We start from the raw sequence: 72,089 nt of genomic DNA on the forward strand, positions 1-72,089 counted from the left end.
CTTCACCCTGAAAGGCTCTTCTTCTCGGCCCCCAGGTGGCCCTCAGCCATTGCAGCTTCCCATTTAAATAGACAAATCCTGCCAAGACTATGGCAAGGGTGGGGGTGGGGGGCTGTAATTGAAATGCCTCCACCCGGCCCTTATCTCCAGCATCCCAGGGTGCAAGGCCATAATAAGCAGCCCCTTCCTGACAGGAGGAGTTATTGAGGTGACTCCCAAGCTATGACAGTTTAATCAGATCTTGAAAATCAAGCACATTATATTTTGCACCTGCTCAGGGGAAGAAATGGATGGTGCAAAAGAGGGGGGGAAGGGGGGTTAGAATGTGTAATTCACCTCAGGAAGAAGAGGCACCCAGTCCGGAAGGAAGACGAAGGAAGAGCACCTTGGAGGCAGAGAGAAGCCTGCCATGGCCACATTATGTTGTCATCATCATCATCATCTCTATTCTGCCTTTTCCCCAGACCAGGACGCAAGGTGGCTTACACAAATTAAAACAACACAGATAAAATACCAAAAGATGGAAACATAAAAGATAATCATTCAAAAGTAATTAAACTGAATTAAAGCAATATAAGAAACAAATCTACTAAAACACAGATAATAATACAGCACAGCACTATTAAGCCTTTTCCTTAAAACAGTTTGTTGCTAAAATCCTGTCAGAAGAAGAATCTTCACCCACCAGTGGAAGGGCAAAAACGAGGGAGACAGGACTTGTCCACCCTTTGCCTGTCCTGCGCCTAGGAAGCACGGCTCTGAGAGGTTTTCCACTTTCCTCTATGAATTGAAGCAAAAGTCAAGGCGCAGAAAACCTGATTGACATTTGCTCTGATTCAGTGACAAAGAGTGTTTTCCCAGGGAGAAACAGTTGGGCAAGTGGAGTTGTGGATGAGGCTGCAGTCTAGCTTCTCTTGGAAGGGAGTTCCCCTGTTGCCAGGGAGCAGCCACCAAGAAGGCCCTCTCCCACGTCCCCCATCAAGGGCAGCAACTGAGAGAAGAACTCACAGGGTGATCTCAAAGCCTGGGCAGGTTTATATGGGAGAATATGGTCAATATCATATCAACAACCTCAGATATGCTGATGATGGCAGAAAGTGAGGAGGAATTAAAGAACCTTTTAAGGAGGGTGAAAGAGGAGAGCACAAAATGTGGTCTGAAGCTTAACATCAAAAAAACTAAGATCATGGGCACTGGTCCCATCACCTCCTGGCAAATAGAAGGGGAAGAAATGGAGGCAGTGAGAGATTTTACTTTCTTGGATTCCATGATCACTGCAGATGGTGACAGCAGTCACGAAATTAAAAGGTGCCTGCTTCTTGGGAGGAAAGCAATGACAAACCTAGACAGCATCTTAAAAAGCAGAGACATCACCTTGCCGACAAAGGTCCGTATACAGTGGTACCTCTACTTACGAATTTAATGCGTTCCGAACGCACATTTGTAAGTTGAAAAAAATTGTAAGTCAAATCCCATAAGAATGCATTGGGAGAAAAAAATTGGCAAGTTGAAGCAACCCTATCTAAAAATTTGTAAGTAGAAAAAATCCTATCTAAACTTCATCCAAGATGGCGGATGGAGCTCCATTCGTAAGTAGAAACATTCGTAAGTAGAGTTATTCGTAAGTAGAGGTACCACTGTAGTTAAAGCTATGGTTTCCTCAGTAGTGATGCATGGAAGTGAGAGCTGGACCATAAAGAAGGCTGATTGCCAAAGAATTGATGCTTTTGAATTTTGGTGCTGGAGGAGACTCTTGAGAGTCCCATGGACTGCAAGAAGATCAAACCTATCCATTCTGAAGGAAATCAGCCCTGAGTGCTCACTGGAAGGACAGATCCTGAAGCTGAGGCTACAATACTTTGGCCACCTCATGAGAAGAGAAATCTCCCTGGAAAAGACCCTGATGCTGGGAAAGATGGAGGGCACAAGCAGGGCAGTCTTGAGCAGGTCGCGCGCCCTGGTGCTGAGGGGCGGAGATCGCTCCAGTGCCCCCGCCCTCGCAGGGTGCAGCATGGTTTCTGCGCGACTTCGCCGCCCGGCGCCCGGCCTACTGGCCCGGCGCCCTGACGCACCGCACCACCGGGGGTCTACCTAGAGCCGGCCCTGGGCACAAGGAGAAGGGGACGACAGAGGACAAGATGGTTGCACAGTGTTCTCGAAGCTACGAACATAAGTCTGACCAAACTGCGGGAGGCAGTGCAAGACAGGAGTGCCTGGCGTGCTCTGGTCCATGGGGTCACGAAGAGTCGGACACGACTAAACGACACAACAACCACAACAACAACAACATGGTCCTTCAGATCGTCTGGGCCTTAGCCTACGATTTCACAGGATGGTTTTGAGGGGGGGAGAGTTTGTCCTGAGCTTTTGAACAATCTCCCCTTCCCTTCCTTTCCCTTCCCTTTCCTTGAAGCCAACATGTTTCCTATCAACATGACCAAAGAGGGAGGCCTGCTCACTGGCTTCCTGTTTCCTCAACCTTTGGGGTTGGAATGTTGGAATTTTTCCAAAGTTCCCCTGAATCCTCCTCCCTTGCCACTGGGGTGGCTGCCGGAGTTTGCAGACCAAGCGAGGGGAAGCCCAGAGGCCAAGGTGAACTGTGTGCTTGGTTCTCTCCTGCTGGGCCTAGAAATGGGAATGGCTCCTGGATGAAGCCCTGGGCAGGAGGACAACTGTCGTGGCTACTTCTGTGCCCTGGTGGGAAGCCACAGAGGAAGGAGCCTGTGCTGAAGGCAGCTTCAGAACAAATGGGAACCTTGGCAAAACAGCACCAACAAAACATTCAGGACCACATGCAAACCTCCTCCTCCTCTTTTGCTAGCCTTGGAGACATAAGATATGACAGATCGGTTTGGGTATTATTATAAAGGTAAAGGGACCCCTGACCATTAGGTCCAGTCGTGACCAACTCTGGGGTTGCGGTGCTCATCTCGCTTTATTGGCCGAGGGAGCTGGCATACAGCTTCCAGGTCATGTGGCCAGCATGACAAAGCCGCTTCTGGCGAACCAGAGCAGGACACGGAAATGCTGGAAACGCCATTTGCCTTCCCACTGTAGCCGTACCTATTTATCTACTTGCACTTTGATGTGCTTTCAAACTGCTAGGTTGGCAGGAAGGGTATTATTATAATGATATATTAAAGTTCTATAATCCACTTCCTATGAAGACGACAGAGTGGTTTACAATATAAAAACACAAAAATACATACCACAATAACTAACAAAAACAATACCCCTCACCGCTGTTTAAAAGGCCATCAGTTCTTTTAATTAGCCAAAGGCCTGGGAGAAAAGGAATGTTTCTGCCTAGTGCCTAAAGATCACAAAAGTTGGTTTAAAATATGTTTCGGAAAACCCTAACCTATAAGAAGGAGGAGATGTCTACTCATTCCTAGTCCAGAGGAGGGGGGGGTGCATGGCAAACGTGCCCATCTTCTCCTTGCATTAATTTGCATCTAGGTGGTGGAGCAGGAGCGACAGTTTAGGAATTATGTCGCCTGCTGACAGATGAGCTCCATCACTGCAGCCACCATCCTTCTCATAATTATATGTCCAAGCACCAGCCTGATTTTAATTGGGAGAGAAGAAGATGGACCCCAGTTTCCTGCAGGCACACCAACAATAATGGCTTCCGCTCCTTTGATGGAAGAGGGGGGCTGCCTTAAACAGCGGGGGAATCATTTTTGAGCCAAGAGGCACAAATGAGGCAGACTGCTGAACCAGCTTTCCTCCCCCTGGTCTCCCAGAACCCAAAGAGGTATGGAGAGGGTGGAGCAGAGGCAGACAAGGCGACAGAGCCTCAGATTGCTTAGGAAGGACCTGGGGCACGAGGAGGAAGGCAGGGACCTTCACTCCCCACAACTGCCTCATAGGGGCAAGTTTCACCCGGAAGAGTTGTTGTGCTCACTAGGCCTGGCCTCCTGGGCTGGCTTGTTTCTTTGAATAACCATGTGAGTTACTGCTGGCCTGCTCCGAACACCCACCCTGTCACCACAGCTCAGCTGTAAAGTAGGGTGAATGGAACATCTAGATGGTTGGGTTTTGGGGTTTTTTAAAAAGTGCTTTCAAAATGTGTGTACAAATACAGCCTGAGGATTTTGACCGACCCCATCCTGGTTCCCATAGCCATATTTTAAGTTGCAGAAACAAGGGAAAGAGTCTATTGGGCTTGGAAGAGTTGGAAGGTTTCAGCAAGGGCTGAATCTCAGGAGCACAGCCCGGGGGGGGGGGGGGGGGAGGACCTAATGGCTCAGATGCACTATTCCAATTTCAAAACGATTAAATTAGGGCTGCACTTAAATTCAAATCCAGGGTTCGCATTAACAATTCTAATGTCCCAGATCTATTGATTAGCTGGCTGCACCCATTTGGAGAAGGCTGTAATTAAACCTCAAAAGCCAAGCTCTTTCACGAGGAAGGGGGCAGCATAAATGCACATGGGGGGAGGGGGATGGTTCCTGGCACTTGGGCTTCATCATCCCGGCTAATGGGGATGGAAAAGACCCCACCCTGCATGTGCTCCAGGGTGGGTCACCCCCTCCAGCTCCCATCTAGGAAGGGAATGAGGGCCCGGAGCCCCTTATTACCCAGCATGCACTGAGGGCAGCCACAATGCAGGGGCACTAAGAAAAAAGAGGTGTTCCTTTAAAGAACTGGACATGAGAGAGAGGTGGGGGGAGAGAGGGAACATGGAAACAGTAGCCATAATGGGGGAAATCATAACTGGGTGAGGCTTCCTTACACCCCATTGTGCATCCTTTTTCTGTCCTCTTTTTATTACTATTTCCCATTGAAGCCAGTGGGATGTGCTACTAACATAGATCGAAATAATGTGATGAAATCAGATCTTGTCCTGTGTTGCATAGGACATACTTGCATGTACATTTCAGCATACATATAAGTTTCGCATCCAGGGGCTGCAACTCCCCCCCACATTGAGGGGCCCCCACATCTTTGCCTTTGCTTGTCCCTGCCCCTACCCGGTTCTTGGGCTGTCAGGTGGAGGCTGGGGCTGGAGTGTGTGGAGGGCACCCAGCAGCAGTGGGGGGTTATGTTCCCCTCAATATTGGAGGGCACAGCCCCCTTCCCCAAAATATGGGGGGGGCTTGAAGCCCCTTCTGCCCCCTATATCCAGTGCCCCTGTTTGCATCATTTCAAAAAGCAAGATTTTCCTTTACAGCTCAGTATTGCTTTGAATTTGAATTACATATCAGTGGGGGGGGGCACCATAATCTCGTCAGTGCTTAGGGCCTCTAAAGGTCTTGATCTGGGCCTAGTGGTGCCCCCCACTTGCCCAATGCTGTTGTAGGGGCTCCCCGCATCCCCTGTGTGGCCAGGGATGTTGGGCTCCAGTAGGCTCTTCTGGAGCAGATCCCATGAGATGCTGGACTGAGACAAAGGGCCACAGGCTAGCAGGCCCAGATCTTCCAGGAACAAGCTATTTTAAAAAAAATATAAATAACAGCACAGATTAAAAATAAAACAATGCCAAGATCTCATTTGAGACCAGCCGCTGTGGTCCCCCAATCTCAGGTTCAACATGCAGCTTCCAGCACCAGGCCTTCTGGATCTGAATATCAGAAGATAAAGGAGATGGCTTGATGTCAAGTGAACAGCAGGCCCCTCCAGAGAATTTATGGACTATTTCTTAATATTGTACACTTTCTTCTCTCCCCCACCCCCAACCACTAGCCCTGCTTATACACATTTATCAGCACTTTGTTCCTGAGATGTGTGGCATTGCCTATTAGAAAACCAAACCAAACCAAACCCTGGACGTGTGGCCAGTGTGGTGTAGTGGTTAAGAGCGGGAGACTCGTAATCCCCAAGTGATGGATGCATATAATAAATAAATAAACAAACAAACAAACAAACAAACAAACAAGCAATGAAGCTGAACACCTTCAAGTGCCCTGGAGTGATGGTGGCCATCATTGGCCCCAACTGAGCCCCCATTTGTATGGGAGTCCTGTCTGTTGCATTGCAGAAATTGGGGGGGGGGCGGCTTTTTAGAACGACGAGGGGCAGGCCTGGAGTGCATTAGAGCAAATTGCCTGGGTAGGATGGAAGCCACAGAAGGTGTGATGCAAGCAGAGGCGCCCCTTTGTGGGGAGGGCAGAGCTCCTGTGCAGCGGCTCCTGCCCCCAGGTGAAAGGTGAATGGCTGTTCCTGGCTGGCAGGCTGTCAGCAGCACTTGAGGCACACCTGGCTGGGAAGGGGGGAAGTGCCTCCCGCAGGGTGGCTGAGCCCAGATTTATTTAGGGAAGCTTTTAATGTTTGATGGATTTCTGTATTTTAGAATTTCTGTTTTTTGGAAGCCGCCCAGAGTGGCTGGGGGAACCCGGCCAGATGGGCGGGGTATAAATAATAAATTATTATTATTATTATTATTATTATTTCTGTGGTGACAAGCTTGGCTTACGGCTGCACATGTGAACCCACCTTCCAGATCTCTGCCAGACAGACTTTGGTGGTCCCAGGCCCTGCAAATGAAAAGCAGCACCTGCAAGCCAGAAGAAGAGGAGCCCAAGAACAGGGATGCACCCAAGGGCCACCCGAGGGAGGGAGAGCAGCTCCCAGCTTCCATGGAGCAAAAGCAGGGCATGCTGCAGGCATCCTGCTTCCCCCACCCCAGTCATTTGGGCGTCTATTAGAAAATGGCAGAAGGCTCCCAATGGTTTCCATTGGGCAAGGCGGGGGGGGGGTCTCCACTTCTTCTTTGTCCACCTTTGATCTTGGCTGAAATCTGCGAGACTCTAATATCCAAGGGGCTTTTTAAAAAAGAGCCGGAAAAGAAGGGAAAAGAAGCTGTAGGGGCATGGTGGGGGCTGGTGGGGGCAGGGCAGGAAGCGTTGGGGAAATTAAAATTCAGCTCCAGCAGAAGGCTGCACTGCTTCAGCATGGCTGTTCTCCCTCCATCGATCGGTTCCAGCATTTGACTTTCAACCATGACAAAACTGTGGGCAAATTAATTGTTCTCCAGGATATTAGGCATCAGAGTCTATTAATCCTCTCTGGAGTCAGATGCACTATGAATACTAATGCAAACCATGGTGGGGGGAGGCGGGGGACGCGGCAATCATGTCGTTCGGAGGCTGACTTGATGCTGCTGCTTTTTTGGGAGGGGGGAGATGGCTGGTGGAAGGAGGGGGGGCAGTGAAGCCCTTCTGTGCTCGTCAGCCATTTGCTGCTGTTTCAGTGAGATCTCTGGCGGATTAATATTGGGAAGGAGGGGGAGGAGGAGGAGGAGGAGGAGGAGGAGGAGGAGGAGGGCATCAGATGCTAGATATTCCCAGAGTTAAGAAAGAAGCACTCCAAACCTTGAAAGTGCAGGGTGCCCCCAAACCTGGAAACACACACATACCCCTCCCCCACTGGCTTTTCTGTCAGAAAGAGGGGTGGGTGGGGAGAGGAGTGGTTTTAACTAGCCAAGCATGTTTTGTATCAGGATTCTAACCCGGGACAGGGAAGTGATGGTCAAATTCCTGCCTAATGTCACCCAAGCGCAGGTCCACCTCCAGCCCTCGCCACTTGGCCCACGTGGGGAAACAAAGAACTGTTTTCCTGCATTACTTCTGTTGATTTAAATTTTGGTGTAAGTCTTTGGAGAGGACTCTTTTATCCTTCATTTCCACTCCCCTGGTAACCCCCCCCCCAAAAAAAATGGCTTCTGTGCTCCTTAAAATAAGATGAAGGACGTGGTTGGATGAGCAGCCTCCCTCTAAGCTGAGTTGACTTCAGCAGCACAAGGGGCATTGCGGTCAGTGGCAACCTTGTGGGCTGCCCACCAGGGCAACTCCGCTTCATGCTGCCGCTTAGCCCTGAAAAGGCTGAAAGGAGGTGGCAGGTATTGGCCAAGGCAAGGAAGGTGGCAGCTGCAAGGAGGCAGCCGCAGTGGCCCATCAGGGCTGCCAACAGCCAAGTATGTGCTAGGCCAGTGGAGTCTTTCCTCCATGTCTTTTCCTGCAGGGTGGGGTGGGGGTTCAGAAGAGAAAGGGTGGGTATACTTAAAAGCCACCAACATCTACTTTTGAGGACAAAGTGGCTTGCGGAAGACAAGAACAAAACTCACAGAAGCAATTCTAAAAACTTTATTGAAATAAATTAGTTGGCAAATGAAGCATCAGAGCAGAAGAGTATCTTAGCCCCCAAAAGTGAAGGCCTGAACGTCCCTGGGGAAAGCTATTGTGAAGGGAGGAGGCCTTGGCAGAGTTCTAAGCAGCCCCAGGAAAGGCCCTGCTTCTCCTTCTGGAGTCCAGTCTCCCCTGCACATGATATGGAACCTGCAGCAGCACAGCCTTCCGAGCAGATTATGTGGGTGCCTAAATGGAAGGAGGCAAGGAGCCATTCCACAGCCCCTGCCCCAAATTAGGCCTGCAAATGAGCCACCAGCCAGTTCTGCAGACATCTTGTGAGAGACGGCATAGGAAGATGCCACCTTGCAGCAATTGCTGGTCAAGCTGCCTCATTCTGCTCTAGCCAGAGTTTCTGGACCTTCTTCAAGGGCCGCCTAAAGCCGAATGCATTACAGCAGTCTGATTGGGAAATCACCATAGCAGGAATGAATGTAGGTGGATCTTCATCCCTGGATCCAGCAAGTCCACCGCATCCCTGGGCCAAGCTGTGAACCTGGTCCTTTGAGAGAATGTGACCCCACGAAGGCTCCCACGACTTGTCTGATTAGGCCCATTAAATGCACAGGCTGCTCCAGCACAGTGCATAGACACAAACCCCTGGGAGGGGGAATGGGCTTATCACCTACTTCCCAGACCCATTTAAAACTCAATGCATATTTAACATGTTAGTGCAAACCTGTAAGAGGGTGTCACATGGAGGCAAAGAAAACAAGGACTGGGTGGGGGCCGTGATGAGGGTGTGCCGTGTGATACCAGACAGCACATTCCTCTCCGTGACTCATGGGCAACGTGCCAAGATGGTTGTGTGGTTGACTGCCATGACATCAGCCAAGGCTCTCAGCCAAGAAAGCAGAAAGCCCTTTGGAATTCTTCCTGGAAGCCGCTTTGAGATGTCCCTCCAGGAGGATCTTCTGGCAGCCATCCTCTGCAGCCATTATTATTATTATTATTATTATTATTATTATTATTATTATTATTATTATTATATCCTCTGGAGAACTGCTGGAGGCTAAGGAAATGACAGATGGTTCAGCAATGGAGAAATGGCCATGAAGAAAGCAACTCTGTCATGGGATGAGAACAAAACAACAGTCCACAAGGCCCTAGAAGAGAGCAGGGCCTGGGAGCTCTTGGGACCCTCTTGGTCCCACCTCCATTGTCCCATTGCCTCCACAACCTCAGTAGAATTGGAGCAGCCCCATCTAAGGAGAGCACAGCTACTACCCAACCCTTGAGCAGAGCAGATATTTACGGCTGTGTAAACACAGCACAGGCACCTTCCGCATGATTTGGAGCTAAATGCAGTGTTACTTAATTAATGTACATGCAGCACCTATTAGAGTCCACGGGAAATTGGGATCCTCCCGGGGCCTCTGTAGATGGATGGGTGGAAAGACAAAGGCCTGCAAGGCTGGCCAGGAGAAAAAGAGAGACACCCCCCCCCCCGGATCTGAGGAGCACCCAGGGGGAGCCTTGACCAGGCACAGCAGCAGGAGGAAAGCTGTAGCTGCTGCACGCCTAGAGGGGCAGCCACAGGAAACCTCCCTCTGAGATGCAGTGGGGCTGGGAGGATCCCTTTCCTTGATGGGGTGAGGCAGCTTGAGATGTGCCTGCTTCCTGAACATCGGAGCCAACTCCTAGGGGGCTGCTTGCCCCCCCCAAAAGTTGATGGGCATTGCCAAAACGATGTGCAAGCACCGTGTCATGTGGTCAGTTGTGTGTGGTGGGGCTTACCTCCACCCCCCTCCAATATTCTATTCAAGTTGGCACCTCTGTTCCTGAAGCACTCCAGGAGAAGCAGCATGCCAGCGCCCTTCCTCCTTCTCCTCCTCCTCCTCCTCCTCCTCCTCCTCCCCCCCCCGGAGGTGGGGGCTGTCTTTCCTGGGTGCCTTCGAAGAGGCTGGGCTCCCTCTCCAGGTGGGCTAACCCTTTTTGCTTAAATGGGCAGTGCATTCACCAGGGACAATGGATCAGACTGTGAGCTCATCAAGGTGCCCCTGGGGGAAAAGAAGGAACCTTTTCAAGCCAGAGGCCTTGCGGAGAGGAAGAGCATTTTGTAGGAATGAGAAAGAAAGGTCTATCAGTGCAATTCAGAAATGCATGGGGGGGGAGAAAGGGGGAGATCTCTGGGGGCTGAAGGCTAGTACAGCTGCAACAACAAAGAAAACATATGGAGAGTATTGGGGGGGCACACAATGATCCCCCTCGTGCCTCTGTCTGTGGCCAGTTGTTGATTTACAACTGTTTTTTCTTCTATTCCCCCCGGGGGGTGGGCTGTGAACTGGGCAAAGCATTTGAGATGCCCATTTCCTTCTTTGGAGAACTTTGGAAAGGAGAAACTCCCAGGCTGGCTGCTCCCAGTCTCTGAGAGTGTCTGCAGCCTCCGACCTTGGCCCAAATGGGACATCCCCTGGGAAAGCTGAGAGTAGGTGGTGGAGATTCTCACACTACAGACTCTGCTGTGAAAGGGAAAGCCTTGGGGAGGAACAAGACCAAGGAAAAAGTTGCTCCACAAAATTAAAGAGCCCCGAAGTCCATCCATTGTATTGCCCAGAGGAGTTGGTACCTGGAACCTGGAACCTGGTGGTGGGTTCTCTGCTCCTCATCCAAGTGGGAGAAAAACTCACAAAGACCACTCAAAACACCAGAGGGTTGAGATGCCTCCTTCTGACCTTGAGCTAACCTGGTCCCTGCACACACCTCTGGTTCCTTGACTTAAGGGAGGAAAGACCAAACGCATAGGTGAATATTGCAATCCTTGCATTCACTCAGATCACATTCCCAGTGTGCTCCCTCCTGTTCTATGCATGGGCAGCACATTGGGTAAGTTTGTAGGAGTCCCTTGCTCAGCCTTTGCAGAGAGAGAGGTCTACTTTGAGATGAATCATCATCATCAGCTTTGCTTAGCATGAGCTGCTCCAGAACTCAGACATAGGGCAGGCAAGGCCCATTTTGTTGCCATAGAGCAGCTCCCATTTTGCAGCTGCATCTTAGCTAAGGGCTCATCCACATTTCCGCTCGTCCTATACCTAGACGACATGGGTCCAAGTCATTTTCTGCTTGTCCCGTCCTTTCTAGTAGTAGCAGGTGTGCCCTAAGTGTGCTTTGGGAGGGGAGCCGCAGTGGGCAGCCTCCACGCCCCTTCCCCCACCTCCCTCGTGGGCAGGCCCTGTATGCCCACCCCAGGTAGGGTTTGTGTATGTGCCGCCACTGCTTTCTAGGCATGGGGCTGAGGGGTTTAGCATTTGCCCTGCTCTTTACTACTGAATCGGAACAAACTGCCATCCGCAGAAAACCCACTTGCCATTTGTTCTGATTCAGTGGCAGGACAAAGAGAGGTGTGGACAAGCCCTAATCTGGGGTGAAATCATTGTTTTGCCTCTCTTCTAAACTTTTTATAAAATTCTGATTTGTTCTCATTGGGTGCATAGAATCCCACCAGAATTACTTTTACAACGGTTATTGTTATCTCCATAACAATAATTCTGCCTTTACCATCTTAAAAAATCTGCTTCGGATCTAATTTAGCATTTACATATAGGACCACTCCTCTTTCCTTTCTTTCTTTCTTTCTTTCTTTCTTTCTTTCTTTCTTTCTTATCAGATGTTATAAATTCCAGTCATGAAAAACCAAACTGAACTGCCCTTTGGGAACTGGCCAGTGTGAAGGCAGAGTTGGACAACTGCATTTCATATATCAGGGCTTAAAAGCAGAAGGGGAGAAGCTCCACACCTGTGAAACCTCCCTTCTTTGGGAAGCAAGGAGGCAAACAAAAAGCTCCCCCAGCCCCTCCTGGTGGAGCTCTGCCCCACATCTCCTCTCTTCCCCCTGCGCTATGCCTGGAGTAGGCCTGGCTTTTATTAAGCCCATTTGGAGGTTCAGCTCAGGCCTTGACAGCTGACCACACTTGCTCAAAAGAAATAAGAAAACTCTTGTCGGGATTCCCCCGCCCCACCCCGCCCGTCCTTAGATGTGTAATGGGTTTCTTATGTACCAGCAAAGAAAATCTCTCTCAACTGGATCACCTATTTTCTTGTCAAAAACTCTTCGGACAAAAGCTAATCATGAATAAAATGCCTTGCCATTTTTCAAAAGAGTTCCCCTATTTGAAGTCAGAATGTTTTGTGTGTGAGAGAGAGTTTAAAGGAGTCTAGAGAATCTGAAGATAATGCAGACCAGAGAAGGGGTGAAGGCAAAGCTCTTGGGCCCCCTCTGCTCCCCAAGAGAACAGCAGCAGGAGCTCTGCTTCGTTGGGAGGCTCTGGCTCCCTCGCAGGGCACCTCATTCTTTGTTTCCAGGCCTTTGACCATTTTGGTTGCCCTCTTCTGGACACGTTCCAGCTTGTCAGTATCCTTCTTGAAATGTGGTGCCCAGAAATGGACACAGTACTCCAGGTGAGGTCTGACCAGAGCAGAATACAGTGGTACTATTACTTCCCTTGATCTAGATGCTATACTCCTATTAATGCAGCCCAGAATTGCATTGGCTTTTTTAGCTGCTGCATCACACTGTTGACTCATGTCAAGTTTGTGGTCTACCAAGACTCCTAGATCCTTTTCACATGTACTGCTCTCAAGCCAGGTGTCTCCCATCCTGTATTTGTGCCTTTCATTTTTTTTGCCCAAGTGTAGTACTTTACATTTCTCCCTGTTAAAATTCATCTTGAGGCAGAGTGTGACTTTCAGCTTGGATAGTTGAACAGACACTCTGCCCTCTGCCCTCTTCCAGTCCGCACCTTCTCCTTAATGCAACCCTTATTTCAGATCAGCTGTTTTCAGTTTAGAGGAATTCAAAAACGAATCTCCCTTCCCACATCTGGAGTTGAGAAGAGTGAGGCTCTTTCTTCCTAATAGCAGAGATACAGAAGGAAGCAAATCGATTGAGCTGAGTTGTAGCCCTTGGACAATAATGGATCACACAGTTGACACCAAAGTAATCTTTCTTGACTACCCTGTGCTTGACAAAGAGATGGGGCAAATTATCCTTGATTGTTTTAATTATTCAAACTCTGATTTGTCTGACAGTTACAAAGCATGGCAAGTGGGAGGGAGCGGACGAAGCAAATCTCTGATGCGGATGGGGAAGAGAATCAGGAAATCATCCCCATCCCAAGAGTGTTGTGTTTGTTTGTGTGTGTGTGTATGCTGGCCCAATACATTTTGGCACCTAAGGCGAACCACAACATGCCTCTGCCCTCCCCCCTCCAGGGAAGAAGGAGTGAGTGAATATCTACATTGGGAACAAGGGAGGAATAAAGATCTCTGGGGAGGTGGGGAAGGGTAGGAGGAGACCAGCAGTGCCTCCTGTTCACCAAGAGGCCACTGTGGCGCTGGCATTGGGGGAGGCTGCCAGGGGGTGGTGCTGCCACCATGGCAGCAGCAGCAGGAGCAGCAGCACAGCGATGCCTTCCTTGGAGGCTGAATCTAAGGCCCCTGTGGAGCCTGTCACCTGAGGCAGTCACCTCACTTTGCCACATGGGTGGGTGGCCCTGTGTATGTGCACACACAGAGAGCAATGATCCTGCCAAGCTCCATGTGGGGAGGTGCTGGTTTTCTGGCTCCTTAGCATCCTTGGATGGTGCAGAAGGTGGTGGTGACTGGGGATCACCGTGGAGTGGAATCTCACACCCCAATTATCAGTGCAAAAGCACCAGCTGTGTCATAGTTTTTTTGGGGGGTCCCCTCTAGTGGGGGAGGGTGATGCACCTAACCTGATTTTTCCCTATGACAGAAAGCTTCACCTTGGAGCATGATACCTGAGAACTCCCTGCCATCCTCCCTAGTTTGGCTCCCCAGTGGCTGGCTTGGAGATGGAAGCTCCCTGTCTTGTGGGAGGCCCCATGAAAGAGTCCTGTGTGACTTAGAAGCTTGCTTGCAGCAGACTCTGGCTGGCTCCAGTGTTTTCCCAGGTGCTCTGCAATTATTAGAAGAGGCCGCAACATGTTCAGTGCCCCCCTCCCCTGAAAGATGAGAGAAGGTAGGGTCTGTTGGTGACAATGTCTCTGTGCTTCTCTCCTTGCCGGCTCCCAACCATTTCCCAGCCCTCCGAAATAAAAGCTCTTCCAAGGGCAGATTTAATGAAAGCCATAATTATCTGGCTCTCCCTCCTTTCCTGGGCAGTTGCTCAGGACAATGGGGCACATTGAGCGCCAGTGGCATTTGGACTGAGCAGGCTGAGCAGATAAGAGGCCTCACTTGTGCTGACCATCTGTGGAGCTGCATCTTGGATATCTGGCTTGGAGCAAAAGGGGGGGGGGAGGAGAGGAGGTAGGGAGCTCCTTTGCAAGAGATCCTAAAACCAAGTTCTGGATACCCCCTGATCAGAGCCTTGGCCCTGATGCATGAAGGAGCTTCTATGTCTGCAGCTAGCAGTCTTTTTCCAGGGCGAAACGGAGGAGAGGTTCAGTGCTTGTGAGCTGGGTTGCAGGGCAGGGCGAAGCTTTGGAAAAAGATGGTTGGTCCTTTCTGGCAGCCTCCTTCCCTTCTGGACTTTTATGGGTATGTCCGTAGCAAAAGGAAGAACAAGGAAACAGTGGGGTCACTTAGAGGAGAAGATGGTGAAATGCGAACAGGGGACAGAGAAAGGGCAGAACTCCTCAATGCCTTCTTTGCCTCAGTCTTCTCCAAAAAAGAAAACAATGCCCGACCTGAAGAATTATGGAGCAGATGATTCAGCAGGGGAAACACAGCCCAGAATAAGTAAGGAGGTAATACAAGAATACTTGGCGAATTTAGATGTATTCAAGTCTCCAGGGCCAGATGAACTACATCCAAGAATATTAAAAGAACTGGCAGAGGTGATTTCAGAACCACTGGCAGTAATCTTTGAGAATTCCTGGAGAACAGGCAAAGTCCCAGCAGACTGGAGGAGGGCAAATGTTGTCCCTATTTTCAAAAAGGGGAAAAGAGAGGATCCAAACAATTACTGCCCAGTCAGCCTGACATCAATACCAGGAAAGATTCTAGAGCAAATCATTAAGCAAACGGTCTGTGAGCACCTAAAAAGGAACGTTGTGATCACTAAAAGTCAGCATGGGTTTCTGAAAAATAGGTCATGTCAGACTAATCTGATTTCATTTTTTGACAGAATTACAAGCCTGGTAGATGAAGGGAACGCTGTGGATGTAGCCTATCTTGATTTCAGCAAGGCCTTTGACAAGGTGCCCCATGATATTCTTGTAAAGAAGCTGGTAAAATGCGGGCTAGACAATGCTACCATTCAGTGGATTTGTAACTGGCTGACTGACCGAACATCCAATCCGTTGCCACTGTGTTCTGTGAAAATCAGCCAGGCACTGTGTGCGCACAGATCTGCATGTGTTTATGGGCTGCCTGTCACCCACCGTTATGCAGGAAATGGCAGGGGCGGCCAGGCCAAGAAGGTGCACCGCATGTGAGGCAGGGCGGGAGGAAACCTCAGTCGGAGACACACATCAGGAAACCAGCTCAAGATCCCGTTTTGCCTGTGATGGGAAATATTTTGGATCAAAAGGGATTTATTTTAAACAGAGTTATGAAAGGGTTTGGTGGTTCCTTGCAAAGGAGGCTGCGTACATAGCATACTTTCAAAGCCCATTCAAAGTGCATTTCCTGGCCGCCCTCAAATAATTCCAAGCACTATTGTTTGTTAGGGATTGTTGGGGATTTTAACTCTGTGAGGGGTGAACTACAGCGCCCAGGGGATTCTCTGAAGGAAAGAGGGTGCTTGGGATGTGTCAAAGACGCTGATGCGGCTACTCTAGAGTAACGACTCCTCGCAGCATAGTCCTTTTAGACTTTTATTAAGTGCTGATTATTTACAGTGCTCAGAGCGATCTATATACATGCTTTCGGTCAGGTGTCAGTACCTCCGAATGGAGGTAGGCGCGTTTTCTTCCAGCAAAGAAGCTTGGGGAGACCCAGCCTCTTCCCCCGACGTTTTTTGCACAATTCCGGAGTCGGGGGGATTGGCCTTCCCCCCGGGCTCCCCCCTTCCTGTCCCACCTGGGTCAGTGGCTCCGCAACCTTGCCTGAGCCTCGGACACCACTTCCTGATTCTCCGCTGGAGGCAGAGCTCTCCCTGCTCTCCCCAGCGCTTGGGGATGGGCTGGACCTTAAGATGGGAGGGACCTCTCGGTATCCCCTGTCCCTCACATCCACCCCCCTCCCAGGCCCCCCTTCCCCCCTCCCTAGGGGCTCCGAGGGTGCCGGGGACGACTGAAAACCTAAAAAGTCCGTGTTGTCAGAGTCCGTGGGTGTAAAAATCTCCCCCCAATCCAGCGATCGTTCCCCCTCCCCCTGAGAAGACGGGAAGCCCAAGAAGTCCGTGGCGTCAGAGCTGGTGGGAGTAAAAATGTGCTGCCAGTCCTCTCCTGCCTCTGACGTGGTCGACCTCGGAGAAACCCACAACTCTTCTTCAGGATCCTCAAATTCCGCTTCCCACCTCCATGGAGAGCTGCTTTCTGCGACCCCTTCCTCCGGCCCCTCCCCTTCTCCCTCCCTTTCCATGTGCCAGGGCTTGGGCCTGTGGGGGAAAAGGGCGTGGAATTCTTCCACTAAGAATTCCTCTTGTACTTCCGTGGCTGGTATCCACTCATTGTGGGATGGCGGAGTGTCTTCCCATGCCATGAGATACTCCAGCCCTCTCACACCTCTCCTTGAATCCAGAATCTCAGTGGCCACGTTGAGTTGCTGGGTGTCTCCCCTCTCCCCCCCTCCCTCGGGGGGCTGATCGCTGTCTCTGAACCTGGTGCTTTCCCTGTAAGGCGACAGCAGCGATCTATGAAACACTGGGTGCACCCTCATGTCTTCCGGCAGTTCCAGCCTGAAGGCTACCGGATTGACCTGTTGCGTGACCGTGAAGGGGCCCAGCCTTCTGGGTGCCAACTTTTTGCACCGCCCTCTGGTGGGAAGGCCCTCCGAGGACAACCAAACCTTGTCCCCCACCCTGATGACCTCCCCCGGTTGTCTGTGGCGATCTGCCCCCTTCTTGTATGCTTCCTTGGCCCTCTCCAAGTGCTCCCTGAGCTGCTGGTGCACCGTCTCCAGTTCCTCCGCCCAATCCTCTGCCTGTGGGCCCTCCTCCTCCTCCTCCCCCTCCCTCTCTGGGAAAGATCTGAGGTCGCGCCCGTAGTTGGCCTTAAAGGGCGACACCCCTGTGGAGACGTGCACTGCATTGTTGTAGGCAAATTCTGCCAGTGGCAGGCGATCCACCCAGTCCGTTTGCCTCTGGCTGATGTAGCATCTCAGGTACTGCTGCAGAATGGCGTTGACCCTCTCTGCCTGTCCATTGGTCTGCGGGCGCCGAGCCGTCGACAAGCTGACCTCCACCTGCAGGAGGTTCATGAGCCGCCGCCAGAACCTGGAAACAAATTGGCGGCCTCGGTCCGAAATAACCCTTAAGGGTAACCCATGCAGTCTGAATACGTGGTCCACGAACAGTTTGGCTGTCTCTTCTGCAGAGACCGCCCTGGCACACGGTATAAAATGGCACATTTTGGACATGAGGTCCACCACCACCAACACTGCGGTCTTGCCCCTGGAAGAAGGCAGGTCTGTGATGAAGTCCATGGACACTACTTCCCACGGCCTGTGCGGTGTGGCTAATGGCTCCAGCAACCCTGCTGGTGCTGCTCTGACTACCTTTGCTCGCTGGCAGGTGTCACAGCCCCTTACATAGTCCCGAACATCCTCCCACACCCCTGGCCACCAGAAGTGTCTCATGACTAAGTGAGTGGTTTTGTCCCTTCCAAAATGACCCGCCGTTGGGTTGTCGTGCATCTGCTTGAGGACCTTACCTCTGAGCTGTGCGGTGGGCAGGTACAGGGCTCCCCTGTAAAAAAGCAACCCCCTTCGTTCTGCAAAGTCGTTTGCTTGCTCCCTCCCCCCTCGCAGATCTCTGAAGATGTGGGTGGCGAACTCATCTGCTGCCGTCAGTGCTGTGAGTTCTGCCTCGCTCACCACTACTCTAGAGTAACGACTCCTCGCAGCATAGTCCTTTTAGACTTTTATTAAGTGCTGATTATTTACAGTGCTCAGAGCGATCTATATACATGCTTTCGGTCAGGTGTCAGTACCTCCGAATGGAGGTTGGCGCGTTTTCTTCCAGCAAAGAAGCTTGGGGAGACCCAGCCTCTTCCCCCGACGTTTTTTGCACAATTCCGGAGTCGGGGGGATTGGCCTTCCCCCCGGGCTCCCCCCTTCCTGTCCCACCTGGGTCAGTGGCTCCGCAACCTTGCCTGAGCCTCGGACACCACTTCCTGATTCTCCGCTGGAGGCAGAGCTCTCCCTGCTCTCCCCAGCGCTTGGGGATGGGCTGGACCTTAAGATGGGAGGGACCTCTCGGTATCCCCTGTCCCTCACAGGATGTCCTTTAAATGTACCCTATGCAGAGTGTATCCTGCCATGCAAGGACATGGCAGGGTTAGGGTTATCTTAGCCGGCTGAAATTAAAAAAAACAAAACAAGTTACAATGCAAAACTCAGAAGAATATATCAGTAATAAAACTTTGATTACTTATTGCAGCACATGAGAGGATCTGAGTTCCTTGCATTATTTCTATCTACTATGCTCTAGGTCTATGCTCTTTTTTTTATAAAAAAAAAATCAAATTATTTTGTGGCTCTTTCTGGTGCTCTGAGCATGTGCTTAGCCCACCTATTGAGTAATCAAGCACTGGGGGAAAGAGTTTGAAATATTATTGTTTATTGGCTTTTGAGAGTAAATGGAGCTGTGGAGGGGAAAGAGTTGACGGCTGGGAGAAAGCCGATTGGTTGTGGCAATGCAAGGAGAAAGCGATGTTTCTAGTCCCTGGGATTAAGGCACCAGGTCTCTTTCACACTCAGCAACTCTGCAGCTAACACTTTGTCAAATGCTTGTGCAACTGCCTTGACACGAGTGATATTTGAGGAGTCCAGCCTTTGCAAATTCCAAGGCAAATGGTCTTGATCTGCACTTGCTGGGCTAATGGGCAGATCATAACTTTAATGATTCACTCTATTTCACACTTCCCTAATATACCAGTAAAGTCTTCAGCTCAAAAAATATATCAAAATAAATTTAGAAATGCATTATTCAGCTATGATATGTCTAAAATATTTATTTATTTTGCATGCATATTTCAATTTGTACATATGTTAAAACCTTGCAAAATAATGTGGAAATAGCAACAAGAGTTATGCAGATGTGACAGACATTGGCTGTAAATAAATGGATGTTTCCCTTTCTCCCTTCTCATGAAGGTGAGATTTTTTTGCAGGATGGGGGAGCCTTCCCAAGGCTCCTCATCTTGTGCTCTGTTGCTCTGGTGGGGAGGGTGTATTAGTTAAAGAAGGGACCATTATGATGACTCATTCTGAATCTGACCAGGCACGGGTTAGAGCTCAATGTCGAGCCTAACAAGCGGTGGTAGCGACGGCGAAGAAGACTTTCTTCACCGCCTCTATTGCATCTGCAGAAAACAGCAGCAGGAGACAGTGGAACCACCTGCTCCACCGGGGCCCAGTACAGGCCACATGATCTCCTGCAACAATTTTGCAAAGTTTTTTTGCAGATAAAATCGCTCAGATTCAGGAAGAGGTAGACTCCACCGTGGGAGCAGGGCCAGAGCAGGGGAGTGCTAGAGATCTGTCTAGTCAAGTTGCGTGGGATCAATTCCAATCTGTTACCTCCGAGGATGTGGACAGGCTGCTTGGACGAGAGAAACCAACCACCTGTCTCCTTGATCCTTGCCCATCCTGGCTTATAAAAGCTAGCTGGGAAGGGATGGCTTCGCGGGTTGGTAAATGCTTCTCTCCGTGAGGGAGCCTTCCCAGACCCCCCTGAAAGAGGTGGTTATTAAACCACTTCTTTAAAAAAACCACATATTTAGATGCGGCCAATATGGCCAACTATCGCCCAGTGTCAAATCTTCCATTCTTGGGCAAGGTGATTGAGCGAGTGGTTGCTGAACAACTCCAGGCACGCCTGGAAGAAGCTGACCATTTGGATCCCTTCCAGTCGTGATTCAGGCCTCATCATGGGACTGAAACTGCCTTGGTTGCACTGGTTGATGATCTCCGGCAGGCTAGGGACAAAGGTGAGAGCTGTTTGCTAGTTCTGCTGGATCTCTCAGCGGCTTTTGACACCATCGACCATAACATCCTTCTGGACTATCTAGAGGGCTTGGGAGCTGGGGGCACTGTCATACAGTGGTTCCGCTCCTTCCTCCTGGGCCGTGTTCAGAAAGTGGTGGTGGGGAATGAGTGTTCAGACCCCTGGGCTCTCACTTGTGGGGTGCCTCAGGGCTCTGTCCTCTCCCCCATGCTTTTGAACATCTACATGCAGCTGCTGGGAAAGATCATCAGGGGGTTTGGGCTGGGTGTTCATCAGTATGCGGCTGATACCCCTCTTTCAAATCAGAACCAGTGAAGGTGGTGAAGGTCCTTTTGAGTGCCTGGAGGTGGTTGGAGAGTGGGTGGCAGCTAACAGATTGAGGTTGAATCCTGACAAGACTGAAGTACTGTTTGTGGGGGACAGGAGGTGGGCAGGTGTGGAGGACTCCCTGGTTCTGAATGGGGTAATTGTGCCCCTGAAGGACCAGACGCGAAGCCTGGGAGTCATTTTGGACTCACAGCTGTCCATGGAGGCGCAGGTCAATTCTGTGTCCAGGGCAGCTGTCTATCAGCTCCATCTGGTACGCAGACTGAGACCCTACCTGCCTGCAGACTATCTCGCCAGCGTGGTGCATGCTCTAGTTATCTCCCGCTTGGACTACTGCAATGCGCTCTACGTGGGGCTACCTTTGAAGGTGACACAGAAACTACAACTAATCCAGAATGCGGCAGCTAGACTGGTGACTGGGAGCGGCCGCCGAGACCACATAAAACCGGTCTTGAAAGATCTACATTGGCTCCCAGTACGTTTCCGAGCACAATTCACAGTGTTGGTGCTGACCTTTAAAGCCCTAAATGGCCTTGGTCCAGTATACCTGAAGGAGCATCTCCACCTCCATCGCTCTACCCAGACACTGAGGTCCAGTGCCGAGGGCCTTCTGGCGGTTCCCTCGTTGCGAGAAGCCAAGTTTCAGGGAACCAGGCAGAGGGCCTTCTCGGTAGTGGCGCCCGCCCTGTGGAACGCCCTCCCATTAGATGTCAAAGAGAAAAACAGCTACCAGATTTTTAGAAGACATCTGAAGGCAGCCCTGTTTAGAGAGGCTTTTAATGTTTAATCGATTATTTTATTTTATTTTTCTGTTGGAAGCCGCCCAGAGTGGCTGGGGAAACCCAGCCAGATGGGCGGTGTATAAATAATATTATATTATTATTATTATTATTATTATTATTATTATTATTATTATTAAATAGAATTCCTTTGTGGCACAAATTACCAATAATGTTTAACTCTGCAAAAATGCCCAACAAAAAGAACCTGAATGCTTAGGGACACAAATAAGTGGCTCAGGCTCCATATGTGTCAGTGAGGAGAAGAAATTGGAACTGCAGAGGCCTCACGGAGGCATGGCAGGAGGTGCCCATGGAGAGGTAGGGAAGCTGCCCTCAAGGGATTGGCAAAAGGGGAATGGCAGCAATGCAAGGTGCAGGAGACCCCAAGGAGATGCTCCTAGAAGGGAAGCTCAGGGAGGCTCTGGAGTCTGAAGCAGCAGAGGGCAGTGGAACAGATAATGTGAAGGATATGGAGTATCTCAGCCAGGGCAGTCTCGAGCAGGTCGCGCGCCCTGGCACTGAGCGGCGGAGATCGCTCCGGAGCCCCCGCCCTCGCAGGGTGTAGCACGGCTTCCACGCGGCTTTGCCACGCAGCACCCAGTCTACCAGCACGGCGCCCTAGCACCCTGTGACACCGGGACTCTACCTAGAGCCGGCCCTGATCTCAGCTGAAAGCATCTCAGACCTGAGAGCTTTCAGGTTCATCTCCATCACACACCCCACCGCACCTGTGCCCTAATTCAAAGAATGAAATCTGCCTGTGGAAAAAGGATTGTGCGCCAAGAGAATTCCATGCATGGGGGGGGGGCGGCAGTGAGTGTGTGGAGAGAACCGGTCTGAACCAGCAAGCTAGGAATGCTCATGGAGAGGCCCTCACATATCTGGAGGGTGGGGATTCACCTGGGCACCACCTTGTACAGTGGGAACCCCAGGCTGCTGAAAGGAAGCATTATGGTAACAGGAACAGAAGAAATGCACAAAAACGTTTGTGTGTGTGTGTGTGTGTGTGTGAGAGAGAGAGAGAGAGAGAGAGAGAGAGAAGGAGAGAGAGAGAGAGAGAGAGAAGTCCTACAGTCAAACTTGCTGTTATGTACTGAGCTGAATCCTAGAACAATAGGATTCAGAAACAGCGGGAGCTACCCAATCCAACTCCAGGTGGAAGTGAATCCGCAACCTGATTGGCCTGCTGAGCAGCCAATCAGGCGGCTGGCAGAAGTGAATCTGCTACCTGATTGGCCTGTAGGAGCAGCCAATCAGGCTGCAGGCAGAAGTCAATCCACAATATAATTGGCCCACAGGTGTAGCCCTGAAGTAGCCAATCACGCAAGGCCCATTGTGTAAATAATGTATATAAGCAGATGGTTTTGGGAAAAGAGCCATTCTTCTTCTCCTCTTCTCCTTGATGACTATGAGCTGAATAAAGAGCATGAAATTCACTCTCGACTCCGAGTACATTTCACTGGCGACGAAGGTGGGATCCTGCTGAGCTGACCGCCACCACGCACTGCACCGCAGCACCGCCACCTGCTGCACCGCTGCATCGCACCGTGCATCCAGGCTTCAGCTCCAGGACCCAAGGAACCCAGAATGGCAACCGACAGCAGCTTCTCGCCATTCAAACCAGCATCAGGAGACTGGGAAGGGTACGCCGCCCGTTTCAACTTCCTCCTGCAAGCGAAAGAAGTCACCAACGATGCCATGAAGAGGGCGACATTCTTCAGCGTCTGTGGAGAGGAGACGTTTGAAATCGCCCGGGCTCTCCTTGCACCTAGAGATGTCGCTACCGTCTCGTACAAAACAATAATGGAACGGCTGAAGGAGCACTTCTCACCACAGCCCTCGGTGGTAGCTTGCCGAAATGCCTTCTACGCAAAGCGGCAAGCCCCGGGGGAAACCATAACTGGGTTTGTGACCTCCCTCCGCCAAGCCGCCCGGCTATGCAACTTCTCAGAGTTGGAGAACATGCTTCGTGACCGCCTCGTCGGTGGCCTGAGGGACGAGATGTTGCAACGACGCCTCTACGCCAAAAAAGACCTCACGTTCCGGATTGCTCTGGAGGAAGCCCTGGCAACCGAAGCCGCCGAGAGGTCAACGCAAGAGGCACGACCGGCCCCGCCATCCCAACCGAGGGTCTACCACGAAGACCTCACCGACGAATCCGAATCTGACAGGGAGGAAGTACACCGAGTACAGCGGCGCACTCAAGCAGCACACACACCACAGCAGCCTCGACGAGAAGGAGGGAACTGTGCAAGCTGCGGGGAGAACCACGAGAGGAGGACCTGTCGTTTCCGCAACGCAGAGTGCAGGCAGTGCAGAAAATTGGGACACATCGCCCGGGTGTGTCGGGCTCGACTCACCCGTCGACAAGCATCAGATGACCGACCCAGGAGCCCCAGGTCACACGGCACCATGCACCAAGGCAACTCGACGGAGATCACGGACTACCAGGTATTCCAGTTGCCCCATCCCAGCACAGAGAAAATTTATATAGAGGTACAGATAGAGGGAGCCCCATGCCGCATGGAGCTGGACACGGGTTCAACTCTATCCATAATCTCGGCCCGAACATTAAGGGAACTGTGCCCTAATGGGGGTCCCAAACTAAGGCCGGCCCCATTCACCCTCTGGGACTTCCAGAAACGTAAGGTCCCTACAATGGGGGTGGGGACCTTCAGGGTGCAATATCGAGGGCGAAAGCAACAATTGGACTTGCTGGTAGTTAAGGGCCCCTACGTTAGCTTACTGGGACTGGCATGGTTTGGACCTCTGGGGCTAGCCGTTACCGGGGTGAACCGCACTAGCTTACAAGTGGACGTGGACGCCATATGCAAAGAGTTTCCAGGGGTTTTCGATGGGGCATTGGGACGATATACAGGACCCCCCATTGCCCTACAGCTAGACCCCGCTGTACGACCCATCAGGCACAAGGCCCGCCGGGTCCCGTTCGCCCTGAAACCCCGCATAGACGAGGAATTGGACCGACTCGTGGAGCAAGGAGTGCTGGAGCCGGTGCCCAACGCCCCCTGGGAAACTCCAATTGTCACACCCGTCAAGCCTAACGGTTCGGTCCGCATCTGTGCAGACTACAAATGCACCATAAACAAGGCTCTCACGGCCCATGCATACCCAGTGCCAGTGGTCAGCCATGTCCTCGCCACCCTGGCTGGGTCAAAAATCTTTGGCAAACTGGACTTGGCCCAAGCGTATCAACAGTTGCCTGTGGACGAAGCCACAGCAGAGGCTCAGACGATTGTGACGCACAGAGGGGCATTCAGAGTAAAGCGGCTGCAATTTGGCGTTAGCGTGGCACCAGGCATATTCCAGAATCTAATGGACTCTCTCCTTAAAGGGATTCCTGGCGTCACCCCCTTCTTCGATGATGTACTGATCGCCGGGCCCACACCAGAGGAATTTGAGGACCGCCTCCGCTCCGTCCTGCACCGTTTCCAGACGGCGGGCCTCAAGGTGAAGCGGGAAAAGTGTTTACTGGGAGTGCCGCAGGTGGACTTTCTGGGATTTAAGGTGGACGCAGAAGGGGTCCATCCAACCGGTGACAAGGTACGGGCCATTTGTGAGGCCCCAGCGCCCAAGAGCAAGCCCGAACTTCAGTCATTCTTGGGACTATTGAACTTTTACCATGCCTTTCTTCCGCATAAGGCAGCGGTAGCGGAGCCCCTACACAGACTCCTAGATAAAAGGGCCCCTTGGGTGTGGGGCCAGCGACAAAGGGCCGCATTCCAGGCAGTCAAGGACTTGCTCGTCTCGAACTCGGTCTTGGCACACTTCGACGAGAGGCTGCCAGTGGTGCTGGCATGCGACGCCTCTCCCTATGGCATCGGCGCTGTCCTGGGACACCAACTCCCGGATGGAAGAGAGGTGCCGGTGGCATACTTCTCCCAGACGCTTGCTGCAGCCGAACGAAACTACTCACAGATTGACAAGGAGGGTCTGGCAATCGTGAAGGGCGTAAAAAAATTCCATGATTTCTTGTACGGGCGGCCCTTTACCATAGTGACTGACCACAAGCCGTTGCTTGGCCTGTTTGCCCCCGAGAAGCAGACCCCCCAAGTGTTGTCTCCACGTGTCCTCAGGTGGTCAATTTTCCTTGCCGGCTACCAGTATGCACTAATCCACCGCCCTGGGAAGGCGATGGGCCACGCAGACGCCCTCAGCAGGCTACCACTACCAGAAACAGGCCCCGACCCAGCGCCTGCGCAAGAGGTTATGACCCTGGAGCTGCTTCCCGACCGACCCATTCAGGCACAAGAAGTTGCGCACCATTCCACAAAAGATAGGGTCATCTCCCGGGTCCTGGACTGGGTGTGGCGAGGATGGCCCAGCAGCAGCCCCGGGCCAGAATTCGCTGGCTACACAAACCGCAAACATGAACTGTCGGCCCACAAGGGGTGCCTGTTATGGGGAAGCAGGGTTGTTGTTCCCCAGCCCCTCCGCAAAAGGGTCCTCACAGCCCTACACGAGACACACCCAGGGGTAGTGAGGATGAAGGCCCTTGCCAGGAGTTATGTGTGGTGGCCGGGGATTGACAGAGAGATAGAGGCCTGGGTCCAACACTGCCAGACCTGCCAAGAATCCCGCCCGGATCCCCCAAGGGCCCCAGTCCAGCCCTGGGAGTCCGCCCGACATCCATGGTCACGCTTGCACGTGGACTTCGCTGGCCCCTTCCAGGGAAAAACATTCTTCATAGTGGTGGATTCCTACACCAAATGGCTGGAGGTCGCACTGGTACCGTCCACTTCTACGGCGGCAGCCATCCGGGTACTACGTAAGCTTTTTGCAACCCACGGGCTCCCTGACACCCTCGTCTCGGACAATGGAACCGCATTCACGTCAGAGGAGTTCCAGACCTTCACAGCGCAGAACGCCATCCGCCACATCCGCTCAGCACCATTCCACCCTGCCACCAATGGCCAAGCGGAGCGCATGGTGCGGACCACCAAGGACAGCCTCCGCCGCATGACACAAGGGGACTGGGAATACCGCCTTGCCGCATTTCTTCTAGCACAGCACAGCACCCCAAGCACAACGACGGGCCGGAGCCCAGCTGAACTACTAATGGGCCGGCGCCTTGCAACTAGACTGGACCGACTTCACCCCGACAGAGCTCAGGATGAGGTAGTGGTGGGGAAAGGCAGGAACCCCCGGACATTTGTGGCCCAGGACGCAGTGTACGCAAAGAATTTTGGGGCAGGCCCAGCATGGGTACCCGCCACAGTCACCAAGGTGACCGGTCCCGTGTCGTACGAGGTACTAACGGAAGGGGGGCAATGTTGGCGCCGCCACTGCGACCAGCTACGGCGACGATTCCCAGGAGGAACCCGGGAGGAGAGCGGGATAGAGGGGTCCCAAGGGGACAGCAGGGCAGTGAGGCCTGTAGAGCGAGAGGGGTGGGCAGGGGAAGCAGAAGCAGTAGGCACAGAGGGGCGCCCCGAGGCTGGAAGGACACCGGAACCAGAGCCACAACCTAGTGGTTCAGTGGCGCCAGACCAGACAGCCCCGGCACAGACAGCAGCCTCGGAACACGAGCCAGAACCAGAACCCCTGACCAAGGAACACCCCAGGCCACAACGCACACGGAGGCGGCCAGCAGACCTTGGGGACTACGAATGCAACTTCCCGGGCAGGACTGGAACTTAGAGGGGAGGGGTGTTATGTACTGAGCTGAATCCTAGAACAATAGGATTCAGAAACAGCGGGAGCTACCCAATCCAACTCCAGGTGGAAGTGAATCCGCAACCTGATTGGCCTGCTGAGCAGCCAATCAGGCGGCTGGCAGAAGTGAATCTGCTACCTGATTGGCCTGTAGGAGCAGCCAATCAGGCTGCAGGCAGAAGTCAATCCACAATATAATTGGCCCACAGATGTAGCCCTGAAGTAGCCAATCACGCAAGGCCCATTGTGTAAATAATGTATATAAGCAGATGGTTTTGGGAAAAGAGCCATTCTTCTTCTCCTCTTCTCCTTGATGACTATGAGCTGAATAAAGAGCATGAAATTCACTCTCGACTCCGAGTACATTTCACTTGCTATAAAAATGGAACAGAAGAATGGCACAATTCTCTTTAGCGCATCTTCCAACATTTAAGAAAATTTATCTTAACATTAGAAACATCAATCAAAACAAATAAAAGAGGGAGGAGCTCAAAACCACCTATAAATTATTGTAATATTTGCAAGGAGAACCACATTTTAGGTAAACATGTACAATGTAAAGGTTCTGTCTGCAGGGATGGGAAGGGTCCTTTGGCAGCCTCCTGAAATGGGGCACTTTCTTGGCTCTCGCCGGGTTTCTTCCCCACCCTCATGATCTAACTTTGATTCACAAAGGAGCAAATGCCACCAGTGTTTTGCTCAGTCCTAGAGAGGGTCCTCAGCAGCCTGATGTTGCCTGGAACATGGCATGGCTGCAACCAGCTACTCAGTGCCTGAGCAAACGTTTGGCAGGGCCAATTCTCGCTCCCACAGCCACGGGTAAGACAGGTTTGCATTTGTTTTCATTAGTGGCTTGCTAAAGTATTTATTAGCCATTACATCTCAATTGCAAATTGATGAGGTTTCCATATCTCCGTATGCAAATATAATACGTCTGGCTCGAATATTGATGGACTGGCAGGAGATCAGGCTAATTCTCATAATCCCTGGGAGCCCATCCTGGAGTTATTTGCATTGGAGTCTCCCTAAGAAAGACCACCCACTTTTTCCTGCAGTGCTTCGGCCTTTGGATGTGGCCAGGCAGGAGCAGAGTCCGAGGAGGAGGAGGAGGAGGAGGAGGAGGAGGAGGAGGAGGAGGAGGAGGAGGAGGAGGAGGAGGAGGAGGAGGAGGAGGTGGAGGAGAACACTGGAGCCCTTTGACAGAGCAGCCGAGGCCCAAGAGCTGTTCCCCGGCAGCTTTGAGAGGAGCTTTAGAGAAAGAGGCAGATTTGAGTCCAGCTGTGTAAATGTTTTCAGTTTCACTGCTGAGGCCCTGATTTTGAGCTCATGCCAAGACAAGCTGTGCTCGAGTTGTTTTTGGCAACGCCTCCCGGCTGAGGAATGTCAGCATCACTTTCAAAATATGATGGTTTGTAATTTGGACCACAGGATGAAAACTGAGCTGCTGCTGGGTGCCTTGCTATTATCTCATTACCAGCCCCCTGTCTCCCCTCCCCCTCTTACCTTGGCAGCCTAGCCCCACTGCAGGCCATCTGATGGCCACATCCCCCTGGGCACATGCCTCAAGCTGCATGCACCCATCTGCATAAGGGAAACCAGTGGTCCTTCCTGCACACACCCCTCCCCCTCCGTGGGAGAGCAGCTCTGGAGAAGGCGGGTTGCTTCACTGTGCACAGCACAAGGGCCTTTGCTAGGCCCACTCGAGGCATCTGTGCAATTATCCTGGGAACTATAGTTTCAGGTGCTGGGAATTGTAGGCCTGTGAGGGGTAAACTATAGTCCTCAGGGTTCTTGTGGGTGGAGGAGATGTGCTTTTGATGTGCAATAATTTTTCAACCCATCTGTTCATTCCTGGCTGTGCTGACTGTAGGCTCATCCACACTGGAGCTGAATGTAGATTTGAAGGTACCTATAGGCTTGTGCCTATAGGTGTTTGGGGTTCTTTTGGTGGCATCCACGCAACATCTTCCTCATCCAAGTGGCAGCCTGCAATTCTGTGGGATAACCAGCCTCATATAACAAACATGCTTATCCTAATTAATGCATGAAGGGGTTAATGCCATAGAGTAAGCTGTCTTGCCAGGCTTAGGTAGGTCACTCCCCCTCACCTGGGGAAAAAGGTAATCAAGCCTCAGTCTACCGGAGAAGCTCAGCATGTAAATAGATCTGAGCTGAGATCTGAGCTGCTTTATATATATATTTTTTTCCCTTGCCACCAACAAATCCCTTCACCCGCTCCACATGGGCACACCTGGAGTGAGCAGGGCTTTCTACAAGGGTGGCAACATTTTGCTGGGTGCATTCTATCCCTCCCCAGGCAAAGGAAAGGATGCAGGTGGCCCTTCTTGGCCCATTGTTGGTGAAAGCACATTCCCTGTGCTTTGATTTTTAAAACAGCTCCTTTGCACAGAAGTGCTTTTGCACAAAACAGCTGTATTAAAATTAAATTTCCCCTTGCAGGCACAGAAGGTGGAAAAGGAAGTGGCAGCATTTGGTGCAAACAATTTCAGGATCTTGCCTGTCTTGGAGGAATACAATTTTTTCACTGTTATTTCATGCAAATCTGGTATATCAAGAAATATGTGTTTCAAAAACAATAAAAATGTACGCATGTCAAGTTAAACAAGTCCCCATGTGCATGCACACAACGGACATCAGCGTGGGCAGGGACGTACTCACGGAGGGGACACAGCGTCAAAAAATCCTATCAAGTACTACCTACTATCAGGGAAGGGAATACCCCGGGTTAAACCTGGCAGCGCTCATGGGGGGATGATGAAGGCCCACCAATGGCCATATGGGAACAGTGACCCAGGTGTGCACAAATGCCCTGGTGTAGCATAGTGTCCATGAGGTATTTGGGCCCTGTAAATGGTGACATCAAAGTTATTTGTACCAGAGCCAGAAGTCCACGGGCGTTTTTTGTACACAGAGATGATCCCCACAGAAGAAAGGAGGAGGATTATATTCCCTGCTGCATACCTTCGTTTTTCTCACTTTACTTGTACAGTGGTACCTCTACTTACGAATGTGCGTTCGGAACACATTGAATTCGTAAGTAAAAAAAAAATTGTAAGTCAAATCCCATCGGAATGCACTGGGAGAAAAAATTCGTAAGTCGAAGCAACCCTATCTAAAAATTCGTAAGTAGAAAAAATCCTATCTAAACCACATCCAAGATGGCAGACGGAGCTCCATTTGTAAGTAGAAACATTCGTAAGTAGAGTTATTTGTATGTAGAGGTACCACTGTATGTGGTTTGACAATCAAGGAAATTTCCAAGAAATCCTGGGAGAGCTTCCCTGAAGGAGTTATCCAGAATCCTTTCTTTGAATTCCCTAGTCCTCCCATAGAGCCACAGCTTGCAGAATCCCTTGGGTGGGTGGGGTGGTGAACTAGGATGTCAGTTGCATTTGAAAGTGGTTTGTCTTTGTGAGATGCAGGCAGGCTCCGAGGATCAGGGAGCCAGAGGGGTCCTGATGTTGCTTGCTCCTTCTGCACTGGAGATGACCGTCACTTGGGAAGAGACCCAAGGAGGAGGGATAAGGGAGGCTTGCTCCCTGGAGTACACAGCCAGCTCTGCTTTTAATTCAGGCAGGGGGGATTTTCACCACTGTGCTCCCTCATTTGTGGCAGCAGGAGGTGGGGACTTGGAGCAAACGGATCTGCGTTATCCTCTGGGCTGGCTGTGGAGAAACTAACTTCTGAATGGAGAGATCCCAGCCTCCGTGCTGCATCTGTGCTTAGGTTCATAAGCCATGCCAGAGCGATCGTCTTCCCATCCACCCCACTGGGATAAGCCTCTGAATGTGCTCTTGTTCACGAAGCAAATATGCAAGGAGTGAGGCAGCCTCTATAAATAGCGCTAGGCATATGGGAATGCTGGATCCGAGAGGTGGGTGACGGCCCTGTGACAGCTGCCCTTTGCTCTTTGAAAAGGCAGCGGGAAATGGGATCCCACACCCTGTGTAATGGTGTTGGTTGCTTCCTCATGAGTAAGCCGCTCCGAACCCTGTGCTTGGTTTTTACAGAGTTTATTATATACATATGTACAACACAGAGCATCAAAAAGCATGATTGTACTATTCCAATTCAGAATCCGGAAGCACCTCCCTTCGTGACTTTCGCCAACACAGCCCCCTGGGCACCCTAAACCTCCTCTGTTGGTCCCTCCTCTTTCCCCCCCTTCTCTGTTGGGGTGAGGGTGCTGGTGGAGCGCCTTCTCCACTAGAGCTGCTCAGTTGAGGGACCGGCACTGTAGCTTCTGGAGCCTCCCCCTCTTGAGTGCTTTGGTCTGACTTCTGCAGCCCTCTCTCTGGAAACCTCGTCTCCTCAACATCCCTAAGGGTCTGCACCTCCTCCTGAGCCCCTTCCAGAGGAAGCTGCCAGGCGCTAGGCTCTGGGGCTCCAGCATAATCCGGGAACCCCTGTCCCGATCCACCAGGCTCCCCGCTGACACCTGGTGGTCCCTTGACACCCACTCCCTCCCCTAAGGCCCCTCCCTCCGGGGGAAAAGCCCGCTGGGTGGGCCGGACTGGAATGTACCTAAAACCCTCGTCCTCACTGTCAGAGGGATCAGAAAGAGCTCCGTCCGAGCCCCACACCCGTGAAGACTGAAACCCCAGAAAATCCATGGGGTCCTCATCCATGGAAGCAAATACGTCTCTAAAGTCTCAGTATGCATGTTTGGGTTTGTGAGGAAACATGTTTGGGTTTGTGAGGGTTTGTGACCTGTTCCGCTGGGATCCAAGAGATCTCCGATTCTGGGGCCCCCTCCCATGCCACCAGATACTGCAATTGGTCCCTGTGCCACCTGGAGTCTAGAATTTCCATCACTTCATTAAGAAATTCCCCCTCCTCCACTGTGGGTGCCTGGGGGCTGTCGGGTTCTTCCTGCTGATACCTATGCGGGGCGTAAAACGGGGATAGCAAAGACCTATGAAAGATGGGGTGCATGTGCATGGTGTCAGGCAATCTAAGCCGGTAGGCCACTGGATTTACCTGCTCCAGGACTTCAAAGGGCCCGATCCAGCGTTGTGACAACTTTTTACACCTTCCTTGTTGAGGAAGTCCCTGGGAAGAGAGCCACACCTTATCCCCCAGTTGGATCTCCTCCCCCTCCCTTCTGTGTGCATCTGCCCCCCGTTTGTAAGCCTCCTTTGCCCACTCCATCAGCATCTGATGAAGCGCCACCATTTCCTGCACAAAGTTCTCCGCTGCCGGTACGGAAAGCTCCTCCCCCTCCCTCCCTGGGAAAGCTCTGGGATGCAGTCTGTAGTTGGCCATGAAAGGTGACACTCCTGTAGATGCGTGGTCCGCATTGTTGTAGGTAAACTCTGCTAGCGCTAGCTTGTCCACCCAGTCTGTTTGCCTCTGGTTTACATAACACCTCAGATACTGTTGTAAAAGAGCATTAACCCTTTCTACCTGCCCATTGGTTTGGGAGTGTCTAGCAGTGGCGAAGCTCACATTTACGTGCAGAAGGTCCATGAGCTTCCGTCAAAACCTGGAAGTAAACTGGCTCCCCCTGTCACTTATTACCCTTGAAGGCATACCATGCAGCTTGAACACGTGTTGTACAAACAGTTGAGCCGCTCCTCCACCAAGATGGTTTTGCTGCAAGTTACAAAGTGTGCCATTTTGGTGAGTAAATCTACCACCACCAAAATTGCTGTCTTTTTATGAGACAGCGGCAGATTCATGATGAAGTCAATGGACATTGCTTTCCATGGTCTACTGGGGGTCGGCAGGGGTTCTAACAGCCCTGCTGGTGCCATTCTCTAGTTCTTTGCCCTTTCACACACCCCGCTCCCCCTGACATAATCCAGCACATCCTGATGCAGTTTGGGTCACCAAAAGTCCTTGGTGACCAGGTGCATGGTTTTATGTCGGCCAAAGTGCCCCGCCGTGGGATTGTTGTGTGCTTGCCGGAGGACCTCTGATCTCAGCCCCTCCCCCGGGACATACAGCACTCCCCTGTAATACAACAACTCCCCCTTCTCCTCAAAGCCTTTATCCAGACCCTCCCCCTTTTGCAGAGCGTGCATATGGGTCTGCTTGGGTCAAGGGCTGCAGTTCTGAGTCCTGAAGCAGGGTTGCTCTGCAGACCCATTGCACTGGTCGAAACACCTTCCTCGCTTTCGGCGGACCCTCATCCTGCAGGTACTCTGGTTTCCTGGATAACATTTCAGCTCTCACGCTCTGCTCGCCCGGAATGTGCTCAATCCTGAAATTAAAACCAGTGAAGAATTGCACCCACCTGATTTGTCTCTGATTAAGGATCCTGGCAGTTCTCCAATATTCCAGGTTCATGTGATTCATGCAAACCTGAATTTAGTGTTGCGCCCCAATCAGGAAGTGTTTCCACTTTTGGAACGCGGTGTAGATTCCGAAAAGTTCCTTATTCCAAATTGTGTAGTTCTTTTTTTTTTGAATAATTTTTATTAATTTTTAGGAAAAAAAACACATACAAAGTATACAACATAAACTCTGTCCCTTCATTTTCCCTCCACCCACCAGCCCACCTCTGCCACCAGTGAGCCCCATGGGTATTGGGGAACAAAGGGGTCCATTTTAAGCTGGGTTTGACCTCCCCCCTCCTTCCTCCCCCCTCATCCCCCCCCTGCCACTGAGAGGACAAAGGCGGAGGATCTCTGGGGATTGGCTTATCCCCCAGCTATTTCTTCAAATTGTGTAGTTCTGTTCCAATTTGTTGAGTTTCCTGGAGAAGAAAGTGCATGGCTGCAAGTCTCCCCCCTCCCCCTGTTGCATCAAAATGGCGCCCACTGTGCTGTCACTCGCATCAGTTTCCACTCTGATGGGGAGTCTGGGGTCTATCACCCGCTTAAACTTCTCAAAAGCCTCTTGCGCCTCTGCTGTCCACCTGAAAGGTTTCTTGCCCCTCAAGCAGTCGGTGATGGGGGCTGTCAGTTGCGCAAAGTTCTTGATAAACCTTCTGTAGAAATTGGAGAAACAGATGAATCTTTGGACATCCTTCTTGGTTTTGGGACTCTGCCAGTCTAGGACTGTGCGCACCTTGCTGTTGTCTATGGCGATCCCCTCACCAGATAGGTGATCCCCTCACCCAGGAATTCCACTTCCTTGGCGTGGAACTGGCACTTCTCCAAATCTGCATACAACTGATGCTGCTGTAGCTTCTGTAGTACTTCCTTAACATGTGTCACATGTTCTTTCTCATTTTGAGAGTAAGTGAGAATGTCATTCAGGAGACACACGCAGCTTTTGTACAGGAGGGGTCCTAACACGTGATGCATAAAGGTTTGGAAACAATGCATTCCGCTTCTATAAACCGAATGGCATCATGAGATACTCAAAACTGCCCAGAGGCGTGTACATGGTAGTTTTCCATTCATCCCCTTCCCTGATCCTGATGAGGTTGTACGCTCCACGTAAGTCCAGTTTGGTGAAAACCTTGCTCTTTTGCACCCTTTCCAACAGGTCGTTAATGTGAGGCTTTGTGATGCTGTTCAGGGCGTGGTAATCCACCACCAGGCCCCCGCTTGTCCACAAAGAACACTGGGGACCCCTCTGCGGCCCTTGACTCTCTGATAAACCCTTGCATCAGGTTCTTGTCAATGAACTCTTTCAAAGCCTCCATTTCAGCATCTGACATCGAGTACAGTTTGCCTGCAGTCAGTTTACCCCTGGGATGAGGTCAATGGCACAGGCATAGGGGTGGTTGGGGGGGGGTAGCTTGTCTGCCTCCCGCTCGCTGAAAACTCCCTGGTACTTGGAATGTACTGAGGGGACGCATTGCCCCTCTAGCAATGCCACCAATGTCACCCTAATTCCCTGCTCAGATTGCTGTCCCTTGCCCAGGCAGTGGTCCACACAATGAGCCGACGTAAAGGTAACGGAGCGCTGGTGCCAAGAGATCACCGAATCATGGCGCACCAGCCAACTCATGCCTAGGATGACTGCTGGTCCTGATAGGCCCACTATGTGGAACGCGATGGTCTCCTCATGCCTCCCCACCCTCATTCTCATGAGTGGAGTCTCGTGAGACACTGCGCCCCCTAGGAGTGGTCTGCCGCCGATAGTCATGACTTGCGAGGGGAAATCAAGTGGCAATAGGTGCAGCTGATGCTCTAGCGGAAACCTGTGATTGAAGAAATTTGCCAAGGCTACACTGTCCATTAAAGCCAAGAGCTTGAGGGGGTGCCCGTTGGGGAGCTCCAGCATGACCCGTACTACAATGGTTGCCTCTGGTTCCGTGGGTTGGGGTACTTTTACCGGCTGTTTGCCTGGCCGCTCCCCCCGTCCTGCAGCCAGACCACCTCGCTTCCCAGAACCGTAGCCTGCTCCCCCTCACTTTGCAGAACGGTAGCCCCCACTATTCCTTGCCACTCCCTCCGACATGGGCACCCCTTGACCAGGTGGCCTATCTCATTACAAAGGAAGCATCTTCAGGAGTCCTCCCCCCCTGGCCTCCACCTTCTTGTGCGTGCCTGCGTTTGAAAAGGCTTTCACGCCTGCAGAACCAATCTCCACTGGCTCTTCTCCTCCCGCTCTCTGCGTTGCGCCCACCCCTTTCCCTGGAATGTTAGGAATGCGAGGCACCAGCCAGCGCATTGCACACGTTTCTCCCCTTTCCCGCGCCCTTGCTTCCTGCCGCACTCCAATTGCCAGGGCATCACATACGAGCGCGTCGATTGAGTCCGTTTTTCCCTGCACGTGAGAGTTCGTCCTTAACTTCTGCACTTAGCCCATTCTTAAACAGAGCGACTGTGGATCCAGCATTCAAGTCCCACCCAAGCTTGTGCACCAACATGGCAAATTTGGACCAGAAATCACGCACTGTCAGGTTCCCCTGGTGCAACTCCAGTACAGTGGTACCTCTACTTACGAATTTAATGCGTTCTGAACGCACATTCGTAAGTCAAAAAAATTGTACGTTGAATCCCATAGGAATGCATTGGGAGAAAAAAATCGTAAGTAGAAGCAACCCTATCTAAAAATTCGAAGTAGAAAAAATCCTATCTAAACTGCATCCAAGATGGCGGACGGAGCTCCATTCGTAAGCAGAAACATTTGTAAGTAGAGTTATTCGTAAGTAAAGGTACCACTGTATTAGTTGGGCTGATACCTCCTCCTCTGCATCACTCTGAAACATTGCATCCATAGCCCCCCAAAACTGCACCAAATTCCTCATGGCTGTGCTTTTGCTGGCAATCAGCGGGTGCACCCAGTCCCTCGCAGGACCCTCTAGGTGTGATATCACAAATGCAACTTTGTCTGCATCAGACACCAAGTCCCGTACTTGCAGCTCTAGAGCGTAAGTGACACCTGTCTTGAACCCCTGAGTCTCCCCCTGGAACTTACTCAGGGTCGCCGGTACCTTCCTGGCGGTCTGTGCTGCGTGCTCCGCTTCTTCCGGCTGCTTGGCTTCATCCAGCCTTGCTATGAGATCTGCTACCTGAGCTTGCAAGAGGATGTTCTGGTTCCACAGCTCCTGCAGGCTGGGGCCCCCGCCACTGGCTCCTACCCCTGCCGCAGCTCCCTGTTTCTGGACCACCTGTTCTTCCTCCATTCTTTCAGGCGCTCTCTAGGTTCGTGAGGAGTGTTGAAGGCTTCCGGATTGCTGTAGTGGTGTTGGTTGCTTCCTCACAAATAAGCAGCTCCAAACCCAGTGCTTGGTTTTTACAGGGTTTTATTGTATAGGTACATATGTACAAGACAGAGCATCAAAAAGCATGACTGTACTATTCCGATTCAGAATCTGGAAGCAGCCACTTTCTAGCGTGGGGATTTGGTGGGAGGGGATGTGGTGTGCATGGAGGGAGATGAGAAAAGCAGGGGGTGCGGGGAGCCTTGTATGTGAAGAGGTGTTTGGGCACCCGTTGTTGGTGACAACACAAATAGGGGTGCAAGGCTGTCCCATGCTAGCGCTGCAGCTCCTATGTGCTTCTGCCTGGCACTGCCACCTTCTCCACCTACACCTGCCCTCTTTTTTGCTCTTCAAAATATGGCAACCCTATCTTAATATATATATATTTCTCACTTACCTGGAGATTTAAGCCCTCCACTTAAATGGTGGGGGGCAGGCAAACATGAAGGGGTCAAGTCAGACCTGGAGGTCTGGCTACCCTAACCCATAGCTGTCAAGTTTTCCTTTTCTCGTGAGGAAGCATAAGGGAATTTCCTTTAAAAAGGGGGAAACTTGACAGCTATGCCCTAACCCTGGCAAGTGGTAGGCTGAAGGCACACAACGATGGATCCAGGGATCATCCCCCTTATGTCGTGCTGGGTTTATGGCCCCCACGCCTCTTCATGGGTCAGGCAGCCTTGGCAGCTGCCTGGCCATATCTGGCACTTGCAGATTCTCCCTCTTGTCAAGCTGAAGGGCAGCAGCTCATCTGGGACTGCCCAGTCATTCTATTCCTATGTGCAGAGCCCCCTTCCCAACAGGGAGGAGGCCCCTGCTGAGAGTATGTGTGAGAGTCGATATTGTCAGTCAAAAACAATGATAACCCATGAAATAAAAATGTGGAGACATTTACTTATTTATTTGTGTGTTTATGGAGTTTTCAGAAATAACAGTGTACAAACAACAGAAACAAAGAGCAACAACTGCATGAAGCACACTCTTCCGATGCCTTGAGGGTTCAGAACACGCTGCAGCATAGACATCACAGAGAAATAGATTTTGCCAAGGGACATTTTCGGAAGCCAGAGTCACAGATCGATAAGGCAGCCTCACCACACAGAGACTAGTGTCGTTGCAAATCTATTGATGCTTGGTTCTAATCCTAACCATTTGAATCTCCATACACAGTTCGGAAATTCTGTTAAATTCAGCAAATTTAACCATAGACCTAAGGCTGTAGAACCAAAGCTTCTCTGTTGCCAGCAATCAAGGAGGCAAACCTGAGGCAAAATGGGAAGCATAGAATCAAAGAGTTGGAAAGGCCCCTAAGGGTCATCTACTCCAACCCTGCAGCCTTGGCATTATTAGCACCACACGCTAACCAACTGAGCAATCCAGGTGCTGCTGCCCTGCACCAAAGTATCCCTCACCTGGGATACCTGAGCTCTTGCGACATCTCATGGAGCACAGGAGATACCATTACTGTAAATGTTGGTGAGATCTCGTGAGATGCTAGTGAGATCTAGCTGGAAGCCAGCAGTGGTGGAGAGGGGCACTGCCGGGGGTGCTGCTTCTTGGGGTCCTGCCTCCTAAGGCTGCTGCCTCAGCCCACCTCATGGATGGGTTATGTGGGAATGTTCAGGGAGGCAGGAGAGGATATATTGTTTATTAATATCCAGAAGAAGAAGAAGAAGAAGAAGAAGAAGAAGAAGAAGAAGAAGAAGAAGAAGAAGAAGAAGAAGAAGAAGAAGAAGAAGTAGAAGTAGAAGTGGAGGTGTTTGGATTTGATTTCCCACTTTATCACTACCCAAAGGAGTCTCAAAGCAGCTAACATTCTCCTTTCCCTTCCTCCCCCACAACAAACACTCTGTGAGGTGAGTGGGGCTGAGACACTTCAAAGAAGTGTGACTAGCCCAAGGTCACCCAGCAGCTGCATGTGGAGGAGCGGAGACGCGAACCCGGTTCACCAGATTACGAGTGTACCGCTCTTAACCACTATAGCACACTAGCTCTCGTTAGTAAGTTCTATAACTTAGCAGAGTTTTAACATTCCCCTTTAAACACACAGCGGGTAGTTGGTTGCAAGCTTGTTTAAGTTACTCAATATACATTCTTGGTAAGGTCCCTTAAAGGTAAAGGACCCCTGGCAGTTAAGTCCAGTTGTGAATAACTCTGGGGTTGCAGCGCTCATCTTGCTTTACTGGCCGAGGGAGCCGACATTTGTCCGCCAACAGTTTTCCCAGGTCATGTAGCCAGCATGACTAAGCCACTTCTGGCAAAACCAGAGCAGTGCACGGAAACACCGTTTACCTTCCTGCTGTAGCAGTACCTATTTATCTACTTGCACTTTGACATGCTTTTGAACTGCTAGGTGGGCAGGAGATGGGACTGAGCAACGGGAGCTCACCCCATCGTGGGGATTCGAACCGCTGACCTTCTGCCACAATCTTATTTAAAGATATAAAAGCAGCTTACATCATCAGTTCACAGTTGGATCCCCGAAGGGAGACTTAGTTACATATATGTACATGTGAGTCTATCCCATATGGAGATAGTCTCTTTGTCCTCTGTTGGCTGAAACCCAACAGGACATTGCTAGCTAAAAAGCTGCTCCAATGACGAGAGGAAGATGGCTGCATGCCTAGTGCTTTTGTTACTTACACAGGTAAGGTCACGCCCATATCTAGTCACATGCAAGAGGTTTTTTTAGGGGTCCCGCGAAGGCTACGTGGACCCCCGGTACCTCAGGGGGATTACCCTGGGGGAAGTGTACCCGGCGGTGCCCTGGATGCTCTCCTGCGCTCGGGATTTTGTCTGTAAATCCAGAAACAGGATCGGAGCTGTGGGCACGAAGGGGAGGTAATGCAAACCCTGCAACACAAAGTCTCAAGCTTCAGATGAAAGCGGTAAGCTTCCTGAAATAAAAGCCGAATTTCGGAACTATAATTGGGACAATTAAATTTAATCTCTGGATTACCTAATTCGGGAAGGCTGAGGGCGTAAAGAGGGAGTCCGTCCCAGCAGCGGGGAGAAGATGGTGTATGGCGACACGATGCAGGAATGAGAAGAAAGAAACTGTATCCGACTAGCGAGTGCTACACAAAGACCCCAGTAGCTTTGTAACTTTGTATAGAGTACTGGGGCAAGGACCTTCTTGAGACACAATCTTCAAAATTCTAAGTTGGAAAAGAAGTTTCCGTCTGCCCTGCCTGTGGATCTGTGGACCAAGGGGGCAAATTCGTTACTTTGTTGCGCTCCTCCATTTTGGACTATATTAATGTGTACTTCAAACAGGCTAAGGTTAGCAGCTTAAAGATATCTTTTTTTCTGTGGATTTGCTTCTGAGCAACGAGAGGAGTTAAAATCCCCTCGTTGGATATTTTTACATCCTGACAATCCCGTCTTGTTGCTTAAAAGAAATATCGGACTGGGAACGTCTCTCCCTCCCCCCCCCGCTTGTATAAATGGAGAGGATTTTTATTTAGCACCAGATTTGTCTCTGGATCCAAGTCTTAAGAACTTTTGCATTTTGGAGGATCTGCCTTGTTGTTTGGTGGAGATATCGGTCTGGAAATAACCCCCTTTCTTGCTCATCTAGACGGGAAGGGGAAACGTGGTGGATGTAATCGTCTCCATTTTGTGCAGCAGACCAGTTCCATTTTGTGCAGTGGTCCCTGGATCTAAGCCGACAAGTGGCTGAAGCTAAAACTGGAACTTTCTCTATAACTGGTGGAGATCATCTGAACTGCAGCATAAAATACTGTATTTTTCTTCCAGCACTGGGCTGACACCCGGTGGCCAGAAGAAGAATTACAACTGTAGCACAGCTATTTTGAACTTAATTTGTGTGGCTATAAGAGTTAGTCCACCAGATTTAGACCATCTCAGACCTTTTGAATATTTTCTTTAAAGCTGGTATCCTGGGTCTAATTTCCTTTACCTACCTACCTATTTATCTATCCAATTACTTACCCCCTACCCCATTCCCCCCACCCTATCCCCCTTTTTCTTTTTTCTCTTTTATACAGGTATACAGAAGGGCGGGAACGGCGAAGAAAGGAACTACGGGGCTACCAGAGAGACGCTTGTCGAGACAGGAGAACGGGAAAGAAGGGAAAGAAATAAAAGACTATGACAATCTAATGGCAGAAAATAGAAAAGAATTCAAACAAAATGAACAATATATTGACAAAAAATTGACGGAGGTACAAGAGATGCTTGATAAAAAATTTGAAGGACTAGTAGGAGAAGTCAAAGACCTTTCTGTAAGGTCCAAAATGATGGAAGATTCATTAAAGAAAACTTAGAAAGATCTTAAAGAGACGAAGAAAGAGACTGAAAAAATGAAAGATGAAATGTCAGATATTAACAAACTTCAGGAAGAATTGCTGGACAACATTGCAATGTTAGAAATGAGGCAAAAGCAATTAAATTTGAAATTTAGAGGTATCCCAGAGGAGGTCAATGAAGATATAAGAATGAAATTTGTAACTAATTTGGCGACCTGGCTGGAGCTGAAGGAGGAAGAGGTGGACAATAAAATAGGAAACGCTTTCAGAATAAAAGTCAGGTCAGCCAAAGTAAAGGCCAAGAAATTACCAGGTGATAGTCTGGTCATGTTCAATTCAATGGATATGAAAAACACGATTTTATGAATGAGTTATGGTAACAATTTACGTATTGATGGGAAGACAATCATAGTTTTTAAAGAGATCCCAACAAGATTCTTAAAAAAGAGGGATATATATAAAGAACTAGCGGGATTATTGAAGAAGAATGGGATCCCCTACAGATGGGAATATCCTCAAGGAATTGCTTTCTACTACAAAAACAAAAGATTTATGCTGACTAATTTCTCATGAACTGGACAAGTTTGCCAGGAAATATGATAAATTCATGGGGAAAATAGATCAGACGAGACCAGCCCTAGAACAAGAAGAGAAAGAGACAAAAGACGGACCAGACGAAGAGGAAGAAGGAGAAGAGGAGGAAGTTCAACCAGAGAGTGACAACGAACCCCAATCTTAAATTATATAAAGTGTAATTAAATTCTTATTATTGAGATGACATTGAAAGTTTTATCATGGAATGTAAATGGTCTTAATGACAAAAATAAACGAAATAAAATTGAACATATTTCGAAAAAACGAAATCTGTTTACATTTATAATTTGTTTGCAGGAAACCCATATTGTAAAAAAACATAGAAGAATTTTGGTAAATAAAAGATTGGGGAATGAATTTGTGGCGTCAGATGTAAATAAGAAGTGGGGAGTTGTGATGTATATCAAGGAGAAATATGAATCCAAGGTATTATACAAAGATGAGGAAGGAAGGATACTGATAGTTCAAGTTACTTTGCAAGGGAAAAGAATTGTATTAGTTGGTATATATGCCCCAAATGAGAGAAAAGCCTAATTCTATTCAAAAATTAAAGGAGAGAATAATGGATTATTTGGATGCAAAACATCCTTATGGGAGATTGCAATGGAGTTGTCATGCCAGAATTAGATAGATCAGTGAAAAGAAGGGATAAATATGAAGGCAAGTTACCAAAAACCTTTTTTTGACTTGGTGGATATCACAGGCTTAACAGACATTTTGCCAGGAGTATGGGCAGGAGTCAGGCTCTGGGGCCTGTAGTGCTTTGCAGGACTGGGGCATGCCTCAACTTGTGCTGGAGAAGCAAGGTGTGGCCACACAGGTGAAGTCCTCAGCTTGTGCTGGAGAGGCAAGGAGTAATCACCCAGGTGAGGCCACTTGAGATCTCACTGCACCTGGTGGCAGGAGCTGGGAGGGATAAAAGCCCAGCATTTCCCTTCAGCTCTTTGCCACAGCAACGCTATCCCTGCCTGGTTGCAGCTGGCCTCCTGTTCCTTGGACCCTTGCCTTGTTGCTGCTGTGCTTCTTGGACCCCTGCCTCGCCTTCGCCTTGCTCCTGCCCCGTGGACCTTCGCCTTGCTTCTTGTTCCTGGATCCTTCGCCTTGCTCCATGCTCCTTGGACCCTTGCTTCGCCTTCGCCTTGCTCTTGCCCCGTGGACCTTCGCCTTGCTTCTTGTTCCTGGACCCTCGCTTTGCCTTCGCCTTGCTTCGTGCCCCGTGGACCTTCGCCTCTGCCTTTGACCCTGCTTCTTCACCACCATCTTGCCTCTGGTCCTGACGCCCGCCGACCGGACCGTGACAGTTTGCTGTGGCCAAACCTCGTCCCGGCCAGGGTGCAAGATGGACGGAGCCCGGCCTATGGACCTCACCGCTGTGCTACAGAGCCTCCACACACAGGTAGCTACACTCCAGGGGGAGGTTCGAGCACTCCGAGCGACCCCTGCTGCAGCCCCAGCCCGACGGGCTCCCCCCGTCCCATCGCCAGAGAGGTTTGGGGGAGAGCGTGGTGCCCTGCGGGGTTTTGTAAATCAGTGCCGGTTGTTGTTTGCCACCTGTGCTGCGGACTTTCCAACTCAACGGAGCCAGGTGTGCTTTATGGTGGGTCTGCTCACGGGCCCGGCCCTTGCTTGGGTTACACCATACCTTGAGGCCGATGACCCTCTGCTGGGGCATTTGGACAATTTCATTGCCGCCCTGGAAGCCATGTTCGGGGAGCCGAATCGTGTCCAAACGGCTGAGATGGCCCTGCAAAAACTCCGGCAGGGGGCCCGCCCGGTTGCTGAATATGCCGCCGAGTTCCAGCGCTGGGCTGTGGACACTCAGTGGAATGAGGCAGCCCGCCGGTTTCATTTTTGTCAGGGACTGCGCTCCCGCATAAAGGACGAACTGGCACGGGTGACCTCCCCGGCAGCCCTGACAGACTTTATCACGTTGTGTATTAATATTGACACCCGCCTGTCGGAGAGGGATTCCGAACGCAGGTCAAGGGACCCTCCGGGGGCTAGCGCTGCGGTGGAGCTGAAAGAGGAGCCCATGCAACTAGGCGCAGCCCGCCGTTCCCTCTCTAGCCAAGAGAAGAGTCGGAGGCGGACCCTGGGACTATGCTTGTATTGTGGGGAAAGGGGCCATTTTGCTGCAGAATGCCCGGCAAAGAGGTCTGCGTCGGGAAACGCCAGGCCCCGGCTGAACTAGGAGGGGTTCAGCCGGGACCCAGTCTTCATGCCCCTCACTTCCTGCTCCCTGTTTGCTTCCTCCTCCCCCAGGGGGGCATGCTGACCCTGGAGGCAATGATTGATTCTGGGGCCTCTGGCATTTTCATGGACATAAAGTTCGCCAAAAAATACCAAGTACCGTCAGTGGCGAAAGCCTCGCCTGTTCCCGTGGTTGGGTTGGATGGAACTCCCCTCGCTTCCGGCCCCATTACCAATGAGACTTGCCCGCTGGCCATGTTAGTGGCGCCCCGACATCAGGAACTATTAGTCTTCGACCTGGTCCAGACGCCTCATTTCCCGGTGGTCCTGGGTAGTCCCTGGTTGATCCGGCATGATCCCACCATTTCATGGGCGCGACGGACGCTGTCTTTTTCATCACCCTTCTGCCAAGACGTTTGCGCTCAACCTCCAGTGCTACCCCCATTGCCGCCACCAGCGCCGGCGACGTCTCACCAGCCGACCCTTACTTCTTCCACCTTACAGGGGACTGTCCCTGGAGGAACAGGGTCTCCGGATGTCCAGCCAGTCCCGGAGCCCTACCGGGACCCGGTGGATGTGTTTGAGAAGAAAGGGCCCAAAACTTTGCCTCCCCATCGGACTTATGATTGCCCTATTGATCTGCAGCCGGGAGCAGAGATCCCCTTTGGCCGCATTTATGCCTTGTCGGCTCCTGAACTTGGGGCCCTCCGAGAGTACCTGGACGATAATCTGGCCAGGGGGTTCATTCGCCCCTCTACTTCCCCTGCTGGGGCCCCCATCTTCTTCGTCAAGAAGAAGGATGGTGGGTTGCGTCCGTGCATCGATTACCGGAAGCTGAACGAGGTGACCATCAAGAATCGCTACCCTCTACCCTTAATTCCAGAATTGTTTGAGCGGCTGCAGGGCGCCAAGGTCTTTACGAAATTAGATTTACGTGGGGCATACAACCTTGTTAGGATCCGGAAAGGAGACGAGTGGAAGACCGCGTTCCGGACTCGGTACGGTCATTTTGAGTACCGGGTCATGCCTTTCGGACTGTGTAACGCGCCAGCTACGTTCCAACACTTTGTGAATGACGTCCTGCGCGACTTGCTAGATCGGTTTGTAGTCGCATATTTGGATGACATCTTGATTTTCTCCGCATCCCTAGAGGAGCACCACCAGCATGTCCGCCTGGTCCTGCAGCGACTTCGGCAGCACAGGCTGTACACCAAGCTGGAGAAGTGCGCCTTTCACCAGGAGCGCATGGAGTTCCTGGGATACATCATCTCTCCTACAGGTCTCCAGATGGATCCCAGAAAGGTGCAGGCAGTACTGGATTGGGGTCCTCCCAAAGACATTAAGGGGGTCCAACGGTTCATTGGGTTTGCCAATTTCTATCGCCTCTTCATTCGGGGCTTTTCACACGTGGTTGCTCCCATTTGCGCCCTGGTCCGAAAGGATGCAACGTTCCAGTGGACACCGGCTGCACAAGAGGCTTTTGAATTCTTGAAGGAGGCTTTTACATCTGCTCCCATTCTGGCCCATCCAGACACCCAGCTCCCTTTTGTGCTCGAGGCAGATGCCTCAGATAGGGCAATCGGGGCCGTGTTATCGCAACGTCAGGGGGCACAGAAGTTGCTTCATCCCTGTGCCTTCTTTTCCCGTCAACTCACGCCTGCGGAACGAAACTATGATATTTGGGATCGGGAACTCCTTGCAATTAAAGTGGCGTTCGAGGAATGGCGCCACCTGCTGGAAGGGGCTCTGCATCCAGTTCAGGTCCTCACAGATCATCGGAACCTTGAGCATTTTCAGGCCATGAAATGCCTAAAGCCACGCCAAGCACGTTGGGCCTTGTTCTTCACACGCTTTAATTTCCAGATCGCCTACCGCCCCGCGGCTCAGAATGGGAAAGCGGACGCGCTTTCCCGTAGGGACTCGGACTCCGGGGATGACGCTTCGGAGCCGGCACCCATGTTGTCCCCGGCCAATTTTCTCCACGGAACTTGGGAGCAGGATTTTCAGGCGCAGGTTCGTCTGGCGAGCCGTCAGGACCCGTTCACTAAAGACTGGTTGGATACCGACCCAGTGCCTTCAGGGGGTGCGCCGCTTGAGGTTCGGGATGGGTGCGCGTACCACCACGGCCGGCTCTACATTCCAGAGGGGCCGCTCCAGACTCAGGTTTTGGAACAGTGCCATGACGCACGGACCGCTGGACACGGGGGATACGCGAAGACCCTGCGGTTGCTGACCCGCGCATTCTGGTGGCCAAGGGTTCGGGCAGACATTAAACGATATGTACGGTCCTGTGAGACTTGTGCCCGAACCAAGGTCCCACGGCAGAGGCCTCTGGGGCTTCTTCAGCCGTTACCCACCCCCCCACAGGCCATGGTCAACGCTTTCCATGGACTTCATCATGGACCTCCCTGCGTCCAAAGGACATTCAGTTATTCTGGTAGTCGTGGATTCGCTCACCAAGATGGCACATTTCATCCTGACTCGAACCCTTCTCACTGCCCCACAGACGGCCCACTTGTTCCTTGAGCATGTGTTTCAGCTACATGGGCTACCGGACGCAGTGATCTCTGATAGAGGCCCCCAGTTCACATCCCGGTTCTGGGCGGCCTTCCTTAAAGAACTGGGTATCGAGAGACGCCTCTCTTCTGCGTACCACCCTCAGACAGACATTTGGAGATTCAAAAATCCAACAGTTAAACAATTCACATTCTTCATGGAGGAATTTGGACGGGTGGCGGGATTTAAAATTAACAAGACAAAGACAAAAATACTTGTGAAAAACATGCCCAGAGAGGAGAGTGAAGAGTTGGAAAAGAAAATTGGAATTGCGGTAACAAAAAAAGTGAAGTATTTAGGCATTTGGCTGACAGAATTTATTTAAATTTATTTAAAGATAATTATGAAAATACCTGGAAAGAAATTTTAAAAATTTGGAAAATTGTTGTTGTTGTTGTTGTTGTTGTTTAGTCGTGTCCGACCCTTTGTGACCCCATGGACCATAGCACGCCAGGCACTCCTGTCTTGCACTGCCTCCCACAGTTTGGTCAAACTCATGTTCGTAGCTTTGAGATTGGAAAGGTTTAAAATTCTCATTTATGGGAAGAATTTCCGTGATCAAAATGAATGTTCTCCCTAGGATGTTGCTTCTTTTTCAGAATATCCCAATAATAAAAGGAATTGGACAATTTAAGGATCGGCAAAAAATATTATCGAGATTTGTTTGGCTAGGGAAGAAACCAAGGATCAAATTAAAAATCTTAGAGGATAAAAAGGATAGAGGTGGGTTTGCAATGCCCGATTTGAGATTATATTATGAAGCTTCCTGCCTCTGTTGGCTTAAAGATTGGATTTTGTTAGAAAATACGGACATTCTAGATCTAGAAGGATATCAAAATAGATTTGGGTGGCACGCCTAGAAAATACAGACATTCTAGATCTAGAAGGATATCAAAATAGATTTGGGTGGCACGCCTACCTATGGCATGAAAAGGTGAAAGCACACAGAAGTTTTTCTAACCATGTATTCAGAAGGTCAATTTATGAAGTGTGGGAACGAAGTAAAGCCTTATTAGAGAAGAAAATGCCGTGGTGGGTTTCCCCGGTCAACATGTTGTCAATACAAAAACTTAATATGGAAGGGAAGAAATCATTGTCAAAACAAAAGCAGAGTATAAATTAAAAACGTATGAACAAATTCAGGATCGATTGGCAGGATGGTTACAATATCATCAAACAAATGATTTGTTTAATAAAGATAAAAGAAATATGGGCTTTGAAGAAATCTAAATTCCAAATTGAATTGCTAGGAAGTAATCAAAAATTGCTGTCAAAATGTATAAATTATTTTAGATTGGTGCACTATGGATGAGGCGGTGAAAGAATAAATGATTAAATGGGCCATTGATTTTGGGCACAATATAGAATTTGATGCATGGACAAAATTATGGAAGGAGAATTTAAAATTTACGGCTTGTACAGTTTTAAAAGAAAATGTTATGAAAATGGTTTATCGTTGGTACTTGACACCTGTAAAGTTAGCGAAAATGTATAGATTACAAAATAAGGCATGTTGGAAGTGTAAAACATAAAATGGTGAATTTTTCCACATGTGGCAGGGGTGTACTAAGATTAAAATATTTTGGGAATCGGTGTATAATGAATTAAAAAGGATATTTAGGTACACTTTCCCCCAAAAAACCTGAAGCCTTCTTATTGGGGCTGATGGATAAAGAGATTGCAAAATCAGACCAAAGGTTCTTCATGTATGCCACTGTGGCGGCCAGAACACTAATTGCCCCAAAGTAGAAATCACAAGAGATACCTTCAATACCAGAGTGGCAAACGAATCATAGAATCATAGAGTTGGAAGAGACCACAAGGGCCATCCAGTCCAACCCAATGCCAAGCAGGAAACACCATCAAAGCATTCTTGACATATGGCTGTCAAGCCTCTGCTTAAAGACCTCCAAAGAAGGAGACTCCACCACACTCCTTGGTAGCAAATTCCACTTGATTTTATGGAAATGGCCAAACTGACCCACAGAATCTGGGACCAGGATGATGAGAAATTTCATAAAGAGTGGGGTAAATTTGTAGACTATGCTAAAGATAATTATAAAGGAATGAAAACACTAGCGGCTATGAGATAAATCCTATATCTTTGTTTTTAAGTAAAATTGGACAATACACGAGAAGATTGAATTAATTTACCTGCTGGGGGAGGAGGGAAGTCAGAGCTGGGGAAAGCTATATAGTGTATAGTTGTCAATTATGAATTGTATAAATTGTTAAAATTTGAAAAAGAAATCAATAAAAAAATTGGTCAAAGAAGAAGAAGTTTTTGATTGGCTGGAACAAACATCCCCTTTGCATGTCCACTCTAGGCAAACAAGGAATGTTGTACTTGACTGCTACTTATGTATCACATCCCACAGGTCAGACCTGACGGTGGTCTAATCTTTGCCTGTGACATCAGAGCAGTCAAGCCAATGGGAGCCTGGCTAATGTGATGCCATCTCAGTGTGTCAAAGAAGCAGCTTTAGAGGAAAGAGGACCAGGGGGCTGTGTGGGGTGGGCAGGGCTGGCTGTTTGCTGGCTGTTTGCAGAAATGCCATGGGGAAAGGAGGCGACTGTGGAACTGCTTCAGTGGGCAGGGGGAAAGCCCATTGCATGAGAAGTGGGGTGGGGGCAGGTGCAAGGTGAGGATTATGGGGTGCAAAAGGAGCTGAGCTGGAGGTAGGCAAAGGGCAGGTGGCGATGGACAGCTCTCCCAGCCCAGCCTGCTGAGATATGTATATGTGTCTCTAGGTATGTACACAAATACCCCCCCCCCCCGGCTGATAAGGTTTATGGCAACAGTGCCAAATATTATTGTGCCAATTCAATGCCTTGATGCACCCCATAATCCTCACCTTGGCATCACACAACTGGGATTTTGTAGAATGATAGCAATAACAACAATAATCTTAAATCAGAAGAATTTTTGGCAAGCAAATCCACACATTCCAGCACCAAAGGGCCACCTTCTGTGGCAGCTCCTTCCTTGGCAGGCCTCACCTGCTCCTTGTGCCCCCCCCCCCGCTGCTCCCTGAGTCCCAGCACCCCACATTCTGTCTTTAAGGTGCACTTGTGCTTCATGGATGAATTAAGTCATCCTCTCTTTGGTTATGTGCCTCATCCCTGAGAGGAGCTGTGAAATCTCAGCTGCGTTTCCCCTCTCCTGCGCATCTTCTCCCAGGCCTCTCTCCCGGCATCTGTCTTGTGCGCAGAGTGGGGAATGTGCCCATGAGCTGAGCTAGGCAAAGCAATTGCATGACATGCTCCATCATGTAGGACCAAATCAGGCGCTCCCTCCATAAATCCACAGCCAAATCACTTTGTTGCCACATACAAATCTCACACTGGGTGCAGCTAAAGGAGGAGATAATCAGGCGGTGGCTGAGATGTTTATCACAAATGGTTACAGGCTTCTCTGCCGTTAGCAAAAGCAGGTGGTGGGTGCGCACAGGAGTAGCACAGAGCCTGTGGCAGTTTCAGATCATAGAACCACCAGATACCTGCCAGGTGAGTGCCAATACAAATGTGAGATCCTCTCTCCCTTGAGCAGCCTCTTGGCTCTCTCTCCACCCTTGTTTGTTCCCATTCCTTCCTGCCAGCAACAGTGCATGGCTCCTCTAGCAAGAGGTTTCCTCGTAGATGCTCTCTTCCTCGGCCCCCCGCACCTTTTCCTTGAGTGCCCCTGCACCAGCCTGCTCTCAGACTGGTGAGAAAAAGAATCACTCCCTCCTAGGGAATGCTGGGCAAAATGTAGGGACTGCCTTCCTGGGAATAGGGGTGACATGCTGCTCTCCCCACTGCTCCCCTTCCATCCCTCATTGCTGGGGGCGGGGGCTGGGGCTGGAGGGGAAATGGAAGGCAAGAGGGGAAGGTTAGGGATATATGTGCATGTGGGAAAGAGTGGGGGAGAGGGAGAGAATTAAAATGGTAGAAAGCGTATCTGTATGCTTTTGCTTGATTGCTTTCCCTTCCCCAGCCTGGTGCCCTCCACCTACCAACAGCATCTCCCATCAGATGCAACCAGCAAAGTCAATGGTCAGGGGTGAGGGGAGCTGAAGTCCAGCGTCACGCCAGATAGCCCCCAATTAGGGGAGGCAGTGGCTGGCACCAGAAATAGTCTTTGCCCTTCAAACCAATCCCTTCACTGATCATGCAGTGAGGTTGACACCAGGGAGCAGTTAAGGGCCTCACATCATGCGCCCCACAGAGTCACACACAAAACCCACAGACAGAACAGTCAAATGTGTGAAATGTCCTCTCTTTCACACATTCTTTCCCTGTGAACAAAACCTTGATCACACTTCCACCAAAATAGGACTGGATTCAAATGATAGGTGTTGTCAAAAGTTGAGAATGGAGGACAACTTCTAAAGCGCATTCCTGGACTCCTAAGCTCCCAGCCAGAGTGGCCATGTATCTACTGCACTGACTCTGAAGGCCAGTTTTGTGTGCAGGTGGGGGGGGGGGAGTGAGGAAAGCACTGCTGTTGCTGCTGTGCACATGGGCTGTTTGTGGGCTTCCTGCAAAGAAAATGCTTTGGGCTGATCCAGCTGCTGCAGGGCTCATCGGAGGTGAGGGAGGCCCTTAGCTTCATGCCTTTGGCCTGACCCAGCCTCAGGATTCTCCTTATGCTCTTCACTGATCACAACCGGAACCCAAGTGGCCGTGAAGCCGAGACCTGCTGCCCCTGGTGGAGCCTCAGAGGGCTTGTCTGCTCTGTCTTACCCCACAGATATTGACACCTACAGCTTGGATGGAGGAAGAGAAGGAAAGCGTTTGACATGGGCTGGTTGGGCTGCTGCTCTGTGCTGCATGAGTTTCCATAACCTCAGCTGGCTCCGTCTCTCCCACCCCCCCAACAAAATGCCCCAGGTGTTTGGAACTCTGAAGTAGTGAGTTTCCCAAAGACCCTTGGAGCTGTACTTCTGTCTGCCACCCTGCAGATGACATTGCTTGCCCATGGCTCATTTCACCAGAGAGACAAGATGAAATCACCCATCACTAAGAAAAAGTATTATGGCAAACTGTCAGATCCTTCTTGGACTATCTCTGGGGAAGATAGTTAACCTCCTTCAGAAAAAGAACGTGTCCCACTACCACTACCAATGATGAGAGACGATGGCAGTGTCAGACTAGGACCTTAGGAGACAGGGGTTCAAATCCCCACTCAGCCAGGAAGCTCACTGGGTGGCCTTGGGGCCAGCCCCTGCCTCTCAGCCTAACCTACTTCAAAGGGTGGTTGGGGTGGTGTTAGATGAGAGGGGATCTATGTATGCCATGTTGTGCTCCTTGGAGGTGAGATATAAACACAAAAAGAAATAATAGCACAAATAGGAAGTTCTGGCTGACACTTTTCCTAAGCCTGCCTCTTGGTAGTGGGAAACCCCTGCTTCTAATTCTGCAGCAGTGGCTTAAGGGGAACCCCCCTCTGCCTCTTGCATCTGATCTGAGATCCGGGAAAAGGCTTCTAGGACAGGGAGTGCCCCTGTTACAGCTGCACACGAGTAAGCTGCCCCTTTTCTCTGTTCTTGATCAGAAGAGCAGCCTTAATAAATTCCACAGAAAGGGGGAACAAGCCTGGTTTCCTTAAAAGTGATGTTATCCATAATTATCTATGACACAACATGCTACATATTAGTTATTTTTCCCTTAGCAGATGATCAGAGCACAGCCAAGCATTGCAGCCCAGGTAATTGAATGTCTTTTTTAAACAATGTGCCAAGTGATCGTCTCCTGACAACTTCCAGGACGAATCCCTCCCAGGTATCATTGGGAACCTTGTTTTCCCAAAAGAGGAAGACTGAACGGTTGAGTGTCTCCAAGGCAGACTTGGAGCCCAGCTGGACTACAACTCCCATCCGCCACAGTGAGCACGGCCAGGCTCCCATCATATGTCCCTGCTAGCAGTGGGGCTGATGGGAGTTGCAGTCCTAAAATATGGAGGGCACAAAGTTGGCCTGGACTGCTCACCTGTGATGGGTGTTCACTCCCTGTGCCTGGAGTTGGGGGGCTGGGGGTCCATCTGCAGTGGCTCCATGGGATGGGCATCATTCTGATATGGAGTAAGGGTGCTGTTTATATCACCCACTATGAAGAACACACAGTACTTGAGTCGGTAGCCTTGAAGCCCACAGATGTTTCCAATGGTGCCCACAGTCTACCCTCCTTGCTGAAGAGGTACAACCTACAGCAGCAGCCTAGGAAGAGCGAGGACTTTGCAGGGCCCATGGCAGCTCACCTGTGCCCAAAGCCGAGGATCCCTGATTGCAGGGGATGCCACTGGCGGCTGTTCCAACTAGGGGAAACGGTGAAATGGAGTCCCCAGTGTTATTGCAGCCATGGAGAAAGCCAGAACATTTTGACACTTAGAACCAGGCCCCAGCAAAACCAAAAACAAGTCAACAAAGCTAGCAACTGAGAGGGAGTGTTTGAATCCTGCTTGTGGGTTTCCTCTGAGAAATCTGGTGAGCCACTGTGAGAAGAGGATGCTGGACTAGAAGGGCAACTCACCCCACTTGCTATTCATGGTATTCAGAAGCACCACTGTCCCCATTGCTCAGGGAGACCCTGCTTCCTTCTGGGCTGGGCTTGTGTGTGGAGGCATATTTTATGAGTGACATCTTCTCATGAAACTGAAGTTCCACTTTTCTTCTGCCCACTATCAATGTGTGCCCTTTGTCACAAACAACTTTTCTGGATTCTTCCTTGCATTTGCCTTCTGTCAGTGAGAGACCAGATGTCTCGGGGGCTCTGGCTGGATATGTCACACGACCCCCTCCTCTGCACGTGGGCACGCTGGGCAGTGTGGCTTGTGGAAGGGAGGAGCTTCAAAATGAGTTGTTTTGGTGTGGGAGAGCAAAAGCTAGAAATCTGGCTACCTTTCAGAAATGGATCCTGACACTAGAAAGTCCAGAGAATAGGCGGGTGAGTAGCTCAGCTCCTTGTACCAGGAGAAAGCTAATGTAGGTCTTCTCCCCTGAAGACAAATGATTGAATTTACAAGCCCTGGTATGCAGAGTTTGTTGAAGGGTATACGCTACTTCCTGAAGGCGGCAGTGTTTGTTGACAATCCATTATCCAGGAACTGTTCTCAGTTCCATAATCCCCAACTAATAGCTAGTAACAAGAACTAAACCAACCATGCAACAATGTTGAGTCAGTCAACACATGAAATACTGCCCCGTCTGTAGTTTCAGCTTTCCTTGGCTCCCAAGCCACACTTGCAGCCGGAGCCAGGACTCGGAGGCCCACCCACTGTCACCCCAGCCTCCTTCCCTCTTCCTCCTCCTCTATCTTCAGGACACACAGCTGAAGACCATTGCTCCACTAGATTGGGATTGATAGCTCACCCCCCCCCAAGAGATTCCCAAAATTTAAGGGCTTCTTGGTTTTGTATAGTTGTCATGTCCTCTCCTGGAATGATCATGTTGCAGTGCCCTGGCCCTACTCCCAGAGCAGCCTTTTCCTGAGAAGAGGGAACAGATCCTCCTTTCTTTAACTGATAGGTCAGGACAAGCAAGAATCTCTCCCCACCCCCTGTCCATGCCACGCCCCACAGAGTTGCCTGGGCAGTTGGGGGGGGGGAGAACCCCATCTTCTTGTTCAACTGCCTGTTCAACGCATCCTCCGCAGCTCAGCAGGAACTATGCCTGGCAAACTGAGCTCAGAGGCCTTACCCTGGAAGGATAAGCCATCTTCCTCCATCGTGGCTGTTGCCATCCTTGCAGGGAGAGTGCTGGCTCCTCCTGGACTTCCAAGAGGGTGCAAAGGGCTCCAAAAGCCATGACTTGTATAAAGAATCCCTTCCATTCTCTGCAGAACTACTGGCTCAGTAGTACAGCTGCTTTGCATGCAGAAGGTCCCAGTTTCAAAGCCTCTTCCAGCTCCTGCAGGTAACACCACTGACTAGGTGGACCAATGGCCTGGCGTGGTGTATGCAGCTCCTTAAGACCCAAAGGAGAGATGGGATTTCAATAAAAAAATATTTATGATTTTCAATTTTATACATTTCAATAATTTTACAATCATTTTTACATTTCAAAACTTGACTTCCTTCCCCCTCTTTCTGCAGTTCTTTAAATTTATTTTCAATATTTTCTGCATATCCAAATTAACTTAATTTGCTCATTTATTCATCTACTTTAAATATATACAGTACTCTGATAAAACTGCAGGTTATTACAATAATCCTTTCAATGTTCTTATCTGTTTACAGTTAGTTTGTAAATATTCAATAAACCATTTCCATCTATATATATAAAAATGTAGGCATTGCGCACGCGGATGAAATAGCCATTCTCCATAACTGCTGAACCGTAATGTAACAAATTTGGCCACAATGTTCCATGTCCATCAGGGAGGGATCTGGCATAATCCTCCCCCCCCCCAAAAAACCCACACCTTTCACACCTAAAATAATGATTAAACACACAAAAGAGTGGTGCCCAAATTAGACGTCACCACCAGAAGCTCTGAAGACTCCAGCAGCTGCGCTGCCAGATGACATCACAAAATTCCACAGCAACCAACTGAAAACAGTCCTTTTGCAGCAACAAGGCCCAGCTTTTTCAATAGGCCGCAGCATTGCCAAGCAGGGAAAAACAAACAGAATAGGGCCTTTCACAAATGTATTTTAAAAAATTTTTTTTTTAAATTTCTTTTTTACCTTTTTAAATACTTTGTGGTGGGGTGGGTGGGAGGGATGTTTAGTCGGGTTTGGGAAATTGTTTAATTTTGGCACATTTGTGATTTTTATTGTTTTTGGTTTTTATTGTTTTACTGTGTTTTTTGTGTGTGCTTATATAGGTTTTATTTTGTTCTTAGGGGGAGGGGTCAGGGCTGCCTGGGAGTGGGTCCCAGCCAACAAAATGGCTGGGGCAGGTTCCACAGGGGTGTGTGTGTGTAATGCACTGGGACAACTGATCTCGGTGATCACGGGTAGGAGGAGGAGTTACGCTAAGACCAGACCATGTCATTACCGAGGAGGCAGGCTTAGTTGTTGTCTGAGGACTATCCCTGCCTCCGAGTCTGGTCCTGACTGGATGAATACTGGAATCAGCAAGGGATACCCACATGACCTGAAGGTGCTGCTGTGCAATGCCAATGATTCGTAAGACCACTGCCATCCATGACTTGATCGTGGATGGAGGACTTGACCTTGTAACAGAAACTTGATTGGATGAAGCAGATGGGCCTGTCCTTGCTGCTGCTTGTCCACCAGGTTTCTCTTACGCACAGCAACCCAGGCCTTATGGGCGGGGGGGGGGGGTTGCAGTGATTTTTTTTTAGGAAGTCACTAGTTTGCCCCAGGCGTCCTATTCGGGAGACCCAGTTCTCTGAGTCATGTTCCGGAAGTTGGGCAATAGGGGCAGTACAGGATTCCTTCTGGTGTACCGACCTCCCTGCTGTACCAAGGATTCCCTGCCCGAGCTGCTTCAGGTCGTGGCGGATGTTCTCGGAGCATGAACACAGCGACAACCCTTATAGCATGGTCCAGTGTGGCTTCCTTGCACAAATGTTGAAAATGGACCACACTCGTTCAGGAGTGTCTTTTTGTATCTGTGACCTAGGCCTGTGACCCCACATTCCCAGGCTGGGGAGAATACCTGCTAGCTGTTCTTGAAGTGCAGACACTCTCGCTGCACTGAGTCCAGAGTCACTGTAGAGTCTGTCCAGGGATGGAATTTCCAAAGGTGATTAATCCACAAAGCCCCCATTCTTACCTTACAGCAATGTGCTCAGCAGCCAGAGCCTTCCCCACCCTGCTTGGGATAGCAACAACTGAGATTTGCTTGCAAGGGATGGCAAGGCAAATCATTTCTCTCCTTCTCTCCCTCTCCCTCTCTCCCTCTCTCCCTCTCCCTCTCTCCAGCCACTGATCTGCCTGCAAATCCTGAAGGAGGAAGAGCGGGAGGGGGTGCTGGGAGGAGGGAGGGAGGTGGGGGGTGTCTGGGGATGGATGGAGAGGAGGCTGCATTTGCAGCAAGAGAAGGAGAAGAAACTCCTTTGCTGGAAAGGCTATGAGCTCATTTACATACTGCTAGCTTAATTCTCCTAGGGTATGCAAATATATGCAAACAGCAATCCAGAGAGAGTCAGAAATAGAAGGGAACATTAAAATCACCCTACTTGAATATTGTTTTATGCAAACGATCTACGTGCGCAGTGTGTCATTTATTTAAATAGAAGCAATGTCAGCATGCCAGTTATTTACCCTTCCAACAATCTTAGCAGGCCTTTTTCTTCCTCCCCCCTTTTTTAAATAACAAAAAAGGTATTGAAAACTTATCTCAAATAGGTGCCAGGAATGCAAGCAGAGGGAAAATGTTAAATGCCTTAAGAAATGCTTGGAAAGAAGGGAGGGGGTGGAGACATGCTTCTATCGCCAGACAGTTTGGGTCAAAATGATATAAAACTACAAAGAATCGACCCATAGAGTTTGACACAGATCATCTCCTACCACTGCTAATAGTAATAATACCAATGCCATTCTTGCAAAGACAGGAGAAATAAGACTATATTAATTGCAAGAATAAAATGTCCATATTCACATCGTGTCCATTTACCACACTTTATTCCCGCATCTTAACCTGCAAGATGAACACCTGTAGACAGGTGAGCCCCTTGCAGGAGCTCTCAACAGGTAGGAGCATGTGCGGGGAGTGGGTGGGAAGCATCAAGGCAGCAGGAGCCCTTGACCACCCCCACGCAGACAGGGGAGGTTCATGGGGTTTCTGCTGCTCTTAAAACCTTCCTCCACCTCTTCCTTCTAACTGGTTGTTCAACCATCTTCCATCTCCTTATTATGTAACTTTGTTACCAGTCCTAATTTTAACAACATCCTCACAACCCCTTCAATAAAATTAAGAGTGCAAATAATTCTTTTTTAAAAAAAGAAAGAAATTGCATTTAATATACATATCCAGAATTGTATTGATCTTAACATAAGCATTCCCTCAGGAGGAGTGAGCACTCTCACGCCTGGCCACGGCCAAGGGAGGAGGCTGTGAGCAGAAGGAGCCCAGGTTGGGCTTGGAGGGTCCCCTGTTCAGAACGCCCAAGTGGGTTGAGCTGGACCTGGAGGGAGCCTGTGCTCGCCTCTCAGGATAGATGCCAGACCTGGTCCGTGGGGGCTGGAGGGCTGGCTTCCTCCCACCCACCAATCACAGGGGCTGACGGATCACACTGCAGGCCCCTTCTGCACCTGAAGAGGGCACTGTGGTCTGAGAATGAACACACACTTCATGATAGCTCAGCACTCCTGGTTCAAGCCTCAGCATCCTTCAGATTTGGCCTGCTTTCAGGCAGTCCTTTCCAGACTGCTCCAAAGCAAAGCTCTTTGAGACGTGGAAGCTGGTGGCTTTGCTTGGATGCCCACATCCCACATGTGGGGGATGAACTGTAGGCGCCTCCCTAGGTTGGTGTGTGAGGGAAGTGCAGCCTGTGGGTGCTGCAAGGGCCCTGGGAAATGGAGGGAGTTTCCAGTGAAAGATGGACAGCCCGTAAAACTCCTCTGAAGGATAGACTTTCTAAGATGCAAAGAGCCAGAATGAACTATAGAGTGGTGGGTGGGTGTGGGGACACACACACACACACACACACACACACACACACACACACACACACACACAGAGCTCAGGGCTCAGCAAAGGAGTTTTCTTCTTTCCTTCATCTCTCTCCACACCTCTGGCCAAACCATCCTCACACATCTGGTGAAGGCAGAGAGAAACGGGGATTGTGTGTGCTTTGGGGGGGGGGAGTCAAGACAACTTCTCCCATGGGATCAGGAAGGGCAGCCAGATGAGATGACAGCTTCCCCCCAAAAATGGGCTCATTGGAGGCGGTTTGTGTGTCTTTCAGGAAGTCTTCCAAGGAGCTCCTCATGGGAGCTCAGAGGGGACGGGGCAGTTCCTTCTACTGAGGTTCCCATAGTTTGCACATCGGCATTTAGCACCCCCCCAAAGCCAGAATGATGTCCCCACTGATTTGTAAAGCAGCATCTTCAAGTGATGCTTTTCACAAGCAGCCCCCAGGAGTGAGTCTCAAGGGTGTGAAAAGCAACTGGGAGAAGGGAGAGAGAGACCAGCAAGGGCCTCTTGCTTTGTCCCATTTTTAAATGTTGTTCTGCTTTTGCTCTAGGTCGGCGGTTCGAATCCCTGTGACGGGGTGAGCTCCCGTTGCTTGGTCCCAGCTCCTGCCAACCTAGCAGTTCGAAAGCACGTCAAAATGCAAGTAGATAAATAGGGACCGCTACAGCGGGAAGGTAAACAGTGTTTCCATGTGCTGCTCTGGTTTGCCAGAAGCGGCTTAGTTATGCTGGCCACATGACCTGGAAGCTATACGCTGGCTCCCTCGGCCAATAAGCGCCACCCCGCAAGGCTTGAACAGCTACCAGTCTGGAGCTGAGGACCTGGTTTGGCAGAGCACTTTGCCGGCAGCAGCCCCTCGTTAATTTTAAACGTTACCATCCAGCTGCCAGACTATTTGAGTGATTACGGCTGGGGAGGAAATGTCTGTACAAGGCGTCTTTCAATCAACCTCAGAACCCTATTTTATCAGTATTCTAGTAAAAGCTCATTAGAGAGACAGACTCTCTCCCTTCCTCCCTCTCCCTTCCCCCTTTAAAAAGGAAGCATCTCCCTTCCCCCTTTAAAAAGGAAGCATTTCTAGGAAGCATTTCCCAGCACTCCTTGCAGCCTCCCTGGCTGTCCACCTTTCCTTATCTGAACAAACCTCGTGATCAAACAGCTGCCTCAGTAGGAGCTTCCTAGGAAGGCTGCAAAGTGTCATGGAGGAGAGACCTATCAGTGGCTTCTAGTTAATTGATGGAGAATGATGGGACAGGTGGGTGGCAGGAGTGGAAAAATGTCCAGCGCAGCACTATTTATGATGGCGTTACATGGGCTCACTTGGAACCTGATTCACGAGGGCTGATTCACGAGGGTGTGTTACATTTTTTCAAATTCTGAAAATGAGAGTGCAACATCACTTGGGAATTCAAAAGATATTTAGATTAAACTCATCTAATTTAGTTTAGCTTGGTAGTAAAATGTGTGTAAAATTGCATAGAAATCATTAAAAATAATAGCCAAGTCCTTGCTATTTATTACTTGCTTACTTACTTACTTACATTGGTTGACATTTTCAGAAGGTAAAATTAAAATTCTTTGGTTTTCCAAAAGCAGTTTATGTGCTTCTTCATCAAACAGACTTACCAAGCTAAATGTTGTGCAGTCACAAAAATAATAGCAGATTATGTGAATTCCTCACACCCAAAAACATATTTTTAAGACCCCGTACTGAAGAAATTTGCAAAAATTAAGTTTCACCCCCTAAAATCACCCCTACTGATACGTTTCACCTTCATGGCCTCTTCATTGGGGCCATGTGGTGTTAAAAGCAAGGAACTTGCCACCATCCCCCACCCAGGCTTCAGGGAGAGGTGAGCATGCTGCTCTGAGATGCAAGTCGATGGGCCCCCGCCCCCCCCTCTGTGCCAGCCCTGGGGGCTGCAGCAACCCAGTTGTGGGTCTGGGAAGGAGATGGCAAGAACTTGGTTCCCTCTTGGCCTCGCTGTTCGCTGGGGGTGCTTCAGCTGGGAACCTGGGTGTTTATTCAGGGCGATCTTCGCTGCTGTAACCTTCCTGAACTACCGAATTCCTTTTAATTATGACTGACAGGTCATGGAAATTTGGGCCCTTGATTGGCAGCTGAAGCTGCTCGCTTCCTTCCCACAATTCTTCTGTTCCCTTCCCATCACAGACATAATGTTGGCTACTTTTCTGGGATAAATAGCAGCCCTCCCCCCAGCCCACTCCCCTCCTTTGGCAAGAGTTCAACGCTTCATTCTTTTTGGAGGGGGCCCTTGGCAGCCGGAATCTGAAAGGCAGCCCCCCTCCTCTTTCTCTCCCCTGCACTCAGCTCAGGAGGGAACCCTTTTGTGACTGAACAGACAAAGCCCCCTTCGCTGGCAGCTCTTTCTGGATTTCATTTGAAAACCATTTTCACCCCTTTGGAGTGAAATATCCTGGTTCTCCCCCCTCTCCCGCCTTTTCCACTTAATTTCTTATGCTTAGCTGGCCCCTTACCTCCCCTAATATTTTAAGTCGTTGGAAAAACTCAAGGCACCTCCGGCTGAATCAAAAGGCATCAAGACTTTTGGGGTGGCTCTGAGTCCCCCCTCCCCGGCCCAACAATTCCTATGGGCCACATATAGTTCCTGCCTGCCTTATACTTTTGGACACAAGTTCAGCTCTCAAGCCTTTCTTTCTTTCTTTCTTTCTTTCTTTCTTTCTTTCTTTCTTTCTTTCTTTCTTTCTTTCTTTCTTTTCTCCAAGCCAAGGAGATAAGTAACTACACAACCTTTAGGAGACATCTGAAGGCAGCCCTGGACAGGGGAGTTTTTTAAAAAAATGTTTAATGGGTGACATCTAAATAATAAAATTATTATTATTATTGAATAGGGCATCCCTATTTTCATCGGATAAACGTTGGAGGGTATGTGAAAGAACTAAGCAGATATCCACCTAAGCACTTCCGGAGATGGGGCAAACTGATTTTGTTTGCACTATAATTTGTGGCTGTGGCACAAAATTCACACCCTGAATGCATGTTAGGGATACTGGAGAAACTGTTTGGGCCTCAGATTGTTATGCAAATCGAAACACAGCTATCCATTTTCACAAACGGTAGCTCCAAATTTTGCAATATGGTTCTCCAACAAAGAAGCAGAGGGGGAAGCAAGTGTTGAATTGCATGTCTAAGGGCTCATCCAGACTTGCCCTTGTCCCGTGCATAGAAAGCACAGGGCTGAGCAGTTTCCCCCTTGCCCCACTCCTTTCCTAGGGAAAACCCACCCTTCAGCTTTAAATCAGGGCAAACATCAATATAGAAGTTCCTACTCCCTGAAAGTTCTATGCAGTGATGACCTTTCCAACTCTACAAATCTACAATTCTTTGATTTCACAGCCATTTGGTGGACCTTTATAACATACATAGACAAGTGTCCTCATCTGAACATTGGATCTGCCAGATGTGCTTTATATGGAAATCCCTGTGACTTTTACCTCTACTATCCTCATGGAACCTGCCCCAGCCTTTGCACACGTCTGGCATTTCATCAACTCCACTTTGATGGCGCTGAAAAAACCTTTGCTGGACTTCCCTTTCTTTGCCCTGCCTCCATGTTTCGGTCATGCATTCTTCTCTCATTTCATTCTAGGAGGGAGGGAAGGAAGGAAGGAAGGAAGGAAGGAAGGAAGGAAGGAAGGAAGGAAGGAAGGAAGGAAGGAAGGAAGGAAGGGCTTTAATTCAAATTTTGAACAAACAAACAAATCCCAGCATACAGAAGTGGGCCAAACTAAGCTGAAAACAGAAACTGAGATGAAGTGAAATTGACAGATTCATCGATCCCTAATGAAAAAGAAAATATTCCAAGGCTCCCTGCTCCCTGCCATTGCAATCCAGCTCATTTTCTTGACATGTTACCATTGAGTCTTACTTTTATCTGGAAATTTTGCAAGCTCTCTGACTGTCACACACACACTCAATCTCTGATGCATCACAATCACATTAAGGGCACAACATCCAGAGAATACAGGGGCTGAGATGGGCCAGGAGGTGGTCAGTTATGATCCTGATGTGTGTCCAAGTCATATTTGACATTTGAAACCAATTTGTCACAATGTTTTTAGCACAAGCTCATGTTTTCTATTGCTTACATCTGGCATAAACTGGGTCCCCCTCCACCCCATAAAAAGGGACCCCAGAGCCTCAAAAGCTTCCACAGACTTGTAGCTTGGTTATTGATGGAGACTTGAGTTCTCCATTCTGTCAGTGCTTGGGAAGAACAGAGACTCCCCAGCATTTGGGCATTCAGACACAGGGTTGGACCTTCTGAAAATGCCCCAGGGGAGAAATGCTCAGTTGCCGCTCCCAATTGGGTGCGGAAGCCGCCTCTCCTCCTTTGGCGAATGCATCAAAAGTGCCTCTGTGGCTTGAGTGGCAGCTGCAATATGGCTGTCTAAACTCAAGGACAAAATTTACAGCTGTAAATTCTTCTCACTTCAGGGTGGTTAATTATCTTAATTACTTTTATTATCTTTTATCTTTCAGGATCCTAAATTGCTTATTTCTGCTTGTGTCGCCACAGGGTGTTGTTTTTTTCTTTTTATTGGTGCACAGCAAGTGAAGGCAGCAAGTATATCGTGTGATGTGTCTGCCTGGGACACTTGAATGGGAGAGCTTTGATTTATCACGAAGCTCCTCCTTGGGATTCTAATTGTGCTTTAAAAAGAGGGAAGGAAAGAAGGAAAGAAAAAGGGAAAACAAACTTTGGTGAAATATTGACTAGAGCGACAATAAGTGTCTCTCCTCATACCCCCACCCCACCCCCACTTGTCTTGCCCCCTGCCAGAAGCAGGAGCCCAAGGAGATGAGTTATGGCCACCACAAATCTCACTTCATCCATTCTGGAGGAAAATTCAGCAGTTGTTTCATCCAAAGTAAATTGGCTAGTCTAAAACCAGTCTAAATGTGGACAAGGACCTCTGAAGGGGATTGTCAGGGGATGGTGAAAGACACACACACACACCACATCAGACACCCCCCCCTCACTTCTCTTTAAGTCTGGTGGAATAGTGATGGGGCATCCATACTTAAACAGAATTAAAACTGGCTTATCAGCTGCTTCCCCTTCCCAGGAAACTCCTGAAACAGGTGAGGGAAGAATTCTGTCCACTCCAGGTCACATTTTAATGCAAATCTACCTCATTTGCACTCTTACAACAGTATGTGAACAGAAACACAGCTGCACTTCAAAATTTGCACTTTTCTAAACTCGACTGATGCACACTGTGGGAACCGCCCATTTGTCAATCACATGAGGTCAGGCACCCCATTTGTGAGAGCACATCCTTTCCAAGGCATTTAGCCTCTACAGAGGTTAAGAGAGCAAATGCCCCCTCCCCTCTGGCAAGGTAAGCCCCCTTCTCTCTCCCTTCCCGTTTCCAAGTGAAAATGCCATGGAACTGCTCTGATGCAATATGAGAGGCACAGTCAGGACTTCCTTGCTAAATGGCATTTCTCTAGACGGAAGGTATTTATGGGGTCACCAGGGGCAAGCAGGGACTGAATCAGATTGCCCAGGGCTGCACACACTGACCCATTTGTGGCACAGAAATGTAGTTTTTTTCAGTCCGGAATTGACCATTCTCATCTCCAGCATGCTGGTTTCACTCTAGATTTTTTTAAAAAATAATAATCTTTTTTATTGATTTTCAAAAAATATAAACATACAACATAAAGGTAAAGGTAAAGGGACCCCTGACTGTTAGGTCCAGTCGCGGACGACTCTGGGGTTGCAGCACTCATCTTGCTTTACTGGCTGAGGGAGTACAGCTTCTGAGTCACGTGGCCAGCATAACTAAGCCGCTTCTGGCGAACCAGAGCAGTGCACAGAAATGTCATATATCAAGATTACTCTGAATCTCCTGACTTCCCCCCATTCCTTCCATGGGTCCTTTTGATTCTATTTTCAACTGTGTATCAGTACTTCTCCAATTATTCATCTTCCTAAGTTATCTATACGCTCTGTTACATTACGAATGTATTTAAAATCCTGCTAATGTTTTACCTGTTTGCAATAATTTTGTATACATTATAAACATTTCCCTTTTTAAAAAATTTCTTGTCTTATTGATTCCTGAGCTTCCCAGTTAGTTTTGCCATTTTGGCGTAGTTCATCAGCTTGATTTGCCATTCTTCTCTGGTCAGGGCTGTCTCTTCTTTCCACCTCTGGGCTAGTAACATCCGGGCAGCCATTGTAGCATACATGAACAGTTTCCTCTGGTCCTTTGGAATCTCGGTACCTATAATTCCTAATAAAAAAACTTCTGGTTTTTTTAACAAAAGTTATTTTGAACATTTTTTCATTTCATTATATATCATTTCCCAGAATGTTTTAGTTGTATTACAGGTCCACCACATATGATAAAAGGTACCTTCTTTTTCTTTACATTTCCAGCATATACTGGTACTTGTTCTATACATTTTTGCTAGTTTTACCAGGGACAAATAAAACTGGTACATCATCTTCATATAATTTTCTTTCAATAAAGAACATGCCATAAATTTCACTCTAGATTCTCAATCCTGCTGTAAACAAGGCCAATACAGTGGTATCTCTACTTACAAATTTAATGCGTTCCGAACACACATTTGTAAGTCGAGAAAATTTGTAAGTCGAATCCCATAGGAATGCATTGGGAGAAAAAATTCGTAAGTAGAAGCAACCCTATCTAAAAATTCGTAAGTAGAAAAAATCCAATCTAAACTGCATCCAAGATGGCGGACGGAGCTCCGTTCGTAAGTAGAAACATTCGTAAGTAGAGTTATTCATAAGTAGAGGTACCACTGTACATGTTTGAAAACCCTCCCCTGGATTTTTGCCTTTTCCTCCTTTCACATTTTCCCCAGGGGAATGAAAAAGGAATTGGTTTTTCTGATCTCGCTATAAAGCCTTATTGGGCCGATGTGGATCCCGTCCCCATTGCTGGAAGCGCCTACATCCAGTGCAGGATCAATCCGCCATGAGGGTTTATTTTCTGCATAAAACCAGTTTCTCAAGAAGCGCTTTTCAGAGGCTTGAAATATGCAGTAGATCTAGATCGGGTGTGGACTACATAGAAAAAACAAGTCCTCAGTCACCACTGGTTCCAGAATACAGTAAATTGTTGTGTGCACGCAGCCTGGGAATCATGTTTCACGGAGTGGCCAGTGGGTGCTCCAACTCTCCACCTCTATTAATCTGGTCAGCCTCTGACTCTGCTTTTATTTTGGAAGGCTTAGTCAGATAATTTTGTCAGTGAAAGTTGAGATTCTTTGGGGTTCAGGCCTTCCCCCCACCCACCTGGGATGAGGGATCAGGGCTTCCAGAGGGCTTGAGAGCCAGCTAGCAGATGTCATTCTGCAAGACACCAGCAATTCCTGGCCTGCCCAGCCTGGCTTAAGAAAACACACAGCCTCCTCCAGGCATGTCTCCCTCTGCTGCCCTTGCAACCACTATTTTTCTTTCTTTTCTAACCCCCCCCCAAAAAAAACCCCCAAACCTCTCCCCTTTTTCTTTTTGTTTTGAAAGGCAGCTCAGTTCCTTGGAGAGTAAAGGACCAGTGAAGCAGCAGATTGGGGAGGGGGGGGTGGCAAAGGAAGGAATAGCAATAACAGGCATTCTGGAGGCCTTCCAGAGAAACCTCCCTAAATGTGCCAAAGTGTTTCCCCCTCCCCAGAGGTTGCTTTGCAAGGCCATTCCTCCCCCAGAGGCTGTTCAGGAGGCCGGGAGGAAGCACCTTCTCCAAGGCAAGATTTGCCTAAATGTTGCATTTGACACTTTTTTAGGGAAACGAAAGCTTCTGATCTTGCAGCAGCACTATGCTGCTCATGTCTTGCTTGGGGTCTTCCCAGAGGTGCCCAGTAACCAACTGTGAGAACAGAATGCTCGACTAGATGGGCCCCGTTGATGCAGAGGGAGAGGGAGGGAGCTTTGAATGGGCAAACAAAAGTAGATTCTCTCTTTCCCCCTCTCCTCCCACCCCTTTCCTGATGGTGGGGGGGCGGGAGCATATGAGGGAGAAACCAATCAGTCCATTTCAGTTTCTCTTAGTTTCTCTTTTTTCAGATTTTAGGTTTACCCTTCTACACAAGTTTGAATTTTTTTAAGGTTTGCAGGAAAAGTTGCATGCATATTTGTATACAAGCTTGCCTAATACAGTATACACATTTTTGCAAACCATTTTCCTCAATGTAATGCAGGGTTCCTCAAACGTTTTAAACAGGGGGCCAGTTCACTGTCCCTCAGACACTGTTGGGGGCCGGGCACCAGCCAAAAACGTTCCATTTTAGCCAGGCTTTTGGTTGAGATGTGTCACAGTGGCCGGATGGGACTACTTCAGAGTAACGACTCTACACCGCTCTGCATTTTATCTTTTTATTGGTGCTGCGTATTTACAGTGCTAAAGGTAGAGCTATTTACAGAGACACATCTTTTCAGCTTTAATCAGAACCTCCGAATGGCGTTTGGCGCGTCTTGCGCCAGCATAACAACTTGGGGAGCCCCATCCTCTTCCCCCGACACTTTCTGCGAAGTTCCGGAGTTGGGGGGATGGGTCTGCCCCCCTTTTTTCCTCCTTCCTGTTCCACCTGGGATGCTGGCTCTTCTACCCTGCCAGAGTCTTGGACCCCACTTCCTGTTTCCCCACTTGAGCTGGAGCTTTCCCTGCTCTCAGTCGTGCTCTGGGCTGGGCTTGAACTCAGGAGGGGAGGGGCTTCGCGATACCCCTTGCCCCTCACAAGATGTTATTGGGTTGTTGTTTTTATTTTGAATGAATATGTGTGTGTGTGTGTGTGTGTGTGTGTGTGTGTGTGTGTGTAGTGTATAGTGGTTTTAGATTTTGATTTTGTTCTGTGAACTGCCCTGAGACCTCATGAGTATAGGGCGGTATATAAATTCAATTATGGCTGCTTGTCGGGAGAAGCTGCCCGTTCTCTCCAGCTTCGCCCGGGGCCCATGGGATCCCGCTCTGTGGGGAGGAGAGCACTCTTGAGCTGCCATGGCGACCCAGGCACCACGTGGCTTCTGCCTCTCCGCAGGAGGTGCCCAAGGACTGGCTGCACCTGCAACAAGACAGTGGAATGGACAGTCCAGAGCCAAAGGGTCTGTGGTACCAAAGCCCAGCTGGCGTCTCTGCCTTAGTGGGGAGTGGGCAACTACGGGAAGGCGGAGGTGTCAAGAGCAAAGTTCCATGGAACGCTCAGAACACAGAAGGAGGGAGGGAGAGACGCAGAGGAGCCCCTCTGCCTTAGCAGGAAACTACAAATCCCAGCATGCAATGCAGCCAAATGCTATTGTTGCATTCAGTCAGAACGCTTTGCCATCGCTGTGCCCCCCACCCCCCTTCGTTTGCCCCTGCTGGGCGGTCCGACTTCAAAACCCTGGTAGAACAGGTCTGGCCCGCAGACCATAGTTTGAGGACCCCTGATGTAATGTATTGCTGTATGCTATTTTCACTCATGCATGCATAATACATACAAATAAGTAAATATTAACACTTTGTTTTCCTCTGCTTTTTTTGTTGGAGAGCCATATTACAAAATTTCGAGAAGTGCGAATTTTAGAGAAAAGCTGTGTTTCGGTTTGCATATAAATCTACCCTCTGCCCTTCCTTGCACATTCTCAATCCTGTGCACCTCCCCAAAGCTATAGTGCCCCAAACCCTTGCTGTGTCCACTTGATCTGCCCCTCTGGGTCTGGGTGGATCCCTAAAAGAGCACAGTCCCCCTCGCTGATCATGCTATTAGCAAACAAAAAGCCCAAGTGAAAATAAGCACCCCAGAAGGCCCTCCCAGTTTTCCCAGTGACCGTCCCCCTTTGTTCATACTAGTTGGCCTTTCTGAAATGTTTCCTCCCCACAAGCACAGTTCCATTTATCCATGTTTCTGCACCCATGGTGGTGGGGTGACAAATATGGCTTGTTACTTTGCCCCGCTGGCTGCAAGAGCAGCTTAGGCTGGGGCAGTTTATTTCCTTTCCTAGAAGGCAACTCTCGATTTTTCCTTAGCCAGCAGCTGCTTCCTAGAATGGAAGGAGATTCTCTGTCCTCTATGTAGCAGCAGCAGCTCCTGTGGAAGAAGAATGGGCAGGATTCTGCTCTGAAAGGCTGCAGCAGGCAAGCACACCCAGATGTGGCCTTTGGCTCCCAGTCAAGTTGCAGGCTGCCTTTCTGGATGGAAGTGGACCCCTTGGCACAGCAGAGCCCCCACAGCCAGACTTGATCTACATTTAGGAAACAAGGAAGAGGAGAAGGAGGTCCCAGGAAGCCACAGTGGGCGGCCTGCCTGCCTGCCTGTCAAAGCCTCCCCCTCCCCCCATCTTTTAATGCAGTGCATTTTTTAAAAGGCCCATAATTAGCATCCTGCCTCCTCCTCCTCCTGCCTTTATAAGCATTCGACACGCAGCACTTCCAGACACTTTTTAATAGAATCGCTTAAAACAATTAATTACCAGAGTTTTCATTCAAGCTGCAGTGAAGAAGATATGCCGGCAATAAAAGGCATTTATTCCTTGGTTTCTGGAGGCCTGTTTGTTATTAACATGTAAATTAAATCATCACAGATGTTCCATTTTTAATCTGGGGATGTGAAGTGTGGGGCCAACGGCAGCCCAAAACAGCCTGATTCCATTACAGGCACATTCATTAGGAACTGGCGGCATTATTGGAGATCATTTTTCTTTGATGCATTTTTTAAACCAATTATCAGGATAATTTGCTCATTTCCCACCAATTTGTTTGGCCCATGCCAGTGGCTTGTGATTCTCCTACCCTGCCCAAAGCCCACCAAAGCTGCTCTTCAGGGCCCTGGCTTCAACATGGCAGGTGTGGAGGAAGGCAGGCAGGCAGGCAGGGGGAAACAGACAGACGGACAGGGTCTTCATGCAGGAGGGAAGGAAGGTACGGGGTCCGGGACGAAAGCGCAGTGGAGCCTCTTCTGCCTGCCCGTCCCCTTCCAGGCTGCTCTGTGGTTTGCTGTCAACACTTTTAACAGGGTGATGTGTGTATGTGTAAAGGAGCTGTGTGGGCCATTTCGCTTGCCGGAAAAGTGGCTTTGAACTGGCTTCTGAATGAACTGACCTGCTTCCTGAACAAATGTCTGCATCTCTTCAGAACTTCTCTGCTGCAGCATAGGTAAAGGGGGTAGGGGGTAAAGGGGGAGAGACACCTGGCTCTGGGATGAAGCTGCAGAAGTACAGATCCCACTGCAAGGAACTTTTTTGGATAGAGCAGCTCTCCTCTCTTGCAGAGCTTGGAACAGAATGAATTTGGGGAGAAACAGATTCTCCTGGCTTACACAATTTCAAACCTACTATGGTGTGCTTCCCCATCTCCAAATAGTGAGAGTTTCCAGGAGTTCCCACACTTTCCCAGGTTCGGTTTCCTTGGAATGAAGGACAATGGAGACTGTGGCATCTTTAGAATATATGGTTTTATTTGGACATATTTAAATCCTGAGCCTAGAATGGAGGGGTCACAGCATTTAGAAAAATAAAGTATCTTTCTTGATTTTCAACTTATGAAAACACAACAGCACAATAAATTTGGCAGCCACAGCTCCATACAGGGTAAAGGATACAGGGTTCGCATATGGCAGATAACCCTTAAAGATCTCAGACCACAAGAACTGAACAGCTTCTAAGTGCCACCATATGTGTATGGAAGTCCCTGTGTCCTCGCATCATCTCCAAAAATTAGGAGTGGCTCCACTCAAGATATGGGCTAACCATACAGGTGTGAAACACCACCTGTGCAGGAGTGTTACAGATGACTCTTATCTGAACAGAAACAATTTTTAATGGCTTCTTGGACCAAAGTGAATGCCACTGCTCATTGGTAATATTAAATTGAAAATCAGGTTCCCAAGGGATCTTGGCAATGGCAAGATTGCTATATTTTGCCTGGTCACCAATCACTTGGATGATGCTGGGACATTTGCTATAATAATTTCTGTGGTTGACAGTTTTCTGCAAGCCTGAGTGGCAGCATTTGATTTCCATAAGAAAAACAACCAATTAAAATGAAACCAGGACTATTTGAGACTGGGGAAGTTTGGCGATAAGGGGCTCACAGCATTAGCACCCGAACAGACCTTGCCATTTGGTTTCCAGGGGAGCTCCAAAGTCCAGCACAGAGCAAAACATGCCTCTGCCTCTCTCCAGCTTCCTCAGCCAAAACTTGCACACATAACATACCATTTGTCTCTATGGCAACAGGGTAACCTCTGTCTAATGTAAATGCAAATGCCAGTACTTAACTGGCTAGCTAAGGAACCTTGACAAAGGAACTGATTTGACTGGTTTCCTCTTATAGATTCTACCTTCATCTATACAGGATCACAGGTTTGGAAGTGACACACAGTTATCATCCAGACAGACCCCTAAATCCACAACAGCACACTATATTTGGCCTTCTCCTCCCCCAGAATCTGCTTCCAGTTAGCACTGGCGGAGGAAGAGGAGTGGGGGGCACGCAGCGCCCCCGGGACGCGTGCCAGCCCCACCCCGCCTGCTTCCCTCTCGCCCCTGTGCTGGAGCATGAAGCTCCACCACTGCCAGTCAGCTGCCACCCCACCTGGCTGCACCCATGGGAGAGTTGGGGCAGCCCAGAGCCCTTTATAGGCCTGGCTCAGACCCTCAGCCACTTGCTACCCCATTCCGAATCTGCTTCCAATTCACAGCTATTCCAGCTAGCACTGAAAGAACAGCATTGCAATTTTTTGTAACTTTAAGGATTGGTACCTAGCCATTGATATATGGGGTGCCACAGGGCAGTTCCCAGTGTTATATCTAACTATCTATCTATCTAACTAACTTTTTTGCTTAATTTTGATTACAAAATTTATGCAGGAGTATTGGCTAAATTTAATATTAAAAGATATAATTCATGAGAATCAGGCAGGATTTGTGAAAGGGAGGCAGATGAAAGATAATGTAAGGAATATAATAAATATTTTTGAATGTTTGGAAAATGGTAGGGGAAAACAGGCTGCAATCATGTCAATTGATGCTGAAAAAGCATTTGATAATGTATTGTGGAAAAGGAAATGCAAGAAAGCAAAATGGCTGTCCAACGAGGCCTTACAAATAGCGGGGGAGTGGAGGCAAGCAAAATGTGAGGGAGATAGTGAAAGATCCAGGAAACTGAATGCAGATTTCCAAAAAAATAGCAAGGAGAGACAAGAGGGCCTTCTTAAACAAGCAATGCAAAGAAATAGAGGGAAACAATAGAATGGGGAAAACCAGAGATCTGTTCAAGAAAATTGGAGATATGAAAGGAACATTTCGTACAAAGATTACCATAATAAAGGACAAAAGTGGTAAGGACCTAACAGAAGCAGAAGACATCAAGAAGAGGTGGCAAGAATATACAGAGGAATTATACCAGAAAGATATGGAGGTCTCGTACACCCCAGGTAGTGTGGTTGCTGACCTTGAGCCAGACATCCTGGAGAGTGAAGTCAAATGGGCATTAGAAAGCACTGCTAATAACAAGGCCAGTGGAAGTGATGATATTCCAGCTGAACTATTTAAAATTTTAAAAGATGATGCTGTTAAGGTGCTACACCCAATATGCCAGCAAGTTTGGAAAACTCAGCAATGGCCAGAGGATTGGAGAAGATCAGTCTACATCCCAGTCCCAAAGAAGGGCAGTGCCAAAGAATGCTCCAACTACCGCACAATTGCGCTCATTTCACACGCTAGCAAGGTTATGCTTAAAATTCTACAAGGCAGGCTTAGGCAGTATGTGGACCGAGAACTTCCAGAAGTGCAAGCTGGATTTCGAAGGGGCAGAGGAACCAGAGACCAAATAGCAAACATGCGCTGGATTATGGAGAAAGCTAAAGAGTTCCAGAAAAACATCTACTTCTGCTTCATTGACTATGGAAAAGCCTTTGACTGTGTCGACCACAGCAAACTATGGCAAGTTCTTAAAAAAATGGGAGCGCCTGATCACCTCATCTGTCTCCTGAGAAATCTTTATGTGGGACAAGAAGCTACAGTTAGAACTGGATACGGAACAACTGGTTGGTTCAAAATTGGGAAAGGAGTACCACAAGGTTGCATATTGTCTCCCTGCATATTTAACTTATATGCAGAATTCATCATGCGAAAGGCTGGACTAGATGAATCCCAAGCCAGAATTAAGATTGCCGGAAGAAATATCAACAACCTCAGATATGCAGAAAACACAACCTTGATGGCAGAAAGTGAGGAGGAATTAAAGAACCTTTTAATGAGGGTGAAAGAGGAGAGTGCAA

Source organism: Zootoca vivipara, chromosome 16 (genome assembly GCF_965207765.1).
Source record: "Zootoca vivipara chromosome 16, rZooViv2.hap1.1, whole genome shotgun sequence".
Lineage (NCBI taxonomy): Eukaryota > Metazoa > Chordata > Lepidosauria > Squamata > Lacertidae > Zootoca > Zootoca vivipara.